The sequence below is a fragment of the Notamacropus eugenii genome, chromosome 2 (assembly GCF_028372415.1).
Source record: "Notamacropus eugenii isolate mMacEug1 chromosome 2, mMacEug1.pri_v2, whole genome shotgun sequence".
Taxonomy (NCBI): domain Eukaryota; kingdom Metazoa; phylum Chordata; class Mammalia; order Diprotodontia; family Macropodidae; genus Notamacropus; species Notamacropus eugenii.
Window position 1 is genome coordinate 14,156,977 of NC_092873.1, and position 60,948 is coordinate 14,217,924.

General features: G+C 47.8%; 2 protein-coding genes across 12 annotated transcripts in view; one reads left to right on the forward strand and one right to left on the reverse strand.

Annotated features, from left to right (window-relative positions):
- The window catches only part of LOC140522108 (inner centromere protein-like), a 17,301-nt gene extending 5,724 nt beyond the window's left edge, over positions 1–11,577 (forward strand). For 3 of the 4 annotated variants that reach the window (XM_072637166.1, XM_072637168.1, XM_072637169.1), the window contains 8 exons: positions 3,412–3,521; positions 3,624–3,720; positions 3,816–3,932; positions 4,623–4,768; positions 7,841–7,904; positions 8,094–8,228; positions 9,747–9,951; positions 11,097–11,577. In XM_072637166.1, coding sequence (XP_072493267.1) covers positions 3,412–3,521; positions 3,624–3,720; positions 3,816–3,932; positions 4,623–4,768; positions 7,841–7,904; positions 8,094–8,228; positions 9,747–9,951; positions 11,097–11,296 — 1,074 coding nt within the window. In that variant the 3' untranslated portion in view covers positions 11,297–11,577. The remainder of the gene's footprint in view (positions 1–3,411; positions 3,522–3,623; positions 3,721–3,815; positions 3,933–4,622; positions 4,769–7,840; positions 7,905–8,093; positions 8,229–9,746; positions 9,952–11,096) is intronic. The other variant, XM_072637167.1, reaches the window with a different exon arrangement.
- Positions 11,578–41,371: 29,794 nt separating this feature from the next.
- Positions 41,372–58,853, reverse strand: LOC140522134 (uncharacterized). 8 transcript variants are annotated; one of them, XM_072637218.1, is made up of 10 exons: positions 57,985–58,853; positions 56,228–56,347; positions 55,871–56,015; positions 54,095–54,787; positions 50,959–51,082; positions 48,007–48,140; positions 47,596–47,712; positions 46,774–46,916; positions 43,589–43,743; positions 41,372–42,848 (listed from the first exon to the last, which is right to left on the reverse strand). In XM_072637218.1, the coding sequence occupies exons 4-5, from the start codon at positions 54,774–54,776 to the stop codon at positions 51,063–51,065; spliced, it is 702 nt and encodes a 233-aa protein (XP_072493319.1). In that variant the 5' UTR covers positions 54,777–54,787; positions 55,871–56,015; positions 56,228–56,347; positions 57,985–58,853; the 3' UTR covers positions 41,372–42,848; positions 43,589–43,743; positions 46,774–46,916; positions 47,596–47,712; positions 48,007–48,140; positions 50,959–51,062. The 8 variants fall into 8 exon arrangements, with proteins under 8 accessions (XP_072493319.1, XP_072493317.1, XP_072493314.1 ...); XM_072637216.1 differs by lacking the exon at positions 50,959–51,082 and having other exon boundaries at positions 48,007–48,116; XM_072637213.1 differs by lacking the exon at positions 50,959–51,082.
- Between the last annotated feature and the right edge of the window lie 2,095 nt (positions 58,854–60,948).

Genomic DNA, 60,948 nt, shown 5'->3' on the forward strand with positions numbered 1-60,948 from the left:
TGGGGTCCAAATAGTCCAAGCAGTGCCTGTACGTGAGCCAGAAGTTTGGTATGAGTGTAGAGAGGATGCAGGTTTAACCCTGGCACTCTAGGTCCTGACTAAGAGCTGAGGCTCAATTGAACGTTCCATGAGGGTTGTATACAGAATCGTCTTAGGAGATGAGTTTTCTTCAGTGGTGTGTCAGCCCCATAGTGTGCATGACCATCAAGGGAAACTCAGATTACTCTGCTTAGCTTGCCCGAGGTTTTAGAGGAAATGGCTGGGTCAGAGGTTGGGGAGGCAGGCAGTCCCCCTGCCCTGGAGCAGCCTGGAGGACTGGCTTCAAGGGCAGGGGTGTCCAAGGCCTCTGGCTGTGTGCCTGGCAGGGGTGTGTGAGGCAGCGAGAAGACTTAATGCCAGGTTTTCCTCCTTTTCTCCTTTCACAGGGCACTTTTGTCCTGAGTAATCCACCCACCTATCATCTTAGTAGTATAGCCACCCATCCCCACCCTCCCTACTGGACCACTACTTCCTGAAGTGCTAGAATGCCTTGTTTTACACGTGAACTTTGTGAGTGTGTCAGCAGAGTAACTCCCTGGGGAAGGGAGCCCCAGGAGGTCGAGTCGCTGGTTCAGGGTCACCCAGCAAGTCCTTGCAGGGCTTGTCCCGGGTTGCTGGCCCAGCACAGGTGGCCCAACAGAGGCATTCCCTTTGCACTGTCGGCAGCCATGACCCAGCGCCTGACCCTCCTGGATCCTGAGGCCTCAGTCCTGGGCTCTTGCCAGCAAAGAAACAAATGGCCCCCTGGTCTACCTTGCCCCCGATTTTCCCGCGTACCCTGGCTCGATGGTAGGCGATGGTGCTCCCCACTTCAGAATGCTAGTATTGACCTTTTCAGCTCCTGTTAGTGAGAAAAACTATGTTTTCAAAGTCTCATTCCTAATTCCCAGAGTCTCTGAGAGATCCTTCTTAAGGAGCTTGTACCTGTCCTTTGAGTTTGGTCTAAGGAGCACACCACTGTTGGGGCTGGTTCCTGCTCCCAGGGGCATTCCACAAACTTTCTGGTCAGTTGATTTTAAAGTTGTGGAAATGACTTGCCTTTTGGAATTGAAGTGGGGGTAGAGCCATGAGACAGACCTTGAGTGATGAAGGAGAAGGGAACCTGAGTCTTGGACAGAGAAAGGCCCATCACCATCATCAGCCTGTGGGAATCAGGAAAAGAGCCTGGCGGAGCAGGGCAGCTGCGTCTGTAACTTTGTGCTGAGGACTGCACAGTCTCGCCTACTTCACTGTGCCCAGCTAGATATACTGCCCCCAGGATCCCCACATCCTAAGGGCAGGAGTTTTCTGTAAGGGGTCTGGGGGTTATTTGGGAGAGTTCTCCAACTTACCTAAATCTGGGTTCCTGGGGTGAGATTCTTCCTGGCCTTCTTGGCTACTTCTTAAGAGTTCAGGGCCATGCCCAAGGTCCAGGCCAAGCAGCTGATTCTGTCTTGGAATATTCGCATGCTTCCTCCAAGGGGAGCAGCCTTTTCCATTTATGTTCTAGAGACCAGAAAGAGCCCAGCAGGTGATTAGTACTCAAGGAGACCATATTTTCCTCCTTCTGGGAATGAGGAGTTCCTTACCTTGAAGCCTTGGGGAACGGGGTAGCATTTCTGGCCAGAGTTGTGGTGTCCTGGCTCTCCTCTGAGGAGAGCTTTGTCCCACAATGACCTACTGAACTTGGGAGTCATGGCATTCCAGGGAAGGCAGTTCATCCCAAAGTCTCTGTTTAGGGAGGGATCAGAGTGTTGTTACCTTCAAGAGATTGTGGACTCCCAGGCAGGTCACGGGATCTGCAGTGCTCTGGGCCCTTGCTTTAGCTGGTGAAGAAATGTCGATAGAGAGTGGTGGAGGGAGGTACCAAGCTGGGAATTCTCACGAGACTTGGCTGCTCCCCAAAGCCCCCAAGTTTGTCGGTTAAACGTTCTTCAGGAGCTGCTGCTTAAAGCATTTCTGGGCCGAATCTTTTCAGAAAGGACTTTGGTTTCATCCATTTGAAGGACTTTTGTCTATTCGATTTGATGAACATTGGCTGACACCTGAATTTTTGAACCAAGCAAACGCAGTTGTATCAGTCATCCTGAAAATGCTGTCTCCCACTATTCTCTCCATTGTCATGCTTCCCACTCTCCCACTTCTTAGTCCACGCTGAGCCAGCTGCACGAATCGGGAGATTTTGCCTCTGGTTGACGGCAGAAAGGGCAGTGCGAGGAGGGAGCTGGAACTCAGTGGGGATTGATCCCTTGGGTAGCGTCTGTGTGGTGAGCTTCGGAAGTTATGTCAACTCTCGTTCTGTGAGAGGGAGGTGTACCGTCCACAGCATCCTGATGGGGTCATCTGTCTAGCCTTTACTGGAACACCTCAGAGCAGCAGGGAGCTCACTAGTTCACAAGGCATGGCCTGTGTCTATGGCTGCCAGCATGATGCTTGAGTGCAGTGGACCTCAAATCCCTGTACATTGGGTCGAGTTAGAAGGCTCCATTCTGCTGTCCCGTTGGTTTCCTGCAGATTTTGACCCCTTCTGGGTGTGCATTCTGAGGCTGGGCAGAGTAGAGCTAGTCACTGTCCTCCTCCGTTCTCCTTTTTCTTCAGTCCCCATGTGATGGATTTCTGAAGCCTGACTCAGTCTTTCCCCTGGAGGGGTATCTAGATCTGGCAGGCCAAGAAGACCCTCGAGGTTCTCTCCCAGCACACTGGGTCCAAGGCTTCTTTCCGGACAGGTGGCCAAGGGGTGTGCGAGGTGTTCTTGTGGGGGCTGCACTCTCCTCGAGCTGGTGGGCTCAGGTATCCTGGGGTCCGATGGTATCGATCATTTGGCTGCACCTCACAGCTTTTGATGGGTGTGAAGCCCAGCTCACCGTGTCTTGTACGTGAGGCCTTGGATCAGCCCCTTGCCTCTTTGGATCAGTGAGGCCCTGATGTTGACTATCAAGAGGAGCCAGGACAGCCTCCGAGCCTTGGTTTCTATACTGCCTCCATGGAAGGGAAGGACAATGAGCCCATTTGACAGATGATGAATTTTGGATCTCAGAGAGGGGAAGCAGTGGTGTACAGCCACCTGGCCAGTTAGTGGCTGACCAAGCCCTGGGAGTCTACCCTGGCAGGAAACCAGCCACCCCCCATGCCCTCAGCTTCCCTTCCTTTGACTCACTGATGTCAAGAACGGTTGTTAGAGCATGGGCAGAGAAGAGCCAGCTGCCTTCAGAGCCTGGTTCAGGTCCTGTCTGTGACACAGCCCTTCTCATGCTCTCTGCATATCGAATGGGGGGAAGGTGGGCCTTCCAGGGAAAGGGGGTGGGGAGAAGAGAGTCTGGGCATTCTGACCTCTTCTGGCCCCTGGCGGTCTCCCCATCTGCCTCACAGCTGCGATACCCTTCTTGTCCTCAGGAGAAGGAACTGCAGCAGCTGGAAAACCTGAAAAAGAAGGAGGAGGCTGAGCTCCTAAGAAAGCAGAAGGTGGAGGAGGACCAGCACCAGCGCCTGGAGGAGATGAAGATGTGAGTGAGCACCTTCTGGAGGCATGGGCGGGCGGTATGGTGGGGAGGACTGAGGGGGCTCGCCAAGCCCAAGAATGGGTCCATTGCTCCTTGTTCCCCCAGGAAACGGGAAGAGCACCTGTGGAAGGCCCTGAAGGCCCGCAAGCAGGCAGAACAGCTGGAGGTAGAGAAGAAGAAACGCACTGAGCAGAAGTTGGAGGTCAGAGGCAGCCCCAGAGCCTGGGGCCCTGGCAAGATGCTGGGTGGGACAGGGCAGGGTCTTGACCCCTGACCTCCTGGCTCGGGGTCTCTCAGGCAAAGCAGAAGCCGCTGGCTAAGAAGGCCAGCAAGAAAACTGCCAGGAAGCTGGAGGAGGCTGAGATGATGCTGAAGCAGGAGGAAGAAGCCTGGAGGCAGACGAGACTCCAGCAGGTGAGTGCAGATGGGCCACCATGGAGGGAGGAGTGGAGCTGGCCAGCCTCTGGTCCTTCGGCCCCACTTACTTGTGGGCAGCCAACTGTGTGCCCCTGTGTGCTGAGCCTCGAGGCAAGAGGACCTTAGTTCAGATCCAGCTGTGCCACCTTGGTTAGCTCCTTTAACTGTTGCCTGCCTCAGTTTCCTCTTCTGCAAATTTATATTTGCCTAGTAGAAGTGTTGGTAAGGACCTGAGGAGATAAGCCAAGCCAAACACAACTGAAATGTGATCTTCATCATTCTTGTTGTCAGGGCCCAGCCCCACAACAGAGAGGAACCTAAGAGAGAAAGACTGGGGACAGTTGTTCACCGTCCATTCTGGGATACCTGATGCCCCTCACTGCCTGGTGTGTTATTGGGGTGAGGAGGAGGACTGTGCCAGGTGCAGAATATTCATTCTGTAGTCAGTCAGAAGCATGGGCCCAATCTGGAGCCAGCATGGATGGTTCTTGTACAACCATTGATTTTAGAGCTGAGGGGGTCTTAAAGACTGTTGAGAGCAGCGGGGATACTGAGGGCGAGCTAGAGCAGCCTGATCCGTGCCCACACCAGTCCTCCTCCTGCTCAGTGAGTTGTCTGTGCTCGGAAGCCCATGTGGCCCATCCCTCCCCACCTCCCTGACGGGATCCCTCTCCTTTCCACCTGCAGCAGGAGGAGGAGCGGGAGCAGAAGCGGCAGAGGAAGGTGGCAGAAGCCCTAAGAAACGCGGTGCAGCAGAGGCAGCGGGAGAGGCAGCTGGCGCTGGAGAGGGAGATGCAGAGGAAGAGGGAGGAGGAGAGGCTGCAGGCTGAGTGGTGAGGGCCTGTCTGCCCCCTGAGCAGCTGTGCCTCCCCTGCCTCTCTGTTCATGTCTGTGTGTGTGTGCGCGTCTGTGGATGTTTCTGTGTGTGCGTGTGGGTGCAGAAGTGTGGCCGTGTGTGCGTGTGTGTGACTGTGTGCATGAGTGTGGGTTCCTGTGTGTGATTATGTGGGTGCATGTGTGTGTACATGTGTTTGACTGTGTGTGCTTCTGTGCGACTCTATGTGTGACTGTATGTGTGCATGAATCTGTGCCTGTCTGTGCATGAATGTTTGCGTGTTTATGACTGGTCATCTGAGATTTTGTGTGTGTGCATGTCACTGTGTGCCTGTGTGAATGTGTTTGGTTGTGTCTTCATATTTGTGTAACTGTGTGTTCTTGTGTGTGTGGCTGTTTCTGGGTGTGAGATTGTGTGTGCGTGTGAATGAGGAGACTGTGTGTGATTGGAATGTGTGTGAAATTGTGTGAGTCTGTGAGAGATTGTGTGTGTGCGACTATGTGCGGCTGAGTGTGAGAGATTGTATTCGTGTGCGTGTGTGTGTGTGTGTGAGAGAGAGAGAGAGAGAGAGAAAGAGAGAGAGAGAGACAGAGAGAGAGAGAGGATGTGAATGTGAGTGAGCTCCCTGCAGATACCCGACATCTGTGAGAAGGCCTCTTGGGCAGGGAGGTGCGTGGGGTTACTCCAGGCCACATGCTGGCTCCATTATTTACTTTCAACGGGTCATTGAGAATGTCCCTTGTCCTCTCCAAGACTCAGTTTCTTTTCCTAAAACGTGTGGGTGCTACATGGGCCCTGTCGGGAGACTCACAGGGTCGTGCTGCACTCTCCTCGTACTTCCTGACCACCTTGGGAGCCTGAGATCATGTTGGCCATGGAGAGGATGGATTTTCACATTGGGGAGCTTGGGATCATGGAGCATGATTCCCCAGACACATCCTGCTTTTCTTCTTTGTCCTTTGCCCTTCTGGGACTAGCTGTTTTCCTTCCTTTCGATGGGCCATGTCTCCTTACTTCTTAGAACATGAGCAAGCTCTTTATCCCTCGCACTCAACCCAGAGCAGATGCTAAGTCAAGGTCTTTTTCCTTCCTTGGGGTGACTGTCCCGCTGTGTGGGACAATCCTCTTCACTTCTGTCCAATATCACAACAATTTTGAGAGGTGTGTATTTGCAGGGATCATCCCCATTTTGCAGATGAGGAAACTGAGACTTTGACGATTTGAGACACAAGTTGAATTTGTTGGAAGCAGATTTGAGCACGAGCAACGGTTTGTTTTTAATTCTGTATTTTAAAAATAGCTATTATTAATGTCTTTGACAGGCGTTGTCTGCTCTCCCCCAGTTTCCGTCCTGTGACACGGGAGGTGGGCTGCCCTGACCGCAGGTGGGCAGCACTGTGCCCTCCACCTCCCTACCGCAAATGGGCTGAGGTGCAGGAACAAGAGGGGCTGGGGCGGCTGTTCAGTCCATCTCCCCTTCCATATGATTCTTGGCTCACACTCTTCTGTCCTCATGCCTGCTCTTCTCCTTGGACTTTTCTCGGTACCAGAGCTTGATTTCTTGCTGCATACTAGTATTCTGTTACACCCATAGGCCAGTTTGATCAGCCCCTCCCCAGTTGGTGTGTTCCTTCTTTGGTAGAGATGCTTCCTCCACGCTGGTGGGGTTCCAGCTCTGCCCAGGTAGCTGTGGCTTCTCAGTGTGGCTGATCCTCAGGTAGCATACCAGGGCCTGGGAATTTAAAGAATGACAAGCAACCCAGCTTACCAGAGAAATCGGCAGACCTTTTCTATGTTTTCATCTCTTTGCTGTCCTAGTTGCAGCCTTTGACGCTTTCAGGACAGTGCACTTACTTGGACACTCCAGCCCCATGCAATATCAGCTTGTTTTCCGGGGTGGTCTGAGGCAGCCCTGCTCGTATTTCACCTCTGTCCTGGTCCTTCGTGGAATTTTACGGATCACTCTGTATTTTTGGCTGCTGCCTTTCCACTTCCTGCGGGCATCAAGTGTTGACCTTTACAATGAGACTTCTGTAGGACAATGATGGTCTGGCACTGAATCTTCTGTGTCCTTTGCACTTTTTCTGAGTTACTAGTCTACTTAAGTGAGAATTGCCCCAACTGTGTGCCATCTCTTCTCGTTCCAACTTTTGTGACTGGGCGCTAGTCTTGGCCTTCCCTGTAACAGTGGCGCTGCTGGCAGAGGCATCCCCAGGCCCGTCACACACCTCAGTAGACAACCACTTGTTTCTTGCCTTTCCCGCTTTCTCTTGACTCCCGTGTTGGAATTTCAAAGTTTTTCCTCAGCTCTGAGCTTTTCATCAGGGTGTTGGAAAGTGCTCTATTCTGTTCAAGACCCCTTTTGTTCCTCTGCAGCATAATTATACTCAGTTTTTGAGCGAATCTCTTGACCGATCCTTTGACTCACTAAGGAGGCCCTGTAGCATTCTGGGATCTGATGGCAGCTACAAATCCTTTTAACGTTTTGGACCATGACATGTGGACATTTCATTTGAAACGTATGGCTCTGTCTCCACGGATGCAGCAGTTTCTGCATCAGGTTCCCTGCTGTGATGACATTACTGGTCCAGATATGAAATCACATCCTGATACTTACATGTATGGTTTTGCGTCTCCTATATTCATCATTCCATTTGTTTTCCAAGCACTTGACTCAGAGGCCTATGGTGGGTGTCTGTTTTAGTGGGAGGCAGTACTGATTCCCAGCTCCTGCATCAGTGTTTGGGAATGTTCTTGGATTAAAGTGGAACAGAAAAGAGAGTTCAATTCCTTGAGCATTTCTTCAGTGCCTACTATGTACAAGACACTGTGTCTCAGTTCTCTGGGGGTACAAAGACAGAAACAAAGCAGGCCCTGCCATCTGGGACCTTAGGCTTTCCTGGCTTTCCTCCTGATACTCTTTCCCCTGTCCCATTGTCATGAGTAGGTGAAGAGTAGTTAAGACCTGGGCAAAGTGGCAGGAGGGGCCGCAGGGAGGGATTTGAGTCAGGACCAACCCTCTGGCCCCCTTCCTACTGGTGACTGCTGAGGAAGGACTCTTGGTTTTCAGGGAGCGAGCTCTGCAGCTCCACAAGGAGAGATTACTGAAGGAACTGGAAGAGGAGCAGAAGAGGGTGAGGCACTGGGCAGGACCTGGGGTGGGCCTTGGTCTTAGCTACAGCCCCAGCCCTTACCTCCTCCTCCAACGGTCCCTTCAGAGGCTGCTGCCCCTGGGCTCTTTGGGTTTTCCTGGGACAGGGCAGGGATGAGGGGCAGCACCTTGGGCAGTTGTCTGGGCTGACGCAATGCTGTTGTGGCCCCAGGAGCAAGATCAGCGCCAAGAGCAGGAGCCAAAGAAGCTGCAGAAGGAGCAGGAGAAGAAGGCCAAGGAGGCCAAGGTGGTGGCAGCCGCTGCTGGAGCCCCTGACAGATGGTTGGATGTGACCACACACGTGCAGGTGAGGCCCCTTCTGCATCTCACTGCCCAGAAACTTAGAAAGGCAGGCTCCTAGGGGGCTGTTAGGCCACTAGCCAGGTCCACGCTAGGTCTTCTTCCAGTACTCAGGATAAGAGGTCCCTTGGCCTCCGCTTCAAGATCTCTCAAGACCAGGGAGCCCATCAATTGATCAGCCAGCCAGTTCTGAATGTCAGGATGTGCCCAGGGGACCTCCCCACTTTGGCCCTGGTTCTATCCTCTGTTGTCTCAGCCAGGTGCCCACCACACGTGGACGTGAGGACACAAATTAAGTCTCCTCTTGTCCTGGCTCCGCAGTCCCACGTCCTTTGGCATTGGATTGCCCTTTTCTGCAGACTGTCTGGTTTTCAATATTGTACGATGGGGTGTAGCCTTGGCCTCAGAGGGAGCAGAGGCTAGAGGCACCAGGGCCACCTCCTTGTTTTTGGAAGCCCTGCCCACCTGCCTCTCCCTGTCTTTCTGGGATGCTGTGTCACTGCTGACCTACCCTGAACTTCCTGTCCCCTGAACGTCCTGGGGCCTTTTCACATGACCTTATGACTCTCCACACTTCGCCCTTGCAAATTTGGATTGTCTGAAACCACATTTTGACATCGACACGAATGCCTATTTAATTCCATCTTCTCAACGCTGAACTAGGGCTCAGTGGGCTGGCACCGCCAGCATTGTGCAGCGTAGCCCAAGGCTGTATCTGAGAGCAGTTGGGGCTAAGGACCAAACAGGACACCACGTTGGGGTTCAGCCTGCAGCATGCACCATTTCCTGTGTGAACTCTTCACTTTCTAGCACCCAGAGTTCTCTTTTGCAACGTGGGGCAGTGGGATGACCTCAATGACCCCACAAGGTCCCACTTAGTTCAAACTCTGAACCTCCTCCACATTCTGTGACCTCTACAGAGGAGAAGGGAAAGAAAGCCTTGGGAGAACTCTCCAAGGGGAGCCCAGTGTGGGGACCCCTTGGCCGCCTGTCAGCCCAAAGCTTAACCAAACTCTGCAGGCTTGCCTCAGCTCTGTCTGCCAGCAGTTTCCTGATGTTTGGCTTTTTTCGGTCAGCAGAGGGTCAAGTCCAAGAGGTCCTGGCCCTCAGGAGTGTTATCTAGGGTTTAGCTACACACATCGAGATGAGGTCATCTCCATCGGCCTTCCCCATTGCTCTCAGTGATCAGGTCCTTGGTCTATAAGGAGTTGAAGATGCCCCACAAACCCTGTGGGGTCAGTGCACACCTTCCCAGAAAAGAAGTCTTTGGACCCTGCCAGACACAAGATTTCCCCCACAGAAACAGGGATTTCTTTTTGTGTTCACATCCTTTCCTCTGAGACTCCCAGCTGGAAGCTGAGTGTGACTTATCCACATTGGACACATCAAGAAACGGATCCACATAGAGGTGGAGACATAATGAGAGTGTTCTTCCTGGCCTGTGGCCACTCAGGACCTCAGTCTCTTCATCAGTCAGATGGGGTGGGGGTGGGTTTGCACTGAATCATCTCTCAGCTTCTTTCAGCTCTGGCAGCCCAAGGGGCCAAGAAGAGATAAAGAGGTCTCCTTTCATCTTCAGACTCCGGTTGGCAACTCTTCTGAAATGACCCCCCAGGGCCCGAAGGGGAGCCTCAAGATCATCCCAGACAGTGATGGAATGGATCTGTGTAGTGATGACTCCACAGATGATGAGTTCCAGCCCGGCAGGCCCATTCCTGCTTGGGCCACTGGTAAGTGAAGACGGTCTCCCTGAATGACAAATGACACCCCTCATGAGATTGGAGTGAGGTGTACTAAGGGGAGCAATGTTTAAAAGGCTAGAAATGTAGGCTGATAGCAAGTTGTAAAGCTTGGCCTTTCAATGTCAGTGGAAACTTCCATTTGATCTGGGGGCTAAGCAGGGGAGGGATGTGGTCCGTCCTGCTGGGCTTTGGAAAAATTCCCTTGTAGCCTTGAGGAGGATGGGTGGGGGAGATCCACAGGGAGGGCAGTGTGCAGGTGAAGTCACGGGGGGCTGTGTGAACTGCTGTGGTGGGCGAGGCAGCATCTATAACTGGGTCAGATTCAGTTCAGATAGTGTAAGGTTTGGTTGGCCCTTGATGGGCCATGTGCGAGGAAAAAGAGTGAGGAGTCTGGGGTAATGCTGAGATTGTCAGCCAGGTGGGCAGTGCTCTCCACGAAAAGGTGGAGGTGTCCGTTAGGGGAGAGAATTCTGCATGTCAGATATAGAGAACTGGAGGTGCCTGTGAGACATCCTTTTTGAAAGAGGCATCTGGCAGTGGATGATTTGGAGCTGACACTCAGGAGAGAGCAGAAGGCTATATGGATGCATAGCTCTGGGAGTGATCCACTTCACCAGAGGAAACAGTAGAGAGAGAAAGCAGAATGGGGCCCAAGAAGGATCCTTGATCCAGAGGGCTGATGAGAAGTCAATTAGGAAAGAGGAGAAGCAGGCGAGGGGCAGGTGGCCCGGGATCCATCAGCTGCAGAGATAAGATTGCTCCCTTTGGCACTGAAGAGGTTATTGGGGACAGTTGTATGTGAAGGGGGTGCTGAACATCTGACATGTGAAAGGAGTTCAGTGGAGGGAGGGAAGGCCAGGAGGAGACATGCTGCAAGGTGGGCTCTTAGGAGGTTCCTTCAGGAAGAAGAGAGGAAGGGATGGGATTGAGGTGTCTGGAGAGAAAGGGAATTTACTGAGAGCCTGGGGCCTGAGGTCAGGGGAGGCAGGTTCTCAGATGCAAGGGCTGGCGTTACAAGGGGTGAGGAGAAGGGAATATTTGGAACAACCTTGATGAGGAGAGTCATTAGGACTTGGGTGGCATCTGTTTGTGAGACCCCTGCTCTGATGTGACCCCTGACTCTCCTGCCCCAGGGTTCCAGCTCAGGCAGGCCACCATCTATCAGTACTACGTCCCTCCTGACATTGACCAGATCTTTGGCACCATCCTCAGTCCGGACCTCGAGGACATATTCCAAAAGAGTAAACCACGTTATCACACTCGCACCAGCTCTGCCCTCTGGGATTCCCCACCACTTGCCAGAGTCCCGGAGTTTGAGGGAACTGTCGTATGACCTGCAGACGCCTTGAGATGGGAGCAGGGAGGCCCCTCTTGGCCATCCTGTGCAGTCACAGCCGGACCTCACTGAGACTCCCAAAAGCTGTGGGTGAGCTCGAGGGACAATGGTGCTCACAAGCGCCCACATGGTCAAGCCAGCAGTCCCTCACCTGTACATAAGTGCTAGCTTGCTAGGTATCTAGTTCGAAGCTGATGTCAGACTCCAGTGTTACAAGGTTAGGTTAAGAAAAGGTTAGATGATAAGGTTAGGTTAATAAATAAAAATTTTCTGGCATACGATGTGGCATTGTTCCTTTTAGGAAGGTCTTGGTACTTGATCAAGAAACTCTGCAGCGTGACCTGGGCTGGGAGGAGTGGCAATGGTCGATTTCAGGTGGCCGAGTTCAGCAGGGACCTGGGCTTGGCACTGGGGTGAAACAGCTGACCCTCAGCAGCAGTCAAGGAGCAAGAGAAGGTTCTGAGATGCCTTTGTGCCCTGACAGCCTGGCTTCCAAGGATCTGTCCAGCTCTGCCTTTTCCTGGCCCTCCTGTCCCAGTCATTGTCTCCTTCCTGGCTGGAACCTTCTACATCCTGGGTTCTCTGGTTCCTCCAGTGCTGATATTTGACCTCCTCTGCTGCCCTGCTCCTCAGCCTGGACATTTCATGTCCCATGCTGTCTGGTATCCCCAGCCCAGACATTCCTGTACTGTGTTCTCTGGTGCCACCCTGCCGGTTTGGGCTGGATGTGTTAAAGAGACCTAGAATCGGGGCAGGTGTGCAGTCAGGGTGCAGTGGGAAATGTTCAGAAATTCTTTTCTCTTTAAGAGTGTGGCCCAAATGGGAGCCCATCTGTGGGTTGCAGCATCTTAACACTGAAATGCACGCCTGCTCAGGGAGGATGATTAAGGCCCATACCACTAATAGTTATAACAATGACATGTCTCTCTAAGGCTGACAGAGCACCTTGCAAAGGTCATTTCATTGTATCCCTCACAACCCTGGTAACTCGGTGCTGTGATCCTCATTTTTCAGCTGGGGAAATCAAGGCAGGCAGCAGCTCATTGACTCGCCCTGCACTCCATGCACCTGGTACATGTCTAAGGCAGGATTGGAAACTGGGGTCTTCCTGACTTCGAGCCCAGGCTCTCTTCATCTTGCTGCAGACATTCACTAGTAGAGTGACCCTGCGCAAGTCGCTTCGCCCAGCTTGCCTCTGTTTCCTCACCTGGAAAATAAGCTGGAGGAGGCTGTGGCAAATCTGCTCCCATATACGTGCAAGGAGAACCGCCAATGGGATTACAGAATTGGACAAGACTGAACGTACTTTAGGCTGATGATGAAGTGCTTTGTGGCTTACAGCAGGCTTCACCTGCATCCTTGACAATAACCACACCTACTTAAGAATGAGAAAAATGAGGCCCAGACTCCCCTCCCTGCTTCAAGGAGCAGACTCGGTGCTGGTGCTTGGACCCAACCTCTGACCTCACTGCTGGGTTTTCGGCACAATACCATGCTTACATCGCCTCTCATGTGGGCCCAAAACTCCCGTGGATGTGGCAGGAAAGGGAAGAGGCCAGACATACCTCTGCAACTTTTGTCTCTCCTTTGATTTCTCCTGAGGGGGTTATTTTTTTTTTTCAAATTCAGAATCAATCTGAACGAAACTATTTCCAAGTAGTGTTTAAAAGGTCTTGGGTGTTTCCCCAGTTAATCACTCTCCATCCCTCCCCAGAGCATACCTGCTCCCTCCACATCAGTGTTTGAGAGGTAACCTGGACCAGAGCTGGTGGGGAACCCGAAGCTGAAATTCAATGTCTCCATGGGGATGAAACTGTCTGTGTGACCCTGTCAAGTCACTTAAGCTGAGCCTCAACGCTTCCATCTCTAAAATGGGCATCAGAATGTGTCATAAAGTGGTTGTGAGAATCCAATGAGCTCATGGTGGTAAAGTGTCAGACATATTGCTGCTTGGTCCTTGAACAATTCATTTCACTTCTTGGCCTCTGGTTCCCCATATGTAAAAGGAGGGGGCTCCATCAGATGACCTTTGAAGCCTCTTCTAGCTCTGCAACTGTGATCCCATTAAATTCTTTTAAAAGTAGCTATTAATGACTTACAATTTTCTTTTTCTGGAAATAGTAGTTTACCTTTTTCAACTGCATGTAAATATTCCTTTGTTGATAATAAGGTTTTGAATTCCACATTTGTTTATCAGTCACTTTATCCTCCCCTCCCCCCTCCACAAGAGGCCAAGCACTTTCCTATAAGTTATGCAGACTCCACGATGAAAATATGTCTGCATTAGTCATGTTGTGAAAGAAGAAACATAAGAAAAGGGCAAAGTCATACTCCTAAAAAATAGCATGCTTTGATCTCCATTCTGACCCGCTACCTCTTGCTCTGCACGTGGGCAGCATTTTCCATCTTGCGTCTCTTGCAACTGTCTTAGATCCTTGCCTTGCTGAGAAGAGCCATGTCTACCATAGTTGTTCATTGTACACTGCGGCTGCTCTGTGTACAGAGTTCTGGTTCTGCGGACTTCACTCAGCCTCAGTTTCTGTAAGTTCAGCTTTTTCTGAAGTCTGCCTGCTCATCATTTCTTAGAAGATATATTTTTATAGCACAACTTATTCAGCCATTGCCCAAGAGATGGGCATCCCCTCAGTCTCCAGTTCTTGGCCACCACAAAAAGTGCTGCTCTACATATTCTTGTCCATGTGGGTCCTTTACTATTTTTTATGATTTCTATGATACAGACCTAGTAGTGGTATTGCTGGATCAAGAGGTATACACAGTTTCGTAGCCTTTGAACACAGTTCTAAATTGTTCTCCACCATGGTGAGATTAGTTCAAAATTCCACCAATAACGCATTACTGTTCCAATTTTCCCACACCTCTAACATTTATCATTTTCCTTTTCTGTCATGTTACCCATGACAATCTGATGGGTGTGAGATGGTACTTCAGACTTGTTTGCATTTGTATTTGTCTAATCAATAGTGATTTAGAGCACTTTGACATATGACTATAGTTAGCTTTTAATGATTCAATCTGAAAATTACCTGTTGAATTGCTTTGACCATTTATTAATTGGGGAATAACTTGTATTCTTAGAAATTGGACTCACTTCTCTGCATATTTGAGAAATGAGGCCTTTAACAGAAACACTGGCTTTGAAAATTGTGTCCAGTCTTTCTGCTTTCCTTCTTCTCCCCTTGGTTGCATTGGTTTTGTCTGTGCAAAAACCTTTTAATTTCATGTAACCACAATGATTCATTTTGCATTTTATCATTCTCTCTGTCTCTTGTTTGGTCACAAAGTCTTCCCTTCTTTGTAGATCTGACATGTGAACTATTCCATGCTCTCTTCATTTGCTTATGGCATCAACCTTTATGTCTAAATCATGTACCCATTTTGACCTTCTCTTTGTATGCAGTGTAAGACATTGGTGTATGCCTAGTTTCTGCCATATTTTTCTCCCTTTTTCCCAGCAGGTTTTAGGAAATCATGAGTTCTTATCCCAGAAGCTGGACTCTTTGGACCACTGAATTCTTTCTTCAAGGCCCAAGTCATGCCTCACTATATCTGGTAACGCTTCCCTGACTCCCCAGCTAAAAAAGTGGAACACTTTTTTGGATTATGGAGACCTCCTCTGTTCCCATCCCATCCTTGCACACGGTTCCCCACTCCTCTTGTTCAGTCATGCCCAACTCTCTGGGAATCCATTTGGGCTTTCCTAGGCAGGTACTGGAGAAGGGAAATCGAGAGCCATTGCTCACCCAAATGCCTGACACTGGGTGTTGGCTGGTGAGAAGACCTGCTTCATTGTTCGAGACGCTGGACCCCTGAAGTGGTCAACTAAGTGAGGACTAGACATGTGCAGAAATGGAGCCTGGGCTCAGTCTACATCTAACAGTTGGGTCTTACAGGGGTGAAAGTGTAGTCCAGAAGTACATGATGCAAATATTTGTTTTGTCAAGCTATACAGATTATGAAATGTGAAAGCCAGAGTGGTGATAAAATGTGGAATGTGGACTATAAGGGCTGGGAGGGATCTTTTTTAAGAAATAATTCTGAAAAATGGTTTTTCTTCTATATTTATAATCTTCCCTTCCATTCATCCCCCCAGTCCCAAACAAAGGAAAAGAAAAATTCTCTCCTCATAAACATGCACGGTGAAGCAAAACAAATCCTCAGTCTTGATCCTGCCCAAAAATATACATCCTTCTTGGCACTGGGAGTTCATCAGCCTCTCGTCAAAGTTGAGATGGCGGTGTCCTTTTGAGTTTTCTGGACTCACAATTTTCCCCTGCTTGCTTCGACATCTGGACGTTGGTTTTCCCTACAATGTGTTCCCTATACAAACTGTTCTGGTTCTGCTCACTTTGCTCTCTGTGTGTTTATTGAGGTCTTTCCAGGATCCTCTGAAACTGGCCATTTAGTCATTTCTTGGGACACAATATTCCATCACACTAATACAGCACAATTTGTCCAGCCGCTCCCCAGTAGGAGAGTAGCCCCTTAGATTCCATCTTCAAGCTACCATGAAAAGAGATGCTTTAAGTATCTTGGGATATAGCAATCTTTATCCTCTTCCTTTAATCTCCTGACCTTGGGGTACGTCTTGAATACTGGTCCAGCTAATGGGAAGAATTTTAGAAACCAAAAGGTCAAACCTGGGATGGAGTAACCTTGTAATAGGGAAGATAGGATGTCAGAGCAGGACCTTAGCGGAAATGGTTTAAAGACTGTCAAGTTAGTGGACTAGTCAACAAGCTTGATTAAGCAGCTACTTAGTGCCAGACACTGTGCTGGGGATAGGAGGAGAGGCAAAAGACATTCCCTGCCCTCAAGGAGCTCCCCGTCTGGTGGGGACCATGACCAATGTCAACCCTCCACAACCATGCCAAGGTAATCAGTAATATCCACACACCTTGTTGGGCTCACCACTTACTGTAACCTGGTGACCTTGGGCAGGGTACGACACACCAAAGTGGTTCAGAACATCGAATGTCAGAGCTGAGAAGGACTGTGAAGAAACTGAGACCTACAGAGATTTGGGCCAAAATTCCCCAGCTAAGACCTTGATTTCTGGCCTCGCTAATTCTGAGGCCAGAGTTTTTTCCACTTGGCCTGAGAAGCAGAGACGTCCTTCCTCCAAGAACCAGAAACCAAGACTCATGTTCTCTTTGATTATAGATGGAAGGGAATTCAAGAGAATTCAAATACAAATCCAGCTAAGCCAAAGTGAGGAAAGCAATTCAATATGCTAAGATTCATAGGGTTCTGACACACACACACACACACACACACACATGCACACATGCACACACATGCTCACATGTGCATGCACACACATGAGTGTATACCTTGATTTAAGCCTCTCCCTATTAGTGAAAAACTGTGTTTTGGAACTTATTCCCAGCCTAGTGCTCATCTAGATGCCAACATTCGTTTTCAGAGTCACTCATTATTTCTCTTTTCCTTTGACAATCTATGTTTCTTTGGTCTTGAGGGGACCCTGATTTGATAGTGTTTCTATTAAATTTTCAATATTCATCTCAACAAAATCTTGACTACCATATTTTCTCCCCCTCTCTCCCCACCCCCCCACAACTCCAAGCATTCTGATTACCCCTACCACCAATCTACCCTCCCTTCTAACATCTCTCCACTTCCCTTAAATGTATCTTCTCTTTTGTCCTGTAGAGCAAGATAAATTTCTATACCCCATTACTGGTATTTCTTATTTCCCAGTTGTGTCCAAGAACAATATTCAACATTTTCTCCTTAAACTTTCGGTTCCAACTTCTCTTCCTTCCTCCCTCCCTACCCATCACCACTCAGAAGGCAAGGAATTGAATATACGCTATACATGTGTAGTTTGGGAAACGACCTCCATAATGTGATTGTGTGTGTGTGTGTCTGTGCGTGTGTGTGTGTATTCATCCTTCATTGCCAAAGAACCGCATGCCATCAGAGAAATGATGACATGACTTGCACTTGACTTTGTTTTGAGTGAGGGAGGGCTGCGCAGGTCACCAGCCTCACTTCTCCTCCAGAGCTATCTGAATGCAGGGACCAGATATTCATCAGGATACGTGGAGATGACCCAGCACGAGGCAATTGGGGTTACGTGACTTACCCAAGGTCACACAGCTAGTGAGTGTGATGCGTCTGAGGTGAAATTTGAACTCACTTCCTCCTGACTCCTTCACTGGTGCTCTATTCTCTAGCTGCCCCTCTTCCATAATAGTCATGTTATGGAACACTAACTCGATTTCCCTCCATCCTATCCTGCCTCCCATGTCTTCTATTCTCTCTTTTGACCTTGTTCCTCCCCAAGTGTTTACTTCTAATTACTCCCTCCACCCATTTCCCTTCCCTTCCATCATCCTCCCATCCTACTTATCCCCTTCTCCCCTAATTTTCTATGTGGTAAAATAGGATTTTATACCAAATTGAGCATGCATTTATTCCTTCCTTGAGCCAAATGTGATGAGAGCAAGCTTCACTTTTCCCCTCTCACCTCCTCACTTTTCCCCTCCATTGAAAAGGCTTTTCTTGCCTCTTTTATGAGAGATAATTTGCCCCATTCCATTTCTCCCTTTCTCCTTCCTGTATATTTCTCTCCCACTCCTTAATTTTACTTTTTTTAGATATGACCTCTTCCTCTTGAACTCACCCTGAGTTCTGTGTGTGTGTGTGTGTGTGTGTGTGTGTGTCTGTGTAATCCATCCAAGTACCCAGATGCTGAGAAAAGTTTCAAGATTTACAAATATTGTCTTTCCATGTAGGAATGTGAAACGTTCAACTTTAGTAAGGCCCCTATGATTTCTCTTTCCTGTTTATCTTTTCATGCTTCCCCTGGTTCTTGTATTTGAAAGTCAAATTTTCTTTTCAGCAAGAGAAATTGAAAGTCCTCTACTTCACTGAAAGACCATTTCCCCCCTAAGGTATTATACTCAGCTTTGCTGGGTAGATGATTCTTGGGTTTAATCCTAGTTCCTTTGACTTCTGGAATATCCTTTCCACGCCCTTCACTCCCTTAACATAGAAAATGGTAGCCCGTGTTATGCTGATGATATTTCCACAGTACTTGAATTGTTTCTTTCTACTTGCCTGCAATATTTTCTCCTTGACCTGCAAACTCTGAATTTAGGCTACAGTGTTCCTAGGAGCTTCTCTTTATCGATCTCTTTCATGACGTGATCCTTAGATTCTTTCCATATGTATTTTGCCCTCTGCTTCTAGAGTGTCGGTTCAGTTTTCCTGGATAATGTCATGAAAAAGGATGTCTAGACTCTTTCTTTGACCATGGCTTTCAGGTAGTCCAATAATTTTTAAATTGCCTCTCCCCGATTTATGTTCCAGGTCACTTGTTTTTCCAATGAAATATTTCACATGGTCTTCTACATTTTCATTGTTTTGGTTTTGTTTTGCGATTTCTTGGCCTCTCATAAAGTCAAGAGCTTCCAACTCTTCCACTCTAATTTTCAAGAATTATTTTTTCAGTGAGCTTTTGAACGTTCTTTTCAATCTTTCTAATTCTGTGTTGTTGAAGCATTCTTCTCCTCATTGTGTTTCTGAAACTCCTTTGCCAATTGAGTTACCCCGTTTTAAAAGATGCTATTTTTTTTCAGTATTTTGTGTCTCTTTTAGCAAGCTGTTGACTCACTTCTCATGATTTTCTTGCATCTCTATCATTTCTCTTCCCATTTTTTTCTCCACCTCTCTTACTTGATTTTCAAAATCCTTTCTGAGCTCTTCTATGGCCTGAGACCATTGAATATTTATTCTGGATGTTTGGGATGCAGAAGCCTTGACTTTTATGTCTTTCCCTGCTGGTAGGCATTGTTATTCCTCATGCAAACAGATAGGAGAAGATATCTGTTCTCCAGGGATGTCACCTTATAAAAACCCATTTTTCTTCCCTTTGTGAGCCATTTTCCCAATCAGATACTTGACTTTTGGGTTCTTTGTCAAGAGTAGGGTGCACTCTGGGTCCCTATAAGATCTCAGTTCCTCCAAGGTGGCACAAGCAAGCCTGAGCACTGGTCTGGGATCAAGCAGAAAACTTTTGTGTCCAGAATGTGTGAGTGGTAGAATTTCCTCTCCACAAACACCTCACCTGCAGTTCCACTATGCCAGCAGTGGGGGCTGAGTTTCAGATCAGATCCTCAATTCCCCCAGGAGCTTGAGGTGGGGGCAGGATCCCACTCAGGCCTGAGGTTCAGATCAACTGTTCAGTACCCCCAGAGGCTTTCCAATGCGTTGAGGGCCAGGGTGGAGTGTTGTTGACAAGATCAGGAAAGACCTTTGGGGAAACTGTTCTTTGAGACAGTGCTCATTATCATCTGGAATGGCTTTCCATGCCCCCCAGAAGTAGCTGTCTCCTTGAGACAAACATGGGAATCACAGAAAACAAGGGATATGTAAAATAGATGTCCTCTAGGCTAACAATCTTTAAAGACTGTTAGACTGGCCTAATCCCTGGCACTGGAGATCAGCAGAATGTCACGTAGGATTGCCGTTTCTGTCTATAAATACCTTAACCCTCAGATCAATGAACGGAATTTGTCTATCTTTTCCCACCTCCTGTGTCTCTTTTCTTCACCACATCACCAAGCCGTGTAGGTATGTGGGTGGTCTGCTACAATGAGTTCTCCTGCAACGGATGCCAGCTGCTGCCTGCCGTGAGCGCCGCAGGTTGTGGGCCCTGCTGCCACAGCCTGGAGTCAGAGCTGTGAAGGGACCCTGCTCCATTCTCAGCCAGCTGAAAAAGCCCTCTCACTGACCTTTGGCACCTGGGGGTTGAGGGATTTGGGCTGTCCCTGGGGATTGTGCCTTCAAGGCCTGCTCCAGCCCTGGTCCAGTGGCCAAGACTGGGCTGTGCTCTGCTCTGATTCTGGTGAGACAGAACTTTCCCATAGGCCTTGCAGGTCACCCTGGGCTGGAAGTCTCCTCGACTCCATCGTTCTGTGGTTTCTGCTGCTCTAGAATTCGTTGAGTCATTCTTGACAGGTATTTTATGGGCTGTAGAGGAAGAGCTAGAGTATGTGTGTTTTTCTACTCTGCCATCTTGCCTCCATCCCCCAACAGTGTTTTTTATCTTTTTTTTCCTTCTAACATGTTTGCCTGTCTAGACATATCATGAATGCCAGGGGTGTCAGTCAGTCAGTTGACCAACTTTTAATAAGCACATACTACATACCAAGTATTGTGATGAACCCTGATGTCAATAGGGTGGTAAAGAAAGATACAGGGTGGAGTGAAAGGACAAATAGGTTTGGGGTAAGATGACCTGGATTTCACCAGCTGCATGACCTTCAGCAAGTCACTCATTTGCCTGGGGTCTCAGTTTTCTTGCCTATAAAATTCTGGGATTAGAGTGTTCCTCTTGTGTGACCTGGTGACTGCTTTTGACCAATCCTTGAGAGCACAGCACCAGAAGTCATGAAGACCTGACTTCAAATGCTGTCTCAAGCAATCATTGATAGGTCAGAACCTCACCTTCCTCTTCTGTAAAACAGGGTTAATGAAAGCTCCTACCCCAAAGCCTGCATCTCAGGAGGATCACCGAGGGAAGGTGTCATGCAAACCGTTCAGTGTCATGTCAATCTTGGCTGTAATTATAATGATAATTAATCCATCATCATTTCACCATCAATGGAAAACCACTAAGGATCTCGGATCCTTTTCAGAAAACCTGCTGTTTAATGAAAAGCTAACCTTTACATTCTACTTTAATATTTGTGCAAAACACTTTACAAATACTATCTCATACTTTCCTCATAGCCATTCACAAGTTGTGGGTTATTATTATTCCTGTTTTGAAGATGAGAAAAGTGACTTTTGATCCACAAAAATTTAATCAGATGTATCCTGTGCAGGAGGTTCCAGAGAGCACCATGCTGGTTCTTGAACAATCTTGATTCAATGTCCCCAAAGTACCTCTAGGATTATCTATTCAAGAATTGTCCCAGGAAACCAAAGTCACCTTCACTGACCTAGAGTTTCAAGATATACATTTGCTTCCCTTGATTTAAAAAATTTTTCGACATTGACTTTCCTCCATTCATAGAGGACATCTCTCCCATTCCTCATGGTCAATAAATGGATACATTGCTGAGTTTGTGACTCTCGGGGTCTGTTGGTACTAAGTCAGTCATACTCAAGAATGGCACTAATCCTTCCTGGATCCTAGTCCCTCTAAGGATAGAAGTCATGCATCTGGACCTAGAACACAGTGTCACTAGATTTAGAGCAAGGACAGCCAGGGTTGAAGTGTAGACTATATCATTTCCTGGCTCTATTTCCCTATGACTCAGTTTCCTCATCTGTAAAAGAGTCCATATGACCCTTCTAGTTGCAGGATTCTCTGTCCTGGGGTGCCTAACTGCTCTGACATGATGGAATAATGCTCCTTCCAGCTTTCAGTATCATGAGTACTCACTGGAGGGAACTGAGCACACATACTTACACCATTCCTCCCTCTCACTTCCTGGAGTTTCCTGAACTCCTGATGCTTGGCAGCTGCTGTTGGCTTCAACATCTCTCTGGCACGTACTCTGCTCTCCAGTCTCCACCCCATCCCAGGGTCATCTGCTCACTTGATCAACATTATTCTTAAAATGTGTAAGTTTGAATTGTAGAAATAAATAAAGGAAGGAACTGCAGATTTGTACATCCCTGAGATTGGGTCAGCAAGCAATTGGAGGAAGAGGGAAGAGCCATGCCTCAGAACTCCAGCCCACCGGCTCTCCTTGTGTCTGAGTAGTTTTGCTGGACCTGCTCCATCTGTCTACTTTTTCTCAGAGTTAACCTCAATGAGCAGTGCATTCCCACTGACTCCATGTTGTGCCAGGTCCCTGCCTTCAGATCCCCATTCTGACCAACTTTGGCACCAATGAAGTGATAGGAGAAGGCACCTGCTCCAGTCCTTTACGAAGGAGGGAGACGTTGGGGGTGATTATTGCCTACGTCAGTCTTGTTGTATGAACTCTTGTTTTTATTCTTCTTTTTCATAAGGGATAGCTCTCTGAAAAAGGAAAAGAAAGGGAAAGGGATACCTTGGGAAATGTCAGGGATGTCAAAACAATCTATATCAATAAATGTTTAAAATGCAATATGGAAAAAAGTCTCATATAAAAAAAGAAAAACATGGAGGAGGAGAATCCTGACTTGTGTGAGATGATGATAGATAGACACAGATGGATGGATGGATGGATAGATAAGATAGTTGGCTAGATAGGCAAGAGATGATAGAGATGGAGGAATAGTTCAATGGATGTATAGATGATAGAGATATATAGACGCAAGGGGGTTGATAGAGATGGATGGATGGATAGATGAATAGACAGACAGAAAACTGATTAAGCTCTCGTCTCTTCTAGGCATTAGGCCTAAGGAAATGCCCCAACACTCCTGAGGAAAGAAAATGGAGTCATCTTTTTTGTTTTGGAGGCTTGGAAATTTGCAGCAAATGCATTAGAATCATTTTTAATTAGGACACTTCCAGATTTGTACAGAAAGAATTTCTTGAAGTGCACAACATGAGAACTGTTAAGTCTCTGTGTGTGCTCAGCGAGCCTTGCTTACCTAGGGACAACACTCCTGAAGTTGAACTGCACAAATCTGGGCCATATCCAAGTTCATGGAGAGAAATCACAAGGTCACAGCCTGTTTAACTCATTGCTGGTGAGTCCTTCCCTACAAACAGCTTCCTCCAGATTTACCTCTAAAGCTGTCAAGTCAGTCCCATCAGTTGCTATTTTCTTCCCCTTTCCTACACTCCCAGCACCTCGACTGCATCAGTGGGAGGCACCCACACACGACCCACAAACCTCTGGTGCAAGCCATGTGCCAAGAAGCTGATCGCCCCTCAGCAAAGAAGCCTGGGAATCTCGTAAATGTGAAGGCTTGGCTCAGAGGCAAACAAACCTCTCTGTCTCTTTGAACAAATAAAAAATCTTGCCAAGGCACAAGTCTGACCAAAACACTCTTCAGGCCAAAAAATCTTCATTGGCTGCTTTTTGTCTCCAGGGAATGTAAGACCCTCCATTACTCCACGCTGGTCTACTTTTCTAGCCATATTTCACATCATTCCCCTTTACATGCTCTACATTTCTACCAAACTAGACTATTGCCTGCAACCTGGTCACATTCAACCTTAGCCTGACAACCTGTGTGGAGTGATGCTAGCTCTCCCTACCACCAACTCTCTTTCTCCTCCATTTTTTCTGGAAATCTTTATCTCAATTTCTCCTCTGGGCTTCCATGGATCTGCAACAATCTTGAGGACTAGTTCTCTAAAACAGCATCTCTTTGACTCATTTCCCTCACTCAGGAGTTTCCCTTGTAAAATTTCACAACAGAGATCAAATAGAGGCAGTATCTAGGTCTTCATAAATAGCAATAAAGGGGTCCCCATGTCTCTTGAAACAATGTTCAGAGTAATGATACAACCTACAGAAAATGCAGAAAACACGTCAAAGATTCACCATGGCTCACGAATAGGAATAGGAATCTGGGATTGTATTAGTACTGCCAACCCCCAGGTGAGGAAGTCCCTCTACCACTGCAAGTTATGACCTTGTCTCAACTTATTGAGCTATTTTTTGCTCTAAGACGTTAAATTGCTTGTCTAGGGTGATGCAATCAGTTTGGGGAAGCAGGGGAACTTGAATCCAGGTCTTTTCGGATATGGCTGACCCTCTGTCTACTCTGCTCTGTACCTCTCATTGAGGATAAATAGTTCACAGATGATCAGGATGACTCTCCTCCCTCCTCTGTGAGTCCCACCTTGTCCCTGGGTGAGAATGGAATTTGGTTATAAAAAAAAATCCCAGACTCACAGTACCATTCTATGAGAGGGAGACCTGAGGTCCCAGTTGACTTGAACCAGGTATTCATGCCCTGAGGACATACGCCCCATTGAGTAGGGCCCATGGACATAGAGAACTTGCAATCCAGCCTAAGGCCCCGAGGAGGAGAGGGTCACGGCGGAGCTTCTAAAATGTCAAATGTTCTGGCTCCATTCAAGGTTCAGGTAGTGGAATGGAGGCAATGTCAGAACTACACTATCACCTGGGATCTCATTCTAGGGAAAGACCCCAAAAGGACAAAGTATGGAGATTCCCTGCCTTTGGGCTCCAACTAGAGAATCAAGGCGAGAGGGCTGGGTCCTGAGGATTTATCCAGTGTCCCGTTACTTTCGTGGAAGAGAGAGCAATGGCCTGAGGTCTGGATACTTAGAACCTTGTCCTCACCACCTGGAGATTACTAAGATTCTGGGTAAAGAATTGTGAGCACTAAGGGAAGGATGGAAGGCAGAACACAGACCTAAACTGCAGAGGTACAGGTAGGGGCAGAGAGGCCGGATATCATAGTGGAAAAAAATACTTGCTTGGGAGTGAGTAGAGCTGAGTTCAAATATTGGCCTTGCTAATATCTGGACGTGGGCAAGGGACAGAACCTTTTTAGGCTGCCTCATTTGTCAAATGATTGAAGGTGGGTGAATGAGGTGGATGCCACATGAGTGAGTGTCTCAGGTACTTCTGAGATGGGTCTCATTCACTCCTCTTTAGGACTTTGAAGCTAGACTTGTCTCCTCAAAGATTTCCAGAGGCTCATTTCTTTGGGCTTCCAAAACCCACAAGATTGGTGTCTCAAAGTAATCTCTTGCTACTCAAAGACAAAACAAACAAACACCAAGACAGACAGAGAACGAAGGCCGTATTCATAGACTCACATGTCAACCTTAAAGGGAGAGAAGGTCCAAGGCCTCCCCCTGACGACATTATCTCTTACTAGCTACTAACAAAGGAGAGAAAAGAGAAATATTGAGACAGGGACAGGGGGAGAAAGAGACAGAGATGGACCAAGGAAGAACTGCCAAGAAGAACGGTCAAGGCTCTGGTTTGGTAGCACCTTCTGAAGGAACCCCAAGTTGCTCAGGATGCCATCATCTACCATGTAGTTTGCAGGAAGAAACCAGGAATAGAATGACTACACATGATCCCAAGTCTCTCCAAGCCACATTGATGACACATCATTATGACTCTCCCCAGCCTCCTCTACCACGTGAGTTGTATCAGTGGAAGTCTCGGAATGTGCCATTCCGAATTATGCCTGTTTTATGGAACCGAAGCTCAGAGAGTTTCAGTAAATGTATTATTATCCAGCTGCCTCCTAATGCATCTCCTCACATCCAGTCTTTCCTTTTCTTTATCCAGGTTCCAACTAGGTTTTTCTAAAGGTGTCATTCAACAAGCATTAGGAAGTACTTGTTACTTACCAGTTGTTGAGATGAGCACAGAGGTTGGAAGGGGAAACAAAACTAAACCAAGAAGCAATCTCTGCTCTCAAGAAGCTCATGGTGTAAGGAGGATTGCTGTCTGATTGATTTTGGTAAATCACACATCTGACCATGTCAGTGTCCAGCTCCAAAACCTTGTGACTTTATTTCATCGAGGACACCGCACACATTTCTCTTTCTGCCATACAGCGTCCTTCACCATCAGGATCTTTCCAACCTTTCTGAACTTTCCTGACTGATCTCACTTTGCTGCCCCTCACAGAAGCTCCCTTCCAGCTGGTCCATCTACAAGACATTCCATATCCTGCCTCCAGGCCTTTGTAGACAGGTAATGTTGTGTGCTGGGAATGCTCTCTTGACCTGTGGCTCAGAGAATCCTCATATTCCGTCAAAGCAGAGCTTAGATACCACCCCAGAGAGGATGTTACTCCCACACTGGTAGTGTGCTCTGCCTCCCTGTCTCTCTGTCTCTGTCTCTCTCCCCTCGCTCTATGTTTCTCTGTCTTTCTCTTTCTCTCTCTTTTCATTGAAGTAAAACTTTTGCATTAAAATGAAGACTATATTTAGCATTTATATCCTGATTGCCTCAGTTTCCTCCTCTGTAAAATGAGCTGGAAAAGAAAACGGCAAACCACGCTACTCTCTTTGCCAGGAAAACCCCAAACAGGGTCATGAAGAGTGTGATATGACTGAACAATTTCTTTGTATCTGTTGTTACTGCCAAGTAGAATGTAAGTTCCTTGAGGGCAGGGGCTGATTTGTTTTTGTCTTCATATTCCCAGCACCTTGTGTAGGATCTGGCAAGTAACAGACAATAAGTGAATGCTTGTTGAGTTCATTGGCTTGGGTCACAAGGCTGTGAGATCAGCTTCTCAGACCCTGAATCTAATGCTTCATCTGTGCCAGTCTCCAAGGACTCCTTTCTCCCTTTCCCTCCCAGTCACCAAAGGCAGAATATAGATCAGAAACTAGAGACTGTATTCTCAGACTTCCTTGTTTCCCTAGGACTCAGCTTTCCCACCTGCCCCCACCTCCCCACCTCCACACCACCGCCAGGGAGCTGCTAGCTTCATGGATCGATTTTGAATATGCCTATGTATGAATATGTTTGTGTTGTCTGACAATGGAAGTTCCTTGAAGATGGATAGTGATGCCTTTGTGTCTTTGTACAGCCAGCACAGTGCCTGGTACATAATACATAATTAATAAGGGCTTGTTAATTGTTTTCTCCCACAAATGTTGATCTTTCTTGTTGACGATCCTCAAACCACTGGGAAGCATGCGAGTTCACTCTGTAAATTTAGGAGTTGGGGCCTCTTTACCTGAAAGGTTGTACAATGGGATTGAGTCCCTTAGCTGTGTTCCTGCAGGCTCCCTTTTCACAAAAATGGGGGTGAAGATGCTACCCATGGCACAGGAAGTTAATCATAACAATAACAATACTAGCTAGTGTTCATACATTACCTTAAGATTTAGAAAGCCCTTATCTCCTTGGAATGACACACAAATCCCATGAAGTGACCGTGAAAAGTATCATTATCTGGAACGTTAGGCTCAGTGAGGTCAAATGACACTCCCAGGACACATAGCTGCTGTTAGAGTTGACATCCAAACCCAGATCTCCCCTGAATCCAAAGCTTGCCTTCTATCCATCATGCCACCTGGTCTCTCAGTGGAATCTCCTAGTTACTGGCAATATGGATTTTGGTCTCCACCTTCCTGTGCCCCTTAAAGAAAGCCACCCAGGTTAGGATATTTCCATGATCCCTGTGGATGGAAGGATCAGTGAGAAATATACCCAAAATAGTCAGGGAACTATCACATGCTGTCAGAGTCAGAGGAACTGGAGCAGGTGGTGATGTCTCCCAGAGTGGTTTTGTGAATGTCCCTTGTAAAGTGCTTAGAAGCTGCAGTCAGCTCTTCTTCTAACCCTAGGACTTCCCATCAGGTTTAGTTCTGTCTCCAAGCACCCAAACTCTGAAAAGGCGTCCAAGGCACCCAGTTTCCCACCACAACCACCAACTGGCAAGAAAGAGGAAGGACTGGATCTCACAGAGCTGGGGCTCTAGCTGCCAGGGCTCCATGCCCTGAGGATATGCCCTTCCCTGCCAGTGAAGAGATGCTACGGAACATGGGAGAGGTTTCATTCCAGGTTGGAGGCCCTGGGGAGGGGTTTCATTGAGAGACACCAGGAGAGGATATGGGACACGGGTAGAAATGGAAGGTGTGCCAAGATTTGCCATGATATCACTTGATTGACTTTTAGGGAGGGAGTGGGCAGCCTTGAAGGACACAAAGATCCCTGTGAACTCTGCTAATCCCCAAGCACTCTGAGCCTCTTTAAACTCACGGGCCAACATCTCCACCAGGAGACCTTCCCTTGATGCTCTGCTGAGGATCACCCCAGCCATCTCCTGCTGTGAAAGTGAGTAATCTTGCACCAGCTTAGCTCTCCTTAGGAAGAGGGTCATGATTTCCATCTACTTCTCCCAAGATATAGATGAACTAAAATAGGAAACATGAGGCTATCAGTTTATCATCCAACAAACAGCTCAAAGCTTAGGGCATGGGTGCATAAGTCATATAGAGAGCCACCAGGACGACTGAGTTCATATGTCATTTTCATTAAAAAAAAACGGATTGGTCATCTTCTCTTGCCCATTAAAATTCCTACATGTGGCAGACAATTATTCTCTAAATGAATAATGCTTTGGGACATCCCCATTCATATTAGGAAAGGAACGGATGAAAACCTCAGCCCAAACCAACTTACATATCTAGGTGGGATTTATTAAAAAACATTATTGACATTCACCTGATTGTTCAGGTTGGGTGGAGTCAGAGAACGAGGCAATTATCTGTTTTCACTGGGCTGATTTATGAGGAGTGGGGCTTCAAATATTATTTTGCATTTTCCCCTTTCATTATTTGACTTGTCTACCAGTCTTCCTCACTTTGGGGAGGCTCCAGGGCAGTAATTTGTGGGGAAGTGGGGTGTTATCTTATCTCAGCATTCCCAGATCTGTCAAGTGAGATGTTTAAACATTGTAATCAATTGGGGGTGGGTGGGGCAGTTCTCGACTTTTCTGAGCCAGTGTCCAGATTCGAAATCTTGCTATGAAATGATATTATTCATTCAGGACTTTTTGTCCAGTATTTCAGATATTCAGAGGTCTTGTAGCTGTAAGACAGACCAGCAGGCCTTTACTAATGTGTGTCAATATAAATTGCCCAGCAGCAATGTCAATTCATTTGCATTCACTCTCTCAGGCACAAAAATCCTAAATAGTAAATATATCCTTATGGACAGGGTCAAAGGTGCCACAATTAGACCTGAAAGAGAAGAACTAACATTCATATAGCCCCTACTACGTGCAGTACAATGAGCTAAGCACGTTATAAATTTCTCATTTAATCCTCTTAACAAACCTAGGAGGTAGATTCTATTTTCTGTACACTACATTTAAGGAAACTGAGGGAGGGACACCCAGATAGTAAGTGTCTGAGGCTAGAGTCAAGAAGGTCTGAATTCATGTCTAGCCTCAGATTCTGACTAGCAATGTGACCTTGGACCAGTCACTTCACCTCTATTTGCCTCAGTTCCTCACGTGCAAAATGCCAAATTCTCAGGGTAATTGTGAGTATCAAACAAGATGAGATGATATTTGTGAAGTGCTTAGCACAGAATCTGGCACATAGTAGGAGGTTAGTAAGTGCATGTACTCTCACACACACACACACACACACACACACACACACACACACAGAACCGTGCATCATTGCTCCACTAGCCTCTCCCTTCTCTACTTATATGTTTTTATGTGAGAATTATGCGAAAGATAAGGACAGCATCATTACTAAGTAGAGAACCATTTGGGACCTATCCAAAAACAAATGCTCCCTATATGGTATTTCTTTTTCTGTATTTCAGATAATGCCTCATAGGGCTTATCATCCACATCCATTCATGTTCTGCAGAAGTAAACTGTGCATTCGAGGACTAAAAATAGCATGTATGAAAAAGTGTGTGGTATTTCTGCATGACTTTTAAAGGCTTTTCCCCATTATTTTTAAGGAAGTCTTTTGTGTTCAACTCCAGATGCAAAAATACAATGCTCAAAACAGTCTATCCTTCTCCTATACGTAGAATCAACCTTTCGGTATTCGATGGGAATATTCTATTTCAAAATGAAATTTATATTCATGGGATTGCTTGGAGATCTCAGTGAGGTATTTTGGGAGACTGTGGTCAGGAATGAGAGTATTGACTCAAGGTTCAGAGGTGGAACAAAGAGTCTGAGTAGGGAAATTATTTACTCATTGGTCACAGAGTTAATAATGACCGTGTAAAGGTTAAAACCTGCTCTCTGGATGTATTTACTCACTGATTCAACAAACATTTATAAAATACCTCTGATGTGCTAAGCACTGGGACCAGAGAGCCAGAATGCAAACAGTCCTTGTCCTCAGATACCTTACAGTTAGCCCCCTTGATCTGCCCATGGTACTGATTATTGATATTTCTCTACTGGAGCAAAGAGTTTGCCCACCTCTTCAAGTCAGTTTCGTAAGTCCCCATAGACTGTATTCCTTGTGCTAGTCATTGGGGATACAAAAACAAGATACAGCATTCCCCACCCTTGAGAAACTGTTGTTCTCTTGGTGTGAAACCAATGAAATTTAAAAATGATGTAGAAATGAAATATAGAGTAAGTACCAGGGACAGTGCACTTGGACCAGAGTAGGCAGGATAGAATTCTCATAGGAGGTGACACTGCCCACTTTCCTCCTTGACTTGACACAATGTTGTGTTCTGTGTTCTGGAGGCAAGTTTTAAATGAAAGAAAAAGGAAGGAAGAAAGGAAAGCAGGAAGGCAGAAATGCATGCTCAAGTCAAGAGCATGGGTTCAAATCTTAGCCCTGGCTTACATATCTATTTGACCTTACCAGTCATTGAGGCTCCCTGTGCTTCCAATTGCTTATGTCAGATGTTGAAGATTGGATTAGATACTTTCTAAGGTATCTTCCAATTCTTCAATCTACTATCCTAAGAGAATTGTGGAACCTTGAATACTTTGTTATTCCTATGTACTCAACAAAGAATGCTACCTGAGTCAGGATCTTTTGAAATCCTTCCTGGAATCCCATTAGAGAAAAGAAACATCCAGGAAGTCAGTGATGTATGCAGTTGGGGACAAATTAGTGGTTTTCTGATACAAAAAAAGTGAAGAACATTTTTCTGTAAGTGGGATTAAGTTTCAATACGCGTTGGATGGTGATTCAGATGACTCTAAGGACATTTTGTAATTGTACACCGTTAAATGGCAGAACTCTCCAGTTAGTAGAGGAGAAACTGGGACTTCTTTTGGTGTTGTGCAGCCTCTTCTACCTTGAAGTAGAATACAGGCAAATGCCTCAAACCCCCATTGCCAGGACGTATCTGGCCTCAAACGTCCAAGGCAGAGACGTTTGCGGAACTGATAACATAAGAAGTCACTTGGATGACTTCAGCCTGGGTTTCATGTGTGGAGGAGACACACTCAAATGAGCAAGTTCCATCAAATAAAAATGGAGAGGTTCCAATCTAGCCTGAAAGCTTTGAGGAAACTGAGAGTCTCAAGGATTACTTCTCTGACAGATGTCAGGAGTTGACTTGGAGACAGGTGGAAGGGGCCTGTGTGTGCAAGGCTTTATCGTAACATCACATGACTCACTCCTAGGGGAGGCCTGGGAAGCCTTGCACGGCACAAATGTCCTTGTGGTCTCTGGAAGTTCCAAAGCACTCCCAGCCTCCTGAAGCCCAGTACCTCAGAACCTCATTTTCTTATGGTGAGATGTTTCTTTCTTGTTTTGCTGGTAGCTAACTTGGTGATTTACTATTGTGAAGGTGAGTCACCTTGCCCTTCCTGATCCCTCCTGGGGAGGGTTGCATTCCCCACTCATCTGCCCCTGACAGCAGGGAACCTATCAGGTCATTCATTTTAGGTCTCAGAGTATTCATGCCCTAGATCACTCTATTTCAAGGAACTCCAAGTATAAGGTATAGAGAATCCATGAGGGGTCATATAGTCCATTCCCCTGCCTCTCCAGGCTGACTTAAAAAAAAATGAGCTTCCATATTCTCTCCAGTTTCTTCAGCTTTTACTCTCTGTGCTGGAGTGTCTTCAGTCAGGAATTATATCAAGGATGGGGAATGGATCAAAAGTCAACAAGGAGAGATTAAATAAAAAGCCAAAGCAGTATCTCTGTCATATTTTCCCTTTGTGTATTTCAGCCATTTCCATGGATATGATGAGAAAGGTCACCTTGGACCGCGTTAGTTTTCTGAGAGATCTCATGCTGACTGTAAGAGACAAAAATGAATGTGTCAAACAACTAAGTGAGAAACAATTAAATTCGTCAATGAGTTTGTAGTAATATCTTCTGCTGATCCTGTTATAACTTGGTCCTCTTTAAGTGCTATTTTTGAGCCCAGCACCAGATGTAAGGAATAACAGAGTAGATGTCCTAGATTCTTAGACCAGTCCTTTCATTCCTTAGCTAGACTAGAGAACCAAACCAAGTTCACTTTCTTGGATTCACAATCTGAGCCAGATTTCTTCTGTGGGTTAGAAAGCTAAGCCTGGCCACTTTGTCTCAGCCAAAGTTGAGAGTAGTTTTCTTTCCTGAGGTAAGATCCCTGAGCATGGTTCCTTTCTTTAGATGAGATCTTGAGCTGTATTTCCTTCCCTGGACCAGGAGTGAGCCTGGATCCCCTTCTCTCCCACTCTGATAATCAGCCTAATATGAATGATTCCAGACTTGGAAAAAATTTTCCTGGGTTTTAAAGATTTGTGTCCTTTAGTCCCTGAGTATGTTTTGGCAGGTAAACTGCCAGGTAGTTTATAGTGTCTACCCTAGCTTGAAAGGGGATTTCTCTTTCTGTGTCTTCCTGTTGGGCTTTGTTACTACTTTATAGAAATGCAGAAGATTTGTGTGGGTTTATTTTGTAACCTGCTAGTTTGCCAAAGTTGCTTATTGTTTCAAGTAGTTTTTGACTTGAATCTCTGGGATGTTCTAAGTATATTTTGATATCCTCTGCAAAGAATGATAACTTAGTTTCTTCTTTCCCTATTCCAATTCTTTCAAATGCTTTTTCTTCTCTTATTGCTATAGCTAATATTTCTAGTACCTTATTGAATAATAATGGTGATAATTGACAACCTTGTTTCACCCCTGATCTTATTGGAAATGCATCTAGCTTATCTCCATTGCACAAAATGCCTGTTGAAGGCTTTAAATAGAAACTGCTTATTGTTTTGTGGAACATTCCCTTTATTCCTATGCTCTCCCATGTGTTTAGTAGGAATGGGTGTTGTATTTTGTCAGAAGCTTTTTCTGCATCTATTGAGATAATCCTGTGGTTTCTATTAGTTTTCTTGTTGATATGATTGATAAGGCTAATAGTTTTCCTAATACTGAAACAGCCCTGCATTCCTGGTGTGAATCCTGCTTGATCACAATGTGCCATTGTCGTGATAAGTTGCTGTATTCTTTTTGCTAAAATCTTATTTAAAATTTTTGCATCTATATTCATTAGAGAAATTGGTCTGTAATTTTTTCTCTGCTTTGTCTCTTCCTGCTTTTGGTATCAGAAACATATTTGTATTGAAAAAAGAATTTGGGAGGACTCCTTCCTCCTCCATTTTCCCAAATAATCCATATAGTGTTGGAATTAACTGTTCTTTAAATGTTTGATAGACTTCACTGGTTAATCAATCCAGCCCTGGAGATTTTTTCCTAGGGAGATGATTGATGGCTAGTTCAATTTCCTTCTCTGAAATGAGGTTAAGTACATGAACACAACTGCAAGACACTTTTCCCACAAATAAAGTCAGATCTAAGTAAGAGGCAAAGGATCACTTTCTCGTGGGTAGGACAAACCAATATAATAAAAATGACATTTTTCCCTCGATAGGTTTACTTATTTAGTGCCACATCAATTAAAGTGTGGGATAATTATTTTCCAGAGCTGGAAAAATACTATCAAAATTCATCTGGAAGAAAAAACGGTCCAGGATATCCATGACAAGAAATGCTAGGGAATGTGGCCCAGCACTACCAGATCTCCAGTTGTATTTGAAAGCAGTAATTATGAAAACCACTTGGTACTTAGTAAGAAAGAGAAGGGTAGAGAAGTGGAATGAGCTAAGTACTCAAAACAGAGTAGACAATGAATATAGCAATTTGCTGTTTGATGAACCCAAGGACCCAGCTTCTGGGATAAGAAGTCACTGTTTGACAAAAATTGCTAGGAAAACTGGGTAACGGTATGGCACAAACCAGACATAGACCCATGCCTGACATCGTAGAGAAGAATAAAACCCAAATGGGTACACAATCTAGATATTAAGGTTGATTCTGTGGACAGATGGGGTGAGCAAGAAATAGGGTATTTATCAGATTTAAGGAGAAGGGATGAATTTTTAACTAAAGAAGGGATAGAAAGTTTATGAAGTGCAAAATGGGTAATTTTGATTACCTTAAACTGAAAAATTTTTGCACAATCAAACCCAAAGCAACCAAAATTCGGAGAGATGTAGAAAATTGGCAAAGAATTTTTACAGCTGATGTCAGGGATAAATGCCTCATTTCAAGAATATATGGAAAACTGAGTCAAATTTACAAAAATACAAGTCATTCCCCAATTGACAAATGGTCAAAGGATATGAACAAGCAATTTTCAGAGGAAGAAATTAAGGATATCTATAATCATATGAAAAAATGCTGTAAATCCCTTTCGAATAGAGAGAGATGCAAATGAAAACAACTCGGAGGTGCCGCACCACACCTATAAGATTGGGAAACATGACAGAACAGGAAGATGATAAATGTTGGAGAGGATGTGGGAGAGTTGGAACACCAATACATTGGTGGTGGAGCTGTGAGTTGATCCAACCATTCTGGAGAGCAATTTGGAACTATGTCCAAATGGCTACAAAATATGCGTACCTTTTAACCCAGCAAGAACACTTCTAGGACTATATCCCCAAAAGATCATAAAAATGGGAAAGGGTCCCACATGTACAAAAATATTTACAGCCGCACTCTTTGTGATGGCCAGAAACTGGAAATCCAAGAGGTACCCATCAATTGGGGAATGGCTGAAAAAATTGTGATACATGAAGATAATGGAATACTAATGTGCTATAAGAAATGATGAACAGGAAGACTTCAGAGAGACCTGCAAAGACTTATGTGATCTGATGCTGAGTGAAAGGAGCAGAGCCATGAGAATTTTGTGCAAAGCAATGACCACAGTTTGCTACAGTTTTTCCGGTAGATTTGGAATTTCATAACAATACAAGGACTTTAAAAAAATTACCAATTATCTTCTAAGGCAAAATGCCTTCCACATCTAGAGAAAGAACTATGAAATTCAATTGCAGAATACTGCAATCATTATTTTGTGTGTGTATTACATTTTGGTTTGTTATTTGGTTTCTCCCATTCATTATAACTCTTCTACACAGCATGACTAAAGTAAAAATGTATTTAATAGGAATGTATGTATAGATCCTGTATACAATTATATGCTGTCTCACGGAGAGAGGTAAGGGGGAGGTAGGTGAAAATGATCTAAATTTATGGTAGTGATTGCAGAACACCACAAATATAAAAGAAAAAAAGAAGAAAAAAAGTGTCATTTGTTCTTGGATTTTGCCAAATTCTCCTTCCTTCCTCCTCTTTCTGAACATGCTCATACCAAAAGTGAATACCGAATCAACATTGAATCCCCAATGTCTGGCCTCTGGGATCCCTGTTTTCTGTGGAATGACTGCAGTAACAGGGACATAAGAATTCGTGCTAACTAAATTCCCAAAGAATGGGCTGAGCCACAGTCACATATTTCTGTCTTTTTTCAGGAAAAAGGGCAGACTATTAAAAAAGGTGTTGCCTCCTAGAAGCTTTTGTGGAACCAAATGGACGTCTTGTCAACGAAGGGCCCACTCACTGTAGAATGTAAACCTCAACATTGCCTGTCATCCTGAGCATCCACTGCAAAGCCTCCCCTCAATAAAGCAAATGCATTTCATTCCTGAATCTGTCCTCATACTTATTTAGCTATGTCTGAGATTAGGTGGTGGGAATAATGGAATCAAAAAGGACCAAGTGGGTGAAAGGGTATAATTGTTTAAATGACATTTACAGCATGTTCTCTAAGGCCTGGAGGCTCCAAACAATGAGCTTTCCTGATGGGCTATGTGGTGGGTAGAAGTCACTTAAGCTGTCCGTAGCTCAGGTTTCTCATTGTCAAATCAGGGGAATATTCTGGCAGTCATATCTATGTTTCCTGGGCTTCTTCCTCACAAGGTCCAATTCAATGAACAGCCAAACTCCTAGGTTTAAGAATAAGACTGAAATCCATAGAAGATCCCTTTTTCCATTGAGCATTGGTCGAACTACAGGTATGAACATGGCACGTTCCTGGGCGTTGAGGGAGATAGAAAATCTAGAAAAGAACTGGCTCCAGGATTCATATAAATGACAATTAAATGCATAAGACAATAGCATTAGGTGACTATCACACAGATGCACACACGGCAGGTGTGTTAGTGGTGCTAAGCCTAATAGAAGTGTAGACCATCTTGTTCAAAATGTCAAATTAAGTACAGGGGGTCATGAAGGATCTGTGGCATGTGAGGCTATGTGTAAGCATGGGATAATCAATCAATAAACATTTATTAAGCACCTTCTGCTTATCAGGCACTGTGCTAAGCTGTGAGGATATAAAAAGGGCAAAAGACTTAAGAAGTCAATAGAAAGGAAAAGACTGAAGAATCATAAGGAAAAAAGACATGACTATTGGATCGTGGACACAGGGGAGAATGGGAGCAAATCAGAAGAATAGTCTTAGAAACAACTCAAAATACATTTTGTTCCAAGATGATGGCAAGGCAAACACAGTAAGGCAACATTTATTAAGTGCTGACTGTATACCAGGCACTGTAAGTCCTGGGGTACAAAGGAAAGAGAGTGTCCTTCTATGCAGAATGAATAACAACATTTATTCAGCTCTTACAAGGTGCAAACTACTGTGCCAAGTAGTCCCTGCTCTCAATGAACTCCTATTCTAAATGGAGAGAGCAATGTATAGGTTTCAACTGTCAGTCGGATGAAACATTTCCAGCATTCTTAGGATGGAGGAGGAAAACATAAGGTAACGAGCATCCTTTAATATATTTTCTACTGACAATTCTTATGTTTCCAATTTGGAATCATTTGGGATATAGAAGCAAGAACTTTGGTGGCAAGCATGTTATTTTCTGGGTATTTCATAAATTGAATGTCTGACGACGTTGGGGCTCTAGCACCTGCAGGAATAGTTATCTTTTCCTTTTCTTTTACAGATGAGGAAACTCAGGCATAGTGATGGGGAAACGATTTGGCTGAGCCACATTTGTAGTAAAGTGGCCAAAGGAGCCGGATTCGACGCCTCGGTTGTCTAGCTCCAAACGCATCCCTCTAGCCAGACCTTAGAGCCCCACCCGTTCCTTCCCCTTAACTGCCATGGAATTCTGCAACCCCAATAAGTCTGCGTAACTCCAAAAGGGACAATTGGTTTGGAAGGTTGCTTGTTGGCTCTAGTGGTCAAGAAATGGCCCAGAACTGGGGCGTAGGAGTCCAAACAGTGACCAGGTCTCGCTGGTGTGGCTGCAGACGCCTAGGTAAGCAGGAGTGGAGGGGAGGGGAAGTATCAGTCTGGGTTGGCATTCATCTCTCGGGGGAGGCAAAGCTGGGGCTATGGATTCTTAGCTGTTTTTTCTTCTGTTCAAAAGCCTCCCATAGAAGGCACTTGGACAACCCCTTTGTCCCAGGGACCTCTAAGTTTGATAAGAGATCCCACAGGCTAAGAGGACTCTCTGTCCCCCAAATCTCCCTGACTGACCTGGCTTCTTGCACTGTCGTGCGGGTTACACTACTGCGTGTGTCTGTTTCAGAGCTCACCTGGTGGACCATGAGCTAAGGTCTGGTCAAGGCAATGGTTAGGTTGGCTCTTTCATTTTTGTCCCTTGAGGGCCTTGAATATCTAACATTCTCTCAGCTTCAGATGCCCTTGGGCAGCCAGCCTGCATAAGCCTGACCTCTTTCCTTGGCACCTGTCACAGTGTTTCTGGCCCTCCATAGGGAGACTCCAGGTCCGATATTGGTACTTTCTCCCCTGGGGAAACTGGTACCATATTCCCTTAGCTGGTGCCTCGGGGGGTAGAACTTTGCACCTGGTCACTTACTGGCTCTGTGACCCTGGGCTAGTCACTGAACTTCTGTGTGCCTCAGTTTCCTCAACTGTCAAATGGGAACAGTCATAGCACCTGATTCCCAGGGTGATGAGGAACAAGTGACATAGTATAGGTAAGGCACTTTGAGAATTGAAAGCACTTCTAAAAATGATTATTCCCATCAATAATAATGGATCTGAGATCCCAAAACCCCTTTCCCAGTCAGGGCTTTTGTTCCCAGTAGAACTTGGGGTAGGTGTACGGGCCTGGCTCTTCCTGTCTATACTTCCCAATTTCTGCCTGGCTGCCCTGTTCCCTTCTGGAATTAAGAGCTCGCTTTTCTGAGGAGACCTGAAGACCTGCAGTAGGGCTTGTGTTGACGTGAGTAATAAGGGACGAGTCTTGGCTGCCTTGCCTGCCTTCATCCTACTGTGTCCCTTTCCTCTGGTTTTCTCCTTGGGCTAAGGGTTCTGTCTGTGAGGAATGATCTGCTGGGGATTTGCATCTCCTCTAGCTCCCAGGGCGCTGAATTGAATGGAACTCAGCAACAGAAAAAGGGGGCGTGTTGACATTGGTGAGCAGTGGTGTGCTGGGCACGAATTTGCTTTGCAGAATAGTAAGCCATCAGAGGGAGGATGTTGGGTTCCAGGGGATTCTATTTCCTCAGGGCAGCAGTATGAAACGAGCATGCGAGCTCCTTCTGATGCCCCATGGCCTCCCTGGGCAGGGTTGCCTGAGTCCCCAACCAATTCCTTACTGCATTTGGGGTGTAAATCATCTGAGGAAGAATAATGCGAACTTGTTGCTGGGCCAGCACTCCACCTTAGTTACAGGGTTGCCCCTGCCTCTGGATCTTGGCTCATTTTAAGGGTCAGCAGCCAGTGATGTCTGACCCATGTCACTTCTCTCTTCCTTTCCTCACCCTGGGATCCCAGGTATAGACTCAGTGGTCCCCGTGGTCCGCCAGCCAGTCGCCAAGACTCCTGTTAATCACCTTCTTCCTGCCCAGTATGCTGCTAACTCCCAGGTTGCTGCCAAGACACAAAAATCTAATGGCACTTGTTGGGGCTTCTAACAGCTTGACAATATTCAGAGGACAAATAGGAAGGGAATGATTTCTCTGTGCCTGGCCCTGGGCTTAGCGTGGCAGATACAAGCAAGCCAAGCTGGTGCCAGCCTTCATTGAGCATTTAGGTTCTTATGTTGTAGATAACACAGGGAAGTGGTAACCAGTCTGGGGCATTGACTGAAACACAGTACCCAGAATGAGTACACTTGACTTTGAACTGTTGATTTGATTCCTTGCAACCATTTAGCCTTTCTGAGATCACTGCTGCCTTTCCAATGTCGTCGAAACACCTACGACCTCGAGAAAGATGGAGTACGGAGACTGGAATGGGAACCAGTGTGATGCATCAGCATCTGAAAATATGAAGGTATCCAGATTACTGCTGCAGTGAAGACATTCTTGGCATCTGAAGATGCTCCCAATGGCTAGTGCATTCAGGGTGGAAGGATGGGAGTGATCTTAAAGCCTGGGCCTGGTCCCCTTCCCCTGAGCAACCCTGGAGCCTGCTTCAGATGATTTTTCTCAGCAGGTGACCTGGGAATTCTCATTTTGACCTTCCCTTCTGCTCTGAAATTGCAGATGGCACCATGGGGACCACCATAGGCTCTGGGAGAGTCCTGGAGGCCCACAGAAATGAGACGGTGTGGCTGCAGCAGATGCAGGAGGAGGAGGGTTTGAGCACTTTTTCCAGGTTAGCCTGGGGCCAAGGGACCCATATGGGTGCAGCAGCCCAGGGCAAGGGGTATTGGGCAAAATTGAGTGACCTGAGGGATTGGGGACAGAAACCATTTAAAATGGGGGTAATGTGTGGGAAATCTGGCCCCTGTTGTAAGGCAGAGTCAGAGGAACTGAGAAAGCACAAACAAACAAGGACAAGCATGTATCCCATTACACTCCTACTCAAAGCTCTGCCATTTTGGGCTGTTTTCCTTCCTTCCTTCCCCTCCTCTTTCTTTTCTTCTTTTCCTTTCTTTCTCCTTCCATCCTTCTCTCCCTTCTTGCCTCCCTCTATGCCAGGCATTGTACGGAGCCCAGAGAATGAGACGTTCTCTTCTCTGTTGACTGGATCTTGTGTTCTAAAGGGATCTGACCAGTCTTCTGGACCTGCCCTTCCTATGCTCCATCAGTATCTGGCTTCCCCAAGGCTAAGTGGGCAAGGCAGGACAATGGAGACAGGCCTGAGTTTGGTGTCAGCATCTATCTCCAGCCCTCCTAGTCTGTGCTAGCTCCTTAGGCCTCTGTAAATAGTGGGAGCTGGGCCAGAAGGCTTCCAAGGTCCCATCCATTCAAATGGTGGTCCAGTGATGATGGTAGAACTCTCAACACTGTGCTTGGTGCTGTGGGAAACATGGAGGGAAGTAGGAGATGTTGAGGGGAGAGGAGACCCAGGCAAGCAGCAAGGGTAGGGCAGGGGAGAGTTTGGTGCCGACGTGCAGGCCCTGCAGAGAGTCTAGGACCCAGATTGGAAACCAGAAGGGACCTTGGAGGTCCTGGAGTCCAAGACTCTCATTTTTACAGATGAAGGAACTCAGGTACGCAGGCAAAATGACTTGCCCATAGTCCCCTAGCTAGTCAGTGTCTGAGGCTGGATTTGAACTCAGGCCTTCCTGACTCCAAGCCAGTGCTCTATCCACTGTGAGTTCCTTAAGGGCAGGGAACATATTTTGGACTTTCTTTGACTTCCAGGCATATGCTTTAGACTGAGACACAGAGCCTCTTACATAGGTGATGCCTAGGGCCGTGGTCTCAAGACCCTACTTTCTACTTCCTGCAGGGGTTCTGGCCGTGGTTGCCCTAAGAGCAGTCAGTACAGCTGCCAGCTACTTCAGAACAAAGACAACTTGGAGAAGCTGGTCCAGGTGGTGGCTGAGAATGGCTCCGTCCCTTGTGAGACCCAAAGCAAAGCAGCAGTGGTTCCCTCGGTGCCTGCATCACCCACGTTGTTCCCCAAAATGTCCGGGAACCTGCCATCCTCAGGTAAGCTCATACCCATCATGAAGATCTTAGCGAGCAGCAGAGTGCCGAGAAGTGCCTAGTGGCGAGCAAGGCTAGGACAGCCAGCCAGAAGCTCTCCTTTGTCCACGCTTTGGAGTGTGAAGAGACATCTGTGCCAAAGGAGCAGGTGGAAAGCCTAGCCGATCCAGCATCTGGGACCTCCTCAATGGGACTCCCTGAGGCACCCAAGGTGAAAGATATGAGACCTGCTCAGTCTGTGGCCAAACTCTGGATAGCCCAGCCAGCTTCTCCAGAAGATGTAGCACCTGTGCTGACCAAGTCAGATTATGCCTCCTCTTCTTTAGGAACACAGCCTCAGCCAGAGACTGAGCTCCTCTTGGACTTGCCAGAAAGCTCCCGGACCTGAAGGGGCTCCCGCTGTGACCCCTGTTCTGTCTGTAGGAGCCTGGTGCACAAGTCCTCACAGGCCCAACCAGAGTCTAGAAGCCAAGCAGATAGCGACAATGGTAAGGTCTTGTCGGGGTGATGGGCTGTAGGAAGGAAGGGGAAGCTCTGGGGCTGGTGGTTTTCTGCCTGCTGCTTCCTTGTCCAACCTGCTCTGACTTTGTGTTTACTGGAGGAGCACCTCCCTCTATTCCTCCATTTCCTCGTTTCTTGAGTAAGGGCTGTCAGAACAGATGATCTCCTGGGGGCCATCCCTTTAGAGGCTGTCCCAGGCAGGGGCAGACCTATTAGGTCAGCAGACAATCACCAGTAACGTCTCAGACTCCACAGAAAAAGCTTGACTTTTCTCTAAGGCAATTGAGATGTCAGGAGGGCACGGAATTGTGCTTCAGAGAGAAAGTTGTGGAGGAGGAGGCTGGTGATGCCAGATTAAACCTGGATAAGTCAGGCAAACTCCACAGGGGTTGGCATCCTGGTCCAGACTGGCTGCCAGGCTCTGGTGGATGGGAGCAGCACCAGCAAAGCATGCAATACGTGGGTATGGGCTCTAGCGTCTTGCTGTAGCATTGGGGGCAGATGAAGGAAAGGTTCATGTGATAGGACTGAGAATAAAGAGGTCACATGGAACGTTCCTGGGGGGTGTTGGGCCATTGTTTTTTCAGAGAATTCAGCAGCCCAGTGGTCAGTCCAGGTTGGCCACTTAATTGAATCTGAGGTTTGGCTTGAACTTCAGATGGTGATTGGCTCCTCAGTGGACTACCCCCTCCTGTTCACCTGGGCAGGGGGGAGAATTGGGGGGTCACTTGGCAGCCTGGTGCCCTGGGAGTCAGTGTGACCTTGTTCAGGTCTCTTCTTTTGTCCATTTCCACTACTGTAACTTGGTTCCCTCTGTGCCCTAAATCTCTGACGAGGATCTAACAAGATAGCAGAGGTGAAAGGATCTGAGTAAGGGTGGTTCTCCATTGTGTTCTTCTCTCCACAGAGAGCAAGATGGACCAAGATGAGGAGCCCAGCAAGTTTCCTCAAAGCTTCCTCAAAATTTTTCTTTGTTAACCTAACCTCATAACCTAACCTTTTCTTTACCTAACCTTATAACGCTGGAGCTTGACATCAGCCTCAAACTAGCTATGTAGCAAACTAGCACTTATGTACAGGTGAGGGACTGCTGGCTTAGCCATGTGGGCCGTGTGTGCGCCATTTTCCCTGGAGTTCGCCCACAGCTTCTGGGGGTCTCCATCTCTGCTGCCCCCAGGCCTGGCTTTGACTGCATAGGATGGACAAGAGGCACTTCCCTTCTCCCTTCTCAAGGCGTCTTCAGGCCATTCGACAGACCCCTCAAGCGCAGGGACACTGGCAGGGGTGGAGAATGCCAGAAGGCAGAGCTGGTGCGAGTGTGGCAACACGGTTTAGTCTTTTGGAATATGTCCTGGAGGTCCAGGTTGAGGATGGTGCCAAAGAGGTGGTCAATGTCAGGAGGAAGGTAGTACTGATGAATGACGGCCTGCCTGAGCTGGAACCCTGGGGCAGGAGAGTCAGGGGTCACAGCAGAGCAGGGCACTCACAAGGAGATGCCATCCAAGTCCTAATGGCTCCCCCCATCAAGGCTGCTCCAATACTTCCCTTCTCATCATCCCATGTAACGCCAGTCCTCGCAGCTGAGAACCTTCCTCCCCTGACCTCAGGCCCCAGGCTCTCAGTAAGCCAAAGTCCTCTCCCAGCACCTCAATCCAATCCCTTCCTCTCTTGTCCCTGAAGGAGCCTCCTGAGAGCCCGTCCTGCAGCACGTCTCTTCCCTTGCCCTCCCTCCCTCCACTGAACTCCTTTCAAAAGTCAGATGCTCATCACTCCCTTCAAGTGCAACTGTCCCCAGCAATCTCCTCAGTACCAAATGGAACAGTCTTGTCTCTGCAGCCGATGGACTCCAGGCCACCTGCCCCTTGCCTGTTTCTCCTCTTTCCTAACTGACTGCTCCTCAGCCGTCTGTATCTAGGCTCCCTCCTGGGCCCCCTTCTTTCTCTCTATACTGTCTCCTCTGGTGAAGTGGATCACTCCCAGAGCTATGCATGCATGTAGCCCTCTCCTCTCTGCTGAGTGCCAGCCCGGAATCATCAAGGTGCTGCCCCTCACCCCTGCCCTGTCCCAGGAAAACCCAAAGAGACCAGGGGCAGTAGCATTTGAAGGAACCAATGGAGGAGAGGGTAAGGGGTAGGGCTGTAGCCAAGACCAAGGACCATCCCAGGTCCCACCCAGTGCCTCACCCTCTACTGCTTCTCCTCCACTTCCCTCTGAAATCTCTCCTTGTGTAGCTGCAGGGCTCGCTCCTTGCAAACCAAGTGTCCGTCCTTATCAGTCACCAGCACGGCGGGGCGCCACCTCCTGTCACTTTGCCCAGGGCTTAACTACTCTTCACCTACTGATGACAATGAGACAGGAGAAACTGAATCAGGATGAAAGTCAGGGAAGCGTAAGGTCCCAGATGCCAGGGCCTGGTTTGTTTCTGTCTTTGTACCCCCAGACCTGAGATACAGTGTCTTGTACATATAGTATCTACTTAATAAATGCTCAATGAATTGAATTCTATTTTCTGTTCCACTTTATCCAAGGACATTCCCAAACACTGATGCAGGAGCCGGCAATCAGTACTGCCTCCCACCAGAACACCCCCACCATAGCACTCTGAGTCAAGTGCTTTGAAAGAAATGGAATGATGAATGTGAGAGATGCGTAACTATACATGTAAGTATCCGGATGTGATTTCATATCTGGACCAGTAATTTCACCAAAGCAGGGAACCTGATGCAGAAACTGCCCCATCCTGGAGACAGAGCCATACGTCACAAACGAAGTGTGTTAAATGAGTGTATGTAAAGCCCATCTACATAACCTGTCTTTGCCGCATCCACCCTCTTTCCCTTACAACTCTCCACCTTGAATTCTCGACCTGTTATGGTCCAAAATGTAAAAGGGATTAGCAGCTGCCATCAAATCCCAGAATGCAGTGAGCCAAAGGATCAGTCAAGAGATTGGCTCCAAGAATGAATACAGTAATCCTGCAGCAGGAACAAATGCGCTTTTAACAGAATAGAGCACTTTCAAATGCCCTGATGAAAAGCTCAGAGTTGAGGAGAAACTTTGAAATTCAAACACGGGAGTCAAGGGAAACCAAGAAAGGTAAGGAACAAGTGGTTGTCTACTGATGTGTTTGACAGGCCTGGGGATGCCTCTACCATGAGAGCCACTATTACAGGGAAGGCCAAGACTAGCGCCCAGGCAGAAAACTTGAAAGGAGTGGAGATGGCAGACAATTGGGGAAATTCTCACTGAAGCACGCTAGTAAGTCAGAAAAAGTGAAAAGTACACAGAAGAATCAGTACCAGACCATAATTACCCTACGGAAGTTTCACTGTAAAGGGAACCCAAGAGCCCAGTCAACACTTGATGTGCTCAGGAAATGGAAAGGCACCAGCTCAAAATACAGAGTGATCCGTAAAGTGCCACGAAGGACCAGGACAGAGATTAATTAGGAGCAGGGCTGCCTCAGACAACTGCGGGAAAACAAGCTGATATCGGATGTGGCTGGAGTGTCGAAGTAAGCCCACTGTCCTGAAAGCATCAAAGGATGCAAGTAGGATGTCAAAGAGATGAAAACATGGAAAAGGTCTGCCGATTTCTCTGGGGAGCTGGGTTGCTCTTCATTCTTTAAGTTCCCAGTCCCTGCTATGCTACCTGAGGATATAGAAGGGCTCTCAGCAACACTGAGAGGCCGCAGCTCCCTGGGCAGAGCTGGAACCCCACCAGCGTGGAGGAAGTATCTCTACCAAAGAAGGAACACACCAACTGGGGAGGGGCCGATCAAACTGATCTATGGGTATAACAAGAATATTATTATGCAGCAAGAAATGAAGCTCTGGTACTGAGAAAAGACCAAGGAGAAGAGCAGGCACAAGGACAGAAGAGTGTGAGCCAAGAATCGTACGGAAGGGGAGATGAACTGAACAGCCGCCCCAGCCCCTCTTCTTCCTGGACCTCAGCCCATTTGCTGTAGGGAGGTGGAGGGCGCAATGCTGCCCACATGAGGTCAGGGCAGCCCAGCTCTCCTTTACACAAGAAGGAATACTATGGGAGAGCAAACAATGTCTGTCAAAGACATTAATAAATCCTATTTTTAAAATACAGAAATAAAAATAAACCGTTGCTCACGCTCAAATCTGCTTCCAACAAATTCAACTTGTGTCTCAAGTTGTCTAAGCCTCAGGTTTCTCTTCTGCAAAATGGGGATGATCCCTGCAAATACACAACTCTCAGAATTGTTGTCAGATTTGGCAGAAGCGAGGGAGTTTGTCCCGCACAGCTGGACAGTCAACCCAAGGGAGGAAAAAGACCTTGCCTTCTGCTCTGGGCTGAGTGCGAGGGATCAAAGTGCTTGCTCATGTTCTAAGAACTCATGAGAAATGGCCCATCCAAGGGAAGGAGAACAGCGAGTCCCAGAACGGCAAAAGACAAAGAGAGAAAAGCAGGATGTGCATGGGGAATCATGCTCCATGACCCCAAGCTCCCCAATCTGAAAACTCATCCTCTCCATAGCCCTGTCTGCCAGAGATGACACCACGATCTCAGACTCCCCCTAAGGAGGCGGGAAACTACAAGGAGGGCCCAGCATGACCCTGTGAGCCTAACGACAGAGCCCATTTACCACCCACACGTTTTGGGAAAAGAAACTGAGTTTTGGAGAGGGCAAGGGACATTCTCAATGCCACGTGGAAAGCAAATAATGGAGTCAGCATGTGGCCTGGGGTAACCCCACGCACCTCCCTGCCCAAGAGGCCTTCTCACAGATGTGGGGTATCTGCAGGGAGCTCACTCACTCACAGCCTCTCTCTCACACACACATATACAATCTCTCACACACTCATTCTCACACTCAGCCTCACACAGTCACACACACACAATCTCTCACAGACACGCACGTCACACACACACACTCAGACAGTCTCACTACCACTCACACACACAGTCACACAATCTCTCACAGACACACACAATCTCACACACATTTCAATCTCACACACTCAGTCTCAAACAGCGTCTCAGACACATAATCACACACAGACAATCTTAGACACAGAAACAGTCTCACACATGAACACACACAAAGGCACACAGTCACACACAGGCACACAGTCACAAACATGCACACTGGCACACATGCATGCATCTATACACGCACAGACACACACTCATGCACATACACAGTAACACACTGTCACACAAACGCACAGTCACACACATGCAAACACACACACCTGCATGCACCCACACATGCACACACACTGTCACATGCCCTGTCACACGCACACACTCATGCACACAAACACACACACACACAGACATGAACACAGAGGCAGGGAAGGAACAGCTGTTCAAGAGGCAGACAGGCCCTCACCACTTAGCTTGGAGCCTCTCCTCCTCCCTCTTCCTCTGCACCTTCCTCTCCAGCGCCAGCTGCCTCTCCCACTGCCCCTGCTGCACCGTGTTCCTTAGGGCTTCTGCCACCTTCCTCTGCCACTTCTGCTCCCACTCCTCCTCCTGCTGCAGGTGGAAAGGAGAGGGATCCCATCAGGGAGGTGCGGAGGGATAAGCCAGATGGGCCCTTGAGCTCAGACAACTCACTGAGCAGGAGGAGGACTGGTATGGGCACGGACCAGGCTGCTCTAGCTCGCCCTCAGTATCCCCCCTGCTCTCAACAGTCTAAGATCTCCTCAGCTCTAAAATCAGTGGTTGTACAAGAATCATCCATAGTGTCTCCAGAATGGGCCCATGCTTCTGACTGACTGCAGAGTGAATATTCTGCACTTGGCATCATCCTCCTCCTTGCCCCAGTAAGACACAAGGCAGTGAGGGGCATCACGTATCCCAGAATGGACGGTGAAGAACTGTCCCCAGTCTGTCTCTCTCAGATTCCTCTCTGACACCAGGAAGAATGATGCAGATCACAACATTTCAAAAGTGCTTGGCTTGGGATGTCTCATCTGGTCCTTACCAACACTTCTAGGAGGCAAATATAACTTTGCAGAAGAGGAAACTGAGGCAGGCAGCAGTTAAAGCAGCTGCCCAAGGTGGCACAGCTGGATCTGAACTAAGGTCCTCTTGCCTCAAGGCTCAGCACACAGGGGCACACAGTTGGCTGCCCACAAGTAAGTGGGGCCTAAGGACCAGAGGCTGGCCAGCTCCACTCCTCCCTCCATGGTGGCCCATCTGCACTCACCTGCTGGAGTCTCTTCTGCCTCCAGGCTTCTTCCTCCTGCTTCAGCCTCATCTCAGCCTCCTCTAGCTTCTTGGCAGCTTTCTTCTTGGCTTTCTCAGCCAGCAGCTTCTGCTTCTCCTGTGAGACCCTGACCAAGCAGGTCAGGGGTCAAGACCCTGCCCTGTCCCACACAGCATCTCGCCAGGGGCCCAGGGTTTGGGGCTGTCTCTGACCTCCAACTTCTGTTCAGTGCATTTCTTCTTCTCTACCTGCAGCTGTTCTGCCTGCTTGTGGGCCTGCAGGGCCTTCCACAGGCACTGTTCCCATTTCAGTGGGGCACAAGGAGGAATGGACACATTCTTGGGCTTGGCAAGCCCCCTCAGTCCTCCCCAGCACCCCACCCGTCCAAGCCTCCGGAAGGTGGTCACTCACATCTTTATTTCCTCCAGGTGCTGGCGCTGGTCCTCCTCCACCTTCTGCTTTCTTAGGAGCTCAGCCTCCTCCTTCTTTTTCAGGTTTTCCAGCCGCTGTAGTTCCTTCTCCTGAGGACAGGAAGGGGACTGCAGCTGTGAGGCAGATGGGGAGACCACCAGGCACCAAGACAGGTCAGAATCCCCAGACTCCCTTCTCCCCACCCCCTTTCCCTGGGAGGCCCACCTTCCCCCCATTCCACCTGCAGAGAGTATGTCACGGGCAGGACCTGAACCAGGTTCTGAAGGCACCTGTCTCTTCTTTCCACATGCTCTAGCAACCATTCTTGACATCAATGGGTCAAAGGAAGGGAAGCTGAGGGCATGGGGGGTGGCTGGTGTCCTGCCAGTGCAGCCTCCCATGGCTTGCTCAGCCACTAACTGGCCAGGTGGCTGTACACCATTGCTTCCCCTCTCTTAGATCCAAAAGTCATCATCTGTTAAATTGGCTCATTGCCCTTCCCTTCCATGGAGGCAGTATAGAAACCAAGGCTCGGAGGCTGTCCTGACTCCTCTTGATAGTCAATGTCAGGGGGCCACTGATCCAGATGGGCAAGGGGCTCATCCAAGGCTGCACATACAAGACACGGCGAGCTGGGCTTCACACCCATCAAAAGCTGTGAGGTGCAGCCAAATGATCAATGCCATTGGACCCTAGGATAACTGAGCCCACTAGCTCGAGGAGAGTGCAGCCCCCACAAGAACGCCTCACACACCCCTTGGCCACCTGTCTGGAAAGAAGTCGTGGACCTAGTGTGCTGGGAGAGACCCCCGAGGGCCTTCTTGGCCTGTCAGCTCTGGGTACCCCTCCAGGGGAAAGACTGAGTAAGGCTTGAGAAACCTATCACATGGGGGCTGAAGAAAAAGGAGAACAGAGGAGGACAGAGACTAGCTCTGCTCTGCCCGGCCTCAGACTGCACACCCAGAAGGAGTCAAAATCTGGAAGAAACCAACGGGAGAACAGAATGGAGCCTTCTAACTCGACCCAATGCACAGGACTTTGAGGTCCACTGCACTCAAGCATCATGCTGACAATCATGCCTTGTGAACTAGGGAGCTCCCTGCTGCTCTGAGGTATTCCAGTAAAGGCTAGACAGATGACCCCGTCAGGATGCTGTGGAGGGTACACCTCCCTCTCACAGAGCTAGAGTTGACATAACCTCCCAAGCTCACCACACAGACGCTACTCAAGGGATCTATCCCCACTCAGCTCCAGCTCCCTCCTCGCACTGCCCTTTCTGCCATCATCCAGAGGTAAAATCTCCCGATTCAGGCAAGTGCTTCAGCTTGGACTAAGAAGTGGGAGAGTGGGAAGCATAACAATGGGGAAGATAGTGGGAGACAACATTTTAGGGATGACTGGTACAACTGGGTTTGCCTGTTCAATAATTCAGGTGTCAACCAATGTTCATCAAATCGAATATACCAAAACCCTTCCAACTGATGAAACAAAAGTCCTTTCTGAAAGAAATTAAACCAGAAATGCTTTAAGCAGCACCTTCTTGCAGCACATTTAACTGACAAACTAGGGGGCTTTGGGGGGGAGCCACGTCTCAGGAGAATTCCCAGTTTGTAAATTCCCTCCACCACTCACTATCTACATCTCTGGACAAGCTAAAGAAAGGGCCCAGAGCACTGAAGTTCCCGTGACCTGCCCTTTAGTCCACAATCTCTTGAAGGTCAAAGCACTCGGATCCCTCCCTAAACAGAGACTTTGGGGTGAACAGCCTTCCCTGGGACACCAAGGCCTTCTGACTCTCAAGTTCAGTGGGTCATCATGGGACAAAGCTCTCCTCAGAGGAGAGCCAAGACACCACAACCCTGGCTAGAAATGCTACCCCGTGCCCCAAGGCTCCAACGCAAGGAACTCCCCATTCCCAGAGGGAGAAAAATATGGTTTCATTGACTCCTAATCATCTGCTGGGCTCTTTCTGGTCTCTAGAACATAAAAGGAAAAGGCTGCTCCCCCTGGAGGAAGCATGTAAATATTTCAAGATAGAATCAGCTGCTTGGCCTGGACCTTGGGCATGGCCCTGAAGTTTCTTACGAAGTATCCAAGAAGGTCAGCAGGAATCTCACCCCAGGAACCCAGATTTAGGTAAGTGAGAGACCTCCCCCAAACCTCGCACAGACACCCTACAGACAACAACCCCCTGCCTTAGCATGTGGGGATCCCGGAGGCAGTACCCCTGGCTGGGCACAGGAAAGTAGGAGAGACTGTGCCGACAGCAGCCAAAAGTTATGGAGACAGCTGTCCTGCTCCCCCAGGGTCCTTTTCTGATTCCCAGAGGCTGGTGATGGTGATAGACCTGTCTCTGCCCAAGACTCAGGTTCCCTTCACTTTCATCACTCCAGGTCTGTCTCATGGCTCTTCCCCCTCTTCAATTCCAAAAGGCAAATCACTTCCACAACTTTAAAATCAACTGGCTAGAAGGTTTTGTGGAATATTCCTCAGGGCAGGAACCAGCCTCAACAGTAGTGTGCTCCTTACATCAAACTCAAAGGAAAGTTCCAACCTTCTTAAGCAAGGATCTCAGAGACTTTGGGAATTAGGAATGAGACTTTGAAAACGTAGTTCTTCTCACTAACAGTAGCTGAAAAGGTCAACCCTACCATTCTAATGTGGGGAGCAGTACCATGGAGCCAGGGTACGGGGAAAATCGGGGGCAAGACAGGCCAAGCGGCCACTTGTTTCTTTGTGGGCAAGACCTCAGGTTTGAGGCCTCAGGATCAAGGAGGGTCAGGCACTGGGTCGTGGCTGCTAACACAGCAAAAGGCATGCCCGTGTTGGGTCATCTGTGCCAGGCCAGCAACCCGGGACAAGCCCTGCAGGGACTCGCTGGGTGACCCTGAACCAGCAACTCGACCTCCTGGGATTCCCTTCCCCAGGGAGTTACTCTGCTGACACACTCACAAATTTGGTGTTCAAAACAAGTGATTCTAGTACTTCAGGAAGTAGTGTTGCAGTAGGGAGGGTGGGGATGGGTGGCTATGCTACTAAGGTGATCGGTGGGTGGATTACTCAGGAGAAAACTGCCCTGTGAAAAGAGGAAAGGAGAAAAACCTGGCATTAACTCCTCTGGCTGCCTCAGACACCCCAGCCAGGCACACAGCCAGAGGACTTGACCAACCTACCCTTGAAGGCCAGTCCTCCAGGCTGCTCCAGGGCAGGGGGCTGCCTGCCCTCCCAACCTCTGACCCAGCCATTTCCTCTAAAGTCTCGGACAAGCTAACCATAGTAGGCTGAGTTTCCCCTGATGGTCTTGCACAATATTTGGGCCAACACAATATTTAAGCAAGCTAAACTCCTACAGCTATACTGTACACAACCCATATGGAACATTAAATTGAGCCTCAGCTCTTAGTCAGAACCTAGAGTGCCAGGGTCAAAGGTGCCTCTTGGGTACACTCAGACCAAACCTTTGACTCACCTACAGGCACTGCTTGGACTATTTGGACCCCAGTTCTCTGAGAAGGTCACCAACCCAAAACTGCACTCCCAGCGGTCCCGTGAAAGGCCCAGGAACAGGACAAGCAAAGAAGGCTGTCTCGTGCCTATCCTGGGCCCTGGTGCTGCTCTTGGCATCGAGATAGTGCGAAGTGTTGCACTTGAAGAATGATTTAATGACACTGGGGCGGCTGGCTGAGGTCAGCGTCATGAGCGTCTGGGTCTTCTGCAGTGTGTGTAGGAATGTTCATAGGGGCTGCACCGCCTGCCCAGGGAGACAAGCATGAAGGCGTGGGCATGGTGCCAGCATAGCAGCAGCCAGGATGAGAGCTATGCACACCTGCCTTACCTTTCTGCCAGGGCAGACGTTGATGGATGCAAGGAGGAGTGAGAGCCTCGTCATCCATGTGGTCACAGTTCTCACCCAGCTCACTGACAGCCTGCTTGTAGTTCCTCTTCTTTCCGTGGGGTCAGAAGCAGCGCCCATGGGGGCCCTGACAGGGATGACAGCAGCCCCCTGCCACAGCCCAGGCAGCCAGGCCCTGACAGGTGGGGTCTCAGCCTTCCCCCTCCCTCCATGTCCTGACCCTGGCACACTTCAAAAATCACAGACGTAGTGGCTCACTCCTAGAGGGCTCTAGGTAGACCTGGGGAGGGACAAAGGTCAAGTCCCCCCACCTGCCCTCAGGCAACTCACAATCTAACAGGAAGACCAGATGACAACAGCCAGGGTGAGAATAACACACCCACTACTGTGTAATCATAAGTGTTTGATTAAACCAAATAGAACTTCTCTAAGCACCTCCTGTATTAAAAAGCCTTGTTCTAGGTTCTGAGGCTCCAGCAGTAAAGAGGGAACAAGTTCTGCCTTCAAAGTCTCACATCCTGTTAGGAATGTCTACAGTTAGGTGTGTGTGTGTGTGTGTGTGTGTGTGTGTGTGTGTGTGTATGTAGGTCACCTATACATGGTGCATGAGTTTATTAGGGGAGGGAGGGAGAGAGGACACTTCCGTCTCCATTGGAGGCCACAACTCCTCCTGGAGCCACACACCAAGGCCACAGGGAGGGTTTACTCAAGGTCCACCAGCACTTTGCCAGCAACAGAACATCAAGAAAGCTTGAGAGGCCTTCCAATTCACCCATTTGACAGAGAAGGAAACTGAGGCACAGAAGAGTCATCTGCCCAAAGTCACACCAATAAGTCTGAGGTCTTATCATCCAGAGAACTTAGAGAATGACTTCTTCCTTTCCTTTCACCTGCCCCACTAACCAGACTCTTCTTAAACGGTGATTCTGAGAATGAAGTTATTTCGGACATGACAGCTGTGTGTCAGGATGGGTTAGGCAGAGACCAGATCAAGGCTCTCTGGAGTGCCTCTGGGACCCCAAGCTCATCTGGAAAGTGGTTTTCCCCAACAGCCTAGCTTGCCTTTGTATATGTAGTTGGGGGTTTTGAGAAGGGCTGAGTCTAACCACCTGGAGGGCAGACCTTCAGCCCAGTGCCAGGATGTTTTCCTGACTGAGGCACACAGTGGCGCTTTAGCATCACTGAATCCTTGTGTCCCTTGGCCAGCTCTGGGGGCCATCATGAGTGGTCTCTCCCTGCCGCTTGTGCTCAGGGATACTCTCGGGTCACCCTACCTGATGCTCTGAGGAAGCTTCCTGGCCTCCTTGCTCTCTACAGAGAGAAGAAGACAATGGAGACCCACCCTTACTCAGAGCTTTTCACCCCCACTATCTTGTGAGATCCTCATCAGAGACTTAGGGCACACAGGGAACCAAGTCACAGTAGTAGAACTGACCCAAAAAGGGGACCTGCCCAAGGTTGCACTGACTCCGAGGGCACCAGGCTGCCAAGTGGTTCCCCCTCAATTCTCCACCCTGCCTAGGTGAGCAGGTGGGGGTAGTCCACTGAGGAGCCAAGTCACCATCTGAAGTACAAGCCAAACCACAGATTCAATTAAGTGGCCAGCCTGGGTTGACCACTGGGCTGCTGAATTCCCTAAAACAAAAATACCCCAACAACCGCCAGCAACCGTCCCACGTGACCTCCTCCTCCTCAGTCCTGTCCCATGAACCTTTCCTTCATCTGCCCCCAATGCTACAGCAAGACGCTAGAGCCCACACCCACACTTGGCATGCGACTCTAGGACTGAACTGTCAGCCAGGATCTGGCAGCCAGTCTGGACCAGTCTGCCAACCCTTGTGGAGTAGGACTGCCCTATCCAGGTTCAGGCTGGCATTGCCATCCCACTCTTCCACAATTTCTTCTCTGAAGCACAGTTTCCCCACCTCCTGACATCCCAATTGCCTTAGAGAAAAGTCAAGCTTTTTCTGTGGAGTCTGAGACGTTACTGGTGATTGTCTGCTGACCTAATAGGTCTGCCCCTGCCTGGGACAGCCTCTAAAGGGATGGCCCCCAGGAGATCATCTGTTCTGACAGCCCTTACTCTAGAAATGAGGAAATGGAGGAATAGAGGGAGGTGCTCCTCCAGTAAACACAAAGTCAGAGCAGGTTGGACAAGGAGGCAGCAGGCAGACAACCACCAGCCCCAGAGCTTCCCCTTCCTTCCTACAGCAGATCACCCCGACAAGGCCTTACCACTGTCACTATCTGCTTGGCTTCTAGACTCTGGTTGGGCCTGTGAGGACTTGTGCACGTGGATCCTACACACAGAGCACAGGTCACAGCGGGAGCCCCTTCGAGTCCAGGGGCTTTCTGGCAAGTCCAAGAGGAGCTCAGTCTCTGGCTGAGGCAGTGTTCTTAGAGAAGAGGAGGCATCACCTGACTCGGTCAGCACAGGCGCTACATCTTCTGGAGAAGCTGGCTGGGCCATCCAGAGTTTGGCCACAGACTGAGCAGGTCTCATATCTTTCACCTTGGGTGCCTCAGGGAGTCCCATTGAGGAGGTCCCAGATGCTGGATCGGCTAGGCTTTCCACCTGCTCCTTTGGCACAGATGTCTCCTCATACTCCAAAGCGTGGACAAAGGAGAGCTTCTGGCTGGCTGTCCTAGCCTTGCTCGCCACCAGGCACTTCTCAGCACTCTGCTGCTCTCTGAACGAAGCTCTCCATGATGGGTACGAGCTTACCTGAGGATGGCAGATTCCCGGACATTTTGGGGAACAACGTGGGTGATGCAGGCACCGAGGGAACCACTGCTGCTTGGCTTTGGGTCCCACAAGGGACGGAGCGGTTCTCAGCCACCACCGGGACCAGCTTCTCCAAGTTGTCTTTGTTCTGAAGTAGCTGGCAGCTGTACTGACTGCTCTTGGGGCTACCATGGCCAGAACCCCTGCAGGAAACAGAAAGTAGGGTCTTGAGACCACGGCCCTAGGCATCACCTATCTAAGAGGCTCTGTCTCTCAGTCTACAAGCATGTGCCTGGCAATCGAACAAAGTCCAAAATATGTTCCCTGCCCTTAAGGAACTCACAGTGGATAGAGTACTGGCTTGGAGTCAGGAAGGCCCGAATTCAAATCCAGCCCCAGACACTGACTAGCTAGGTGACCATGTGCAAGGCATTTTACCTTTTACCTCAGTTCCTTCATGTGTAAAAATGAGAGTCTTGAACTCCAGGACCTCCAAGGTCCCTTCTGGCTCCAAATCTGGGTCCTGGATGCTCTGGAGGGCCTGCACGTCAGCACCAAACTCTCCCCTGCCCTGCTCTTGCTGCTTGCCTGGGTCTCCTCTCCCCTCAACATCTCCTTCTTCCCTCCATGTTTCCCACAGCACCAAGCACAGTGTTGAGAGTTCTACCATCATCACTGGACCACCATTTGAATGGATGGGACCTTGGAAGCCTTCTGGCCCAGCTCCCACTATTTACAGAGGCCTAGGGAGGTAGCACAGACTAAGGGGGCTGGAGATGAATGCTGACTCCCAACCCAGGCCTTTCTCCATTGTCCTGCCTTGCCCACCTAGCCCTGGGGAAGCCAGATACTGATGGAGCATAGGAAGGGCAGGTCCAGAAGACTGGTCAGATCCCTTTAGAACACAAGATCCAGTCCACAGAGAAGAGAGTGTCTCATTCTCTGGGCTCCATACAATGCCTGGCATAGAGGGAGGCAAGAAGGGAGAGAAGGATGGAAGGAGAAAGAAAGCAAAAGAAGAAAAGAAAGAGGAGGGGAAGGAAGGAATGAAAACAGCCCAAAATGGCAGAGCTTTGAGCAGGAGGGTAATGGGACACGCGCTCGTCCTTGTTTGTGCTTTCTCAGTTCCTTTGGCTCTGCCTTGCATCAGGGGCCAGATTTCCCACACATTTCCCCCATTTTCCATAATGGTTTCTGTCACCAATCCCTCAGGTCACTCAGTTTTTGCCCAATACCCCATGCCCTGGGCTGCTGCACCTACGTGTGTCCCTTGGCCCCAGGCTTACCTGGAAAACGTTGTCACAGCCTCCTTCTTAATCTTCTGCAGCCACACCATGTCCTCCTTCTCCACATTTTGCCTGAACTCCCTCACTGTGGTGTTGTCTGCCTCCCTGATGCTCACAGAGCCTTTGCTGGTCCCCATGGTGCCATCTGCAATTTCAGAGCAGAAGGGAAGGTCGAAATGAGAATTCCCAGGTCACCTGCTGAGGAAAACCGTCTGAAGCAGGCTCCAGCGTTGCTCAGGTGAAAGGGACCAGGCCCAGTCTTTAAGGTCAGTCCCATCCCTCCACCCTGAGCCCACTACCCAGTAGTAGCGTCCTCAGATGCGAAGAATGTCTTCACTACAGCAGCACTCTGGTTACCTTCTTATCTGCGCATGTGGATGCATTTCACTTTTTCCATTTCAAGTCACAATTCTGCACGTTGGCCTAGATCATATGGTTTCCTTCAACTCTTCCAACAGACCAGAGATCTCAGAACGGCTAAATGGTTCCAAGGAATCAAATGAACAGTTAAAAGTCAAGTGTACTCGTTCTGGGTGGTATGTTTCAATCAGTGCCCCAGACTGGTTACCACTTCCCTGTGTTATCTACCACATAAGAACATTAGTGACTCATGAAGGCTGACACCAGCTTGGATTACTTGTATCTGCCATGCTAAGCCCAGGGCCAGGCACAAAGGAAGCATTCCTCTCCCTTCGAGAGAAGTGACATGGGTCAGACATCACTGGCTGCTGCCCCTTAAAATAAGCCAGGACCCAGAGGCAGGGGCAACCCTGTAATTAAGGTGGAGTGCCGGCCCAGCAACAAGCTGGCATTCTTCTCCCTCAGATGCTTTACACCCCAAATGCAGTAAGCAGTTGGTTGGGGACTCAGGCAACCCTGCCCACGGAGGCCATGGGGCATCAGAAGGAGCTCACATGCTCATTTCATACTGCTGCCCTGAGGAAAGAGAATCCCCAGGAACCCAAAATCCTCCCTCTGATGGCTTACTATTCTGCAAAGCAACCTCGGGCCCAGTACCCCACTGCTCACCAGTGTCAACATGACCCCTCTTCACGTTGATTAGTTCCCTTCAATTCAACACCCTGGGAACTAGAGGGGATGCAAATCCCCAGCAGATCCATTCCCCACAGGAAGAACCTATAGCCCAAGGATGAATCCAGAAAAAAGGGCCAAAGTAGGATGAAGGCAGAAAAGGCAACCAAGACCTGTCCCTGATGACTCATATCAATCCAAGCCCCAACTGCAGGTCTTCAGGTCTCCTCAGCTAAGTGAGCCCTGAATTCCAGAAGGGAACAGGGCAGCCAGGTAGAAATTGGGAAGTACAGACAGGGAGAGCCAGGCCCGTACACCCACTCCAAGCTCCACTGGGAACAAAATCCCTGGCTGGGAAAGGAGTTTTGAGATCTTAAGTCCATTATAATTGATGGGAATAATCGTTTTTTAAAAGTGCTTTCAATTCTGCCAAGTGCCTTACCTATACTATCTCCCTTGATCCTCACCACCCTGGGAAACAGGTGCTATGACTCTTCCCATTTGACAGTTGCGGAAACTGAGGTGGACAGAAGTTCAGTGACTAGCCCAAGGTGACACAGCCAGTAAGTGACCAGGTCCAGAGGAGAATCACCAATATTGGACCCGCAGTCTCCCACTATGGAGGGCCACAAACACTGTGACAGGTGACGAGGAAAGAGGTCAGGCCTTTGCAGTGCTGGCTGCCCCAGTGTATCTGAAGCTGAGCCAATGTCAGGTGTTCAAGGCCCTCAAGGCACAAAGATGAAAGAGACAACCTAACCATTGTCTTGACTAGACCTTAGCTTATGGTCCACCAGGGGAGCTCTGAGACAGACACACACAGCAGTGTAACCCACATGACAGTGCACGGAGCCGGGCCAGTCAGGAAGATGTGGGGGACAGAGAGTCGTCTCAGACTTTGGGATCTCTTATCAAACTGAGAGGCCCCTGGGACAAAGAGGTTGTCCAAGTGCCTTCTATGGGAAGCTTTTGAACAGAAGAAGAAAAATGGAGCCAAGAATCCACAGCCCCAGCCTTGCCTCCCCCCACGAAATGAACCTCAAGCCAGACTGATGCTCCCCCTCTCCCCCACTCCTGCTTACCTAGGGGTCTGCAGCCACACCAGCGAGACCTGGTCACACCTTGGTCTCCTACTCCCCAGTTTGGGGCCATTTCTTGATCTCCAGAGTCAACAAGCAACCCTCCAAACCAACTGTCCCTTTTGCAGTTATGCAGACTGTTGGGGTTACAGAATTCCATGGCAGTTAGGGACAGAAGGACCAGTGGGGGAGGGACGGGGTGGGGCACTAAGGTCTGGCTAGAGGGATGTCTTTGGAGCTAGAAACCTGAGGGGCTGAATCCAGATGCTTTGGCCACTTTACTACAAATGTGGCTCAGGCAAATCGTGTCCCCATCCCTGTACCTCAGTTTTCTCATCTGTAAAACAAAGGGCAAGGGTAACTACTCCTGCTAGTGCCCCAACCTCCTAAGACACTGAATTTATGAAATACCCCGAAAATAATGTTCTTGCCACCAAAGTTCTTGGTTCAAAATCACAAAAACTTCCAAATTGGAAACATAAGAATGGTCTGAAGGAATTACATTAAAGGATGCTGGTTACCTTATGTTTTCCTCCTGCACCATAAGAATGATGGGAACATGTCATCTGACTGACATTTGAAACCTACACATTGCCCTCTCCATTTAGAATAGGAGTTCCTTGAGAGCAGGGACTACTTGGCACCGTACTTTGTACCTAGTAAGAGCTTAATAAATGTTGTTATCCATTCAGTCATTCATTCATTCTCCTTACAAGGACACTCTCTTTTCTTTCCTTTGTACCCCAGTCGTAGAGTGCCTGATATAGAGCCAGATCTTAAAAAATACTTATTGCCTTATTATCTTTGCCTTGCCATGATCTTGGAACAAAACGTATCTTGAGTTGTTCCTAAGACTGTTCTTCTGATTTGTTCCCAAGACTGTTCTTCCGATTTGTTCCCATTCTCCCCTGTGTTCACGATCCAATCGTCATGTCTTTTTTCCTTATGATTCTTCAGTCTTTTCCTTTCTATTGACTTCTTAAGTCTTTTGCCTTTTTTGTATCCTCAGAGCTTAGCACAGTGCCTGATAAGGAGAAGGTGCTTAATAAATGTTTTTTGATTGATTATCCCATGCTTAGAAATAGCCTCACTTGCCACAGATGCTTCATGACCCCCTGTTCTCAATTTGACATTTTGAAGAAGGTGGTCTACACTTCTATTACATGTAGTACCTCTAGCACACTTGACATGTGAGCATTTGTGTGATAACCACCCATGCTATTCTCGTATGCATTTAAAAAATTGTAATTTATATTAATACTGGAGCCAGTTCTTTTCTAGATTTTCTATCTCCCTCAAAGCACAAGACTGTGCCCTGCACATACCTGTAGTTCATTCAATGCTCATTGAGAAAAATTGGATCTTTCATGGATTTCAGTGTTACCCTCAAACCTAGGAGTATGGCTGGTCATTCAATTGGACCCTTCAAAGAAGCAACCCAGGAAATATAGATATGCCTGCCAGAATATTCTCCTGGTTTGACAATGAGAAACCTGAGGTACAGACAGCTTAAGTGACTTCTACCCACCACATAGCCCATCATGAAAGCTCATTGTTTGGAGCCTCCAGGCCTCAGAGAACAATCAATTGGTGTGCTATAAACATCATTCAAACAATTGTACCCTTTCACCAACTTGGTGTTTTGTTTTTTGATTCGATTAAGTTCTACCACCTAATCTCAGACACAGCTAACTAAGTATGAGGATAGATTCAGGAAGGAACTGCCTTCGCTTTATTGAGGGGAGGCTTTGCGGTGGATCCTCAGGATCACAGGCAACGTGGAGGTTTACATTCTACAATGAGTGGGCCCTTCGTTGACAAGATGTCCATTTGGTTCCACAAAAGCTTCTAGGAGGCAACACCTTTTTTAATAGTCTGCCATTTTTCCTAAAAAAGACAGAAATATGTGACTGTAGTTCAGCTACATATGCTATAATGCTATAAATGCTATGAATGTCATTCCAACAATTGTACTCTTTCACCCGCTTGGTCCTTTTTGATTCCATGAAGTCCCACCACCCAATCTCAGACACAGCTAAGTAAGTATGAGGACAGATTCAGGAACAAACACCTTTTCTAAAAATAATCTTCCATTTTTCCTCAAAAAAAGACAGAAATATGTGACTGTGGCTCAGCCCTTTCTTTGAGAATTGAGTAAGCACAAATTCTTACATCCCTGTTACTCCAGTCATTCCACAGAAAACAGGGATCCCAACAGCCAGAGGTTAGGGATTCAACGTTGATTCGGTGTTCAGTGTTGGCATGAGCACGTTCAGGGAGAGGAGGAAGAAAGGAGAATTTGGAAAATCCAGGAATAAGTGACACATTTTTTTAATATTAATTTTCTTCATTTTGGGTGTTCTACAATCCCGACCGTATAATTTACATTTCTTTCGCCTCCCTCCCTCCTCCGTCCCTCCTCCTGCCCTCAGACGGCAAACAGTTTTATATAGGATGCATGCATACAATCCTATTAAACGTATTTTCATTATAGTCACGCTGCGTAGAAGAATTATAATGAATGGGAGCAACCATAGGACAAACCAAAACATAATACACAGGAAAAAAATTATCTGCTATATTTTGCTTTTGAATTCCCTAGTTCTTTCTGTGATATGAAAGGCATTTTGCCTTAGAAGATCATTGGGAATATTTTTTAAGTCTTTGCATTACTACAAAATTCCAAGTCTACCAGAAAAATCTCTCTCCCACTGTGGTCATTGCTGTGCACAAAATTCTCCTGGTTCTGCTCCTTTCGCTCAGCCTCAGATCATAAAAGTCCTTCCAGGCCTCTCTGAAGTCTTCCTGTTCATCATTTCTTCTGGTGCAATAGTACTCCATGACATTTCTATACCACAACTTATTCAGCCATTCGCAAATTGAGGGGCATCACCTTGATTTCCACTTTTTGGCAACTTCAAGGAGCGCTGCTAGAAATATTTTGGTACATGTCGGACCCTTTCCTTT

Excerpts from the sequence above, each read along its gene's own strand:
- LOC140522134 (XM_072637214.1), bottom strand. The coding sequence starts at position 54,776 with ATGGTAGCCCCAAGAGCAGTCAGTACAGCTGCCAGCTACTTCAGAACA. Across the intron at positions 48,141-54,094 it reads CCAAGCAGATAGTGACAGTG|CTGCAGTCCCCTTCCTGTCC; the intron begins GTAAGGCCTTGT and ends TCTGCCTCACAG.